The sequence below is a fragment of the Malus sylvestris genome, chromosome 3 (genome assembly GCF_916048215.2).
Source record: "Malus sylvestris chromosome 3, drMalSylv7.2, whole genome shotgun sequence".
Classification (NCBI taxonomy): Eukaryota; Viridiplantae; Streptophyta; class Magnoliopsida; order Rosales; family Rosaceae; genus Malus; species Malus sylvestris.
This window is the reverse complement of record NC_062262.1, coordinates 4,747,546-4,814,916: the sequence shown is the minus strand read 5'-3', so window position 1 is coordinate 4,814,916 and position 67,371 is coordinate 4,747,546. Positions and strand designations below refer to the sequence as shown.

At 37.4% G+C, this 67,371-nt stretch overlaps 7 protein-coding genes across 11 annotated transcripts; 4 read left to right on the top strand and 3 right to left on the bottom strand.

Annotated features, from left to right (window-relative positions):
- Positions 1-542: 542 nt before the first annotated feature.
- Positions 543-1,924, bottom strand: LOC126614607 (transcription factor SCREAM2-like). Of its 2 annotated transcripts, none has more exons than XM_050282254.1 (4): positions 1,755-1,924; positions 1,342-1,470; positions 1,056-1,232; positions 543-819 (listed from the first exon to the last, which is right to left on the bottom strand). In XM_050282254.1, exons 1-4 carry the CDS (start codon positions 1,833-1,835, stop codon positions 721-723), a joined length of 486 nt encoding a protein of 161 aa, XP_050138211.1. In that variant the 5' UTR covers positions 1,836-1,924; the 3' UTR covers positions 543-720. The 2 variants fall into 2 exon arrangements, with proteins under 2 accessions (XP_050138211.1, XP_050138212.1); XM_050282255.1 differs by having other exon boundaries at positions 1,342-1,465; positions 1,755-1,903.
- Positions 1,925-21,553: 19,629 nt separating this feature from the next.
- LOC126616683 (protein NUCLEAR FUSION DEFECTIVE 4-like) lies at positions 21,554-23,765 on the bottom strand. The gene is made up of 2 exons (XM_050284768.1): positions 22,459-23,765; positions 21,554-22,193 (listed from the first exon to the last, which is right to left on the bottom strand). Exons 1-2 carry the CDS (start codon positions 23,625-23,627, stop codon positions 21,767-21,769), a joined length of 1,596 nt encoding a protein of 531 aa, XP_050140725.1. The 5' UTR covers positions 23,628-23,765; the 3' UTR covers positions 21,554-21,766.
- Positions 23,766-31,125: 7,360 nt separating this feature from the next.
- Positions 31,126-34,956, top strand: LOC126617389 (RNA-directed DNA methylation 4-like). 4 transcript variants are annotated; one of them, XM_050285438.1, is made up of 11 exons: positions 31,126-31,335; positions 31,488-31,601; positions 32,045-32,136; positions 32,429-32,503; positions 32,615-32,659; positions 33,568-33,704; positions 33,798-33,916; positions 34,157-34,244; positions 34,323-34,393; positions 34,477-34,746; positions 34,811-34,956. In XM_050285438.1, exons 1-10 carry the CDS (start codon positions 31,227-31,229, stop codon positions 34,725-34,727), a joined length of 1,101 nt encoding a protein of 366 aa, XP_050141395.1. In that variant the 5' UTR covers positions 31,126-31,226; the 3' UTR covers positions 34,728-34,746; positions 34,811-34,956. The 4 variants fall into 4 exon arrangements, with proteins under 4 accessions (XP_050141395.1, XP_050141397.1, XP_050141396.1 ...); XM_050285440.1 differs by having other exon boundaries at positions 32,048-32,136; positions 34,477-34,956; XM_050285439.1 differs by having other exon boundaries at positions 31,127-31,335; positions 32,618-32,659; positions 34,477-34,956.
- Positions 34,957-35,765: 809 nt separating this feature from the next.
- Positions 35,766-38,111, top strand: LOC126616786 (uncharacterized). The gene is made up of 6 exons (XM_050284904.1): positions 35,766-35,880; positions 35,984-36,106; positions 36,200-36,439; positions 36,559-36,862; positions 37,149-37,249; positions 37,963-38,111. Exons 2-6 carry the CDS (start codon positions 36,003-36,005, stop codon positions 37,991-37,993), a joined length of 780 nt encoding a protein of 259 aa, XP_050140861.1. The 5' UTR covers positions 35,766-35,880; positions 35,984-36,002; the 3' UTR covers positions 37,994-38,111.
- A 1,493-nt stretch (positions 38,112-39,604) lies between these two features.
- LOC126617295 (protein LURP-one-related 7-like) lies at positions 39,605-41,826 on the top strand. Its single transcript, XM_050285319.1, has 3 exons — positions 39,605-40,002; positions 40,114-40,326; positions 41,287-41,826. The coding sequence occupies exons 1-3, from the start codon at positions 39,769-39,771 to the stop codon at positions 41,407-41,409; spliced, it is 570 nt and encodes a 189-aa protein (XP_050141276.1). The 5' UTR covers positions 39,605-39,768; the 3' UTR covers positions 41,410-41,826.
- A 6,084-nt stretch (positions 41,827-47,910) lies between these two features.
- LOC126615042 (E3 ubiquitin-protein ligase listerin) lies at positions 47,911-58,014 on the top strand. Its single transcript, XM_050282747.1, has 16 exons — positions 47,911-48,142; positions 48,251-48,365; positions 48,680-48,742; positions 48,840-48,917; positions 49,039-49,130; positions 49,678-49,780; positions 50,467-50,619; positions 50,747-51,405; positions 51,544-52,033; positions 52,555-53,063; positions 53,320-54,067; positions 54,183-54,876; positions 55,152-56,185; positions 56,317-56,775; positions 57,037-57,267; positions 57,586-58,014. The coding sequence occupies exons 1-16, from the start codon at positions 48,087-48,089 to the stop codon at positions 57,811-57,813; spliced, it is 5,712 nt and encodes a 1,903-aa protein (XP_050138704.1). The 5' UTR covers positions 47,911-48,086; the 3' UTR covers positions 57,814-58,014.
- A 480-nt stretch (positions 58,015-58,494) lies between these two features.
- LOC126615043 (uncharacterized) lies at positions 58,495-61,863 on the bottom strand. Its single transcript, XM_050282748.1, has 7 exons — positions 61,460-61,863; positions 61,193-61,359; positions 60,325-60,536; positions 59,884-60,141; positions 59,694-59,780; positions 59,243-59,415; positions 58,495-58,921 (listed from the first exon to the last, which is right to left on the bottom strand). Exons 1-7 carry the CDS (start codon positions 61,798-61,800, stop codon positions 58,801-58,803), a joined length of 1,359 nt encoding a protein of 452 aa, XP_050138705.1. The 5' UTR covers positions 61,801-61,863; the 3' UTR covers positions 58,495-58,800.
- Positions 61,864-67,371: the final 5,508 nt, after the last annotated feature.

Below are 67,371 nucleotides of genomic sequence, written 5' to 3'. Positions count from 1 at the left end.
CAATGGCTCCTGAAAATTTTCAGTTTGTGCAATTACCCCTTGAACCAAATGTTTCTACAATCTACCTCCTGAAGTGCAACTACAATCTACCTCCTGAAATGAAGAGAATGGCATTGAAAAAAGGGTACGTGTTCTTGTGAAGTGCCATTTTTTGACAAAAGGTGAATGGAAGTGGACATAGGTATCAAACTATAACACACTTCGAAGTTTGTTTGGCTTTTTGTAAATTTGTTTTTAGTAATTAGGTGGTAATTGCACAAGATTGAAAAGCTTAAGGTGTCATTTGAGCAAATTTCTCGTTGAGAAACCCCTAAAACTAAGCTGCTCTCCAAAGAATCACCTTAAGAGTAAATCTTCAATAAGACTACCTGACTAGGATAACTCTCATATGAAGTAAGACTATGCAGAGTTCGATATGACCAAATATAAGTGTCTCATGCTTTTATGAGGCATGCCCTAAAGATGGCATGATTTGGAAACCCTACCCAAATTTCTCCTTCCAATTCATTAAAAAAAAAGGAAAAAATGATACGAATGGATAATGATCTTTAAGGCATGAAAGGCTTTGCATATTCGTTCATCCTTCAACCACATTATCATGCAAATTCTCATTATAGTCTATTGGCCTGCAATGAGCAAATCTATAATCTAGATATATGCTTGCCATAATACTTGCATTATTCTTGTAATTTGATTGAGATGAAAAGGTTAACTCTTGCATTATTCTTGTTGTTGGGAAACTTCACTCCAGTTTTGAATGGCCTGCAACATCGCTTCTTTCACTACCTCAACATCTTTCTGTTCAGCACTTTGATTATCCTACAACATCAAATTCAAGAGAATAAATCACCAAAGATGTTCAAATTATATATGCGCTCGAGAGCAACAGAAAATCATATGCTTCAAAGAGAGAATTTTTCGAACGTATTCAAGGAGGTCAAGGAGGAGAATTTTTCCATCATTTGCTCGAATATGTACGAGCCTTAATCATATGATGCATCAGAATATGAATGCGAAAAAAACGAGAGAAGTTTATCACTTTTTATCGTTCTTACATTGATTGTTCCAACAGCTTCTAGAAGAAAATTGTTGGAACAAGAAACCCTAGCTTGATGCACATCAAGGCCTAGCTCTTCAAAAGCTTCCAATACGAAAACAAGTAACCCGCTGCAGCTTTTTTCACTGAACATCTTAATCAGAAAGCCTTCCTCACGAGCTTCGACTTTCAGTTGCTGAAACGTATTAAAAATCGAATGAAAGAAAGAAATTAAACCCCAATTAGTTAATTATTAAATACAGACCAATGAAATCCCTCCGTAATAAATTAAATAAGGATTATACCACAGAAAAGGGGTTATGGGAAGTTGAGGTTTGCGCTGAAGCAATCGTCTGTAGATTCATTTCCTCCACTTTTCGCTTTAAGTTTTGTATATATTTTGATGCATCGAATACAATTGCGGTTTTACTGTGCTGCACACGTACACACACAAACACATGGATAGTCATGAATCTTGGGTACTATATATATACATGGATAGTCATAAACCCTATACATTTCTCTGTGTGCGTGATGTGATTATTATTCTAAAGAGGACGGAACTGTAGAAATTTCCAAAGAACCTTTAGTTTGAAATCAGAGAAAAGACTCGGGATTCAAATTGGAAGAAGATCATTAAGATGATAATTCGATAAAGGGTATAATGTAAGTAGAGAAAATGAGTACATATGTGTGTGTGTGTGTGTGTAATTAATACCGCATGAGACTTAGAGATGGAACGAAGGGTTAGCAGTTTCTTGGATACTGGCGCTCTCTTCATCTGCACCTTGGAGACCATGGCCTCTCTAGATCTCTCTCTCTCTCTCTCTCTCTCTCTCTCTCTCTCTCTCTCTCTTGCTGATGAGTATCTGTACTTATAAAGTGAATTGTGGGGGTAAAAAGAGATCGAGAAGCAATCACTAATGATGCAACCTCACTTACTTTTTACTAAATATAATAAAATCTTCATAATATTTAATAGTATCACATAAAAGAAAGATAATTGCTCCAAAATTATAATAATCTTAGCAAATTGTTAATGACATTTGAAAAAAGTCATTATGCGCTTTTCCTGGGCGAAAAGATATATAAAGGAGTTCATAATGGTTGTTTCAAGCTTCTCATATGTAACATCTCACGTCGATCAACGGAGAGGATGTGATGTGTTTTATATGTACATGCCCACCTCTTATAGCACGATGCCTTTTGGGAACTCACTGACTTCGGATTCCATCGGAACTCCGAAGTTAAGCAAATTCGGACGAGAGCATTCCCAGGATGGGTGACCCATTGGGAAGTTCTCGCGTGAGTTTCCAGAAATAAAACCGTGAGGGTGTGGCTGGGGCCCAAAGCTGACAATATCTTGCTACGGCAGAGTCGAGACTGGGATGTGACATCAAAGACATGATTTGAAAAAACCTCACTTTTAGTTATTATCTTTAATTTGATTTCATATATTAACATATAGTTGATTATTCTAAGTCTAGAATCATCACTTGGAGATTATTCCACTTTCTAGTATGTGACATCAAAGACATGATTTGAAAAAACCTCACTTTACGTTATTATCTTTAATTTGATTTCATATATTAACATATAGTTGATCATTCTAAGTCTAGAATCATCACTTGGAGATTATTCCACTTTCCAGTATTGGATTACTTAATCGCTCAGATGACTTAAGCACATTTTGGACCACATAATTTGATACTTCAAACCTAAAATCGTAGCTCTACAAGACCATTCTATACCTTAAATAAAACCCTGCCAATTGGAAGACAATTTAATAGAAGTGAATTTTTCTCAACGCCTTTTGTATGTTACAAACCGAGTGTATTATTATTGTTTAAGTATTCATGTTATAAATGACACAAATACTACGGTTAAGTGATATTTTTCTTTACTTGTAAGTGAAAAACTTTAGATTCCACTCTTATAAATAGTTATTTGAATCAAACACTTAGGTTGGATAACATCTGACGGCATATCTAACCTAAATAATATATCTCATTTCGCCTAGGTTGTTATATAACATATACTAACTTATTTAGATAACATATGTTTCTCTCCTTTCCACATCAGGTAAACATGCATCATGAATATGGAAAACTTGAAATACGGTTGCATGGAATGAGAGGTAATAATTGGTTATAGAGGAGAAGCATTGAGAATGAGAAAACCAGCTGATGGAGGGCGTGGGGACATTTTTGGAAATAGATTATGGAATTTATGAAGCAGACATTTTGCATGGGAGCAAACCTGTCTAGTAGTGACTCAATGAGCAGGCAAGGGTGGTGGAAGATAGATTTATAGGGCACATACGGTGACATCTTTTACTAATAAAATAAAAATATGTATAAATTTTTGTATGCATGTCTTTATTTTATTTATACGAAACGCTATGTAGGGGTGTACCAACGTCATATAACTTGTTATTGGCTGGTGGTAGGTGGGGTTAAAAGAAGAAGGAATCTACTCGTGATTGGGACACCATCGAAACTAGCATAGGAAGCGTCAAAGAGTGTTCAGATTTTGTGTTCAATGCTTCCAAACCTTCCTCACGGGAAGGAATTATACTCTCTCTCTCCACACAACGGCACAACCCCATTTGGCCTTCGTTTCTTTATTTGATTCCTTTTAAAAATTGCCATTTGATTGCAGTGCATGCCCATCGTACCACAAACAGCAAACACTTTTTCAAATGTGTCCTATATATTGGTTTAATTTTCTTCCACAACGTGAGAATGGAGAATCATACTCATGCTCTGCTCAAACCATAATTCACTTCAAGAAATAAACCTATATAATTCCAATGAAAAATTAAATATATACGGAAAATTTAAGTAATTTAACAATATTTTTATGTTGAGATCCAGATCCTTTTGGTGAGGATCTTGGGGATCCGTAAATCGTATTCGTTCATCGTAAATCGTGTTGTCAGTTTTTATCAGATACTATTTGTGTTTAATTTTAAATAAAAATATTTAAAATAATCTCTGACCGTACAATATACGATGAACGAACACGAATCACGGATCTTCAGAATTCTCACAAAGATAATCCGACGAGGATCCGGATTCTTTTTAGTATGATAAGGATTATCATTACTTTTCTATTTTTTATTATAGTTTAAGGTATTTTTGAAATTTTATGTAGTCTTTTTTTTTTATTGTTTCTCCTGTTTTTTTTCGCTACGATTTTGATTTGTTTTCCGTAGAATTTTTTATAAAAATTCATATTTGTTATTAGGGGTTAAGATTGCTCTCCTGTTTATTGAAGATCCTTTTTATAATTACATCTCTTGTAAAGCTTTCTTTGGAGTGCCATGAAGTAAGATTTGGCAAGAGATATGCATAGGATCTTTTCATGAAGTTGGGAGTATTATTTGGTTACTGTTACGTATTCTTGGTTTCTTGGTCTTCATCGTTACCCTACTGCGATGGAGTTCTTAAGCAATACTCAAGCATATGATGCATACAACACCCGCTCAAATGTTGTCATCAAATCTGATAGAATTACCAACTAGCTACTATCTTTGAAATATTGTAAATACACATGCAATATTTACTTAAACATGAACAAACTCTTTTATTCTTCCCGCTGGTGGGTCTGGTTAGACAGGGAATTTAGTGGGTAGCTCATGTGTTAGCTGGAGTACTACTTGCTCTGAAGGTTGTCTGCATTCACATTCATAATCAAGCAACATCTATACTCACATGAGTTCCCCAACTTAATCATTACAACCAAACATTATACCCCATATGCTTCCAAAAAAAAAAAAAAAAACATATACCCCATCCACGGTTGCCCCTTCCTCTTGTCCTTTTGAATGCGTCCTTAATATGCTGCTTTAATTTCAGTGCTTGTCATCGTTCATATTTGTAAATAGGGTTTCTGTCAACCGTCAATCTATGTATATCAGTGCCCCAACTTAATCATTTCAACCAAACATTATACCTAAGCTGTTATACTTATTTCATTCACGTACATTATACTTTACAGTTCGTTTTCATATCTTTTCTTTATTAATATGCTTCTGTCTTTTGTTCATGTGTCTCATGGTGGTGTTGGTGCGGTTTATCATGATCCAACCAATAGCTTCGTTGGTGATTTTGAGTGCAAATTTCCTATTGTAGCGGTCACTATTTGTTTCTTTTGCAATTCCTCTTCGGACTTGGCGCGGCTTGTATGCAAAGAGTGTTCCCTTATACTGGTTTTGTTGGCGATTTTGTGCGTAGAGTCTACCATGAGGTGGATTATGAAGCAAATTTCCAGTTGCCAGGATTGAAGTTATTTTGGCTTTGTTTTTTGTTTTGAAGTCCTTTTTATTTGAAAATCCTCTTTGGATTCAATTCAGGTTTCTATTTGAAATTTTTAATTTTTTTAAAATGCTCATAAAACCGTTTTTTTTTATGTCAAACGATAGATTTGTTAGATTATGAAGCCGATGGAGTTCGTTTATCATTTTGTCTAAAAAAATATTGCTTGAATAACATGTAAGTTTCCATTAATTATTTAATACTGCACGTGTCTCCATTAATTTGTTTAGTAACATATACGAATATTCTTATACAGGGGCACGTAGTAATTTCCTTGTGCATTCCAAGCACCAAATATTTCACTCCCAGTCATTTTTCACATTATATCACATATATCAAGTTATCAACATCTTAAGATTCTATAACATCGACATTTATTTTAATACAATAGCTATAATGATGCTAATATTTTGTATCATGTGTATATATTTGCAAGTTTTCACTTAAGTATTCATAATATTTTTTATGATTATTAATAAAGAGAAAATTATAGTGTTCTGTTAAAAAAAATAAAGGGTATCCATGGTGGGAAATTCCACAATGCTTTTTAAAAAAAAAGGCACATTACCTTATATAAGGAGTAGAACTTGGGTATATAGAAGTATATGTCCATGCGAGTACAAAACTCATCGCATGATTACATGGATATACCAAGTGACATGGAAGAAGAACTTCTATGCCAAGTACTTCACAACGTTATGTGATGTCACATACCAATAAACAGTATATTTATTTTATTCACATAACATTGTATTGACTTACAACGGCACAATAATGGTATAACTATACCATATAAGTTATTTTCCTATATGAGGCCTTGCCGTTAACTCTAGTAGCTAGTGCAATTGCATGCACTCCTAATGAGCTGTACGTGTCTCATATATGTAAATCATAAGACATAATAAGGCCACGTCAAATGGCTAATTAGGCTGCTCGCCTTTAGATATTTTGTTCTGGAATTTGATTAATTGTGTGAAGATAGTATTTATGTGTGTGTGTATATATATAAGTATATGTGTGTGTGTGTGTGTATATATATATATATATATGTATGTATATTTGTGTGTGTGGAATTCCAGTTCCAGATATTCTATCTTCCTCGTGACATCTATATAATAGAGTTTATGATATTCCATTTGGACAAGGTGCTGTTCAGATATATAGGTACATTCTCAATTGTATTCTTTGTGAGTACTGTACATATAGTAGTACTATTTCCAAACACACTTGCAAAACAATTTAATCAATTATTGGATCCCTTTCTCTCCTTTACATACAAGATTTGCGAGTGATATTTTTGGCTAGATTTGGAATTTACAAGCATATATAGTTCTGTTCACGTTCGTCATATATATATATATATATATATATATAGAGAGAGAGAGAGAGAGAGAGAGAGAGAGAGAGAGAGAGAGAGAGAGAGAGAGAGGAAGTACATTCACATGCAAATTATATTATCAATGACAACAAACATAAAGTTGAAATGAACATGCCACATAGACAAATCTGTTAGTCACCCAAAGGATTAATCCTAGGCATAAGATAAACATCAAAGAGAAAAAGTTTGTTTGACAAGTTGACAACATACATACAAAGATATATATAACTTAGATATGAAATACTGTATACATCTTCGAGTAACAATTTGATTAATTGAAATTAATATGATCATTATAATTTGATTTAACAAAGCTACATAGGCACACAGAAAAACAGAGTAAAAAAAAAGTTTCTCTCAAGTACAAAGACTCGGCATGATGATTACAACTCTACGGGATGTTAACGTAGAGTCTAGTGATATTCCTAATTCACGCTGTAAATACAAAATTTTCTGCAATAAATAAAATAAGAATACGTATATAAAATAATATTGTATTCATTAATCTTTAGGGTACAATAACTGTGGTTATTTTTTTACAAGAATATTTGTTAACTACATTGGAAGAGGCATGAAACTATCGAAATTACAGAGAAGAAGAAGATGAAGGTTTAGAAGGAAATCAAAGCTTGTATTTGATAGTTGAACAAAATTACAGAAAATGAGAGAGAATTTACAATTTATACTAGCCTACAAAGTAACTAACTCTAATCTTCTAACAAACTCTTCCTAGAACAATCTCCACCATTCAATCATAAACCAATCTGCACCATACATCTATTAATACTCCCCCTCAATCTCAACTGGGGTATCCCAGGTTGAGATTGCAGCAAAGTGAGTATGAGATAAACTGTTGAATACTGCAATTTGAGACATCTGCGTCTTATTGATCTTTGCAATCTCCAAAGTGGTATGCCCTGCACTCGGTCCAGACTCCAGTATATGACTCTTCTGCTATACCTGCCAATAGTGTATCGAAGTGTTGGCACTAATGTTGATGCGCATTATCATTTTCTTCTAAGCAGACAACCATAGTGGGGTAGCAGCAATAGAAATGAGAATTTCCATAAAGCACAAAACCTAAAACCTCCATCACTTGTGAATATTCCAACTTGTTAAACAATACACCACAATCTGAAACAGAAAGCACAGATAGAGCTAAACATGCTATCAATGTCAGTAGACTCATTTTCTGCGTCATCAACCATATCATCTTCTATATCATCAACCATAAATCATATAGTTTCCTCTTTGTGGACAGATCAGTCTGCAAACACTTGTTATTATACAAACTGAAAACTTTAGCAAGCGAACCAATGAATTGAAGACATGACATTATTCCTTTGCCTTTAACAGAAGCTTCACAAAGAACATCATCTTAAAAAGTTGTAACACACCCTTATGCCGGTTATCACAATTTGATTTTCCCACTGCAACAACCAATTATTATACCCAATTGTTCCCCAACACCTAATTGTTCGCAACAACGGATACGAAAACAACGTCCTGATCATAACATAACACACACAAGTGTACCCCAGGACCTCTTTGTAGCTGTTGACCAAAAAACCATTTGTCTGTCAGACCAAATTTCTTCCACTGCCTTACAAATAAAGACACCCTGTATTCCTCTGCCTCTATCAGGAGTTTTACACAAGAACAACCTTCTATAAAGTAGTTGTAGCACACCCTCATGCCGGTATAACAACTTCTTATGGGATTACCCTTCATGGGATTCACCGTCAACAATCTCATTCAACTTGGCTTCGGCCTTTAATATTTACAAAAACAAAAAATTAACAAACTATAGTGTGGCATCGGCCTTCACAATGTCAACAACTGAAAATCAACGTCTATGTAGGATTACCCTTCGTGGGATTTACCTACTCAAAACACGGGATTACCCTTCGTGGGATTTACCGTTAACAACTTCTTTTACCTTTCGTGGGATTTACCTATTCACATCACAGAATTACCCTTCGTGGGATTTACCGTTTACAACTTCTTCAAACTTCATCGTATAACCGGACTTACTGTAGATTCATGCTAACAACTAAGTTGGTTAGACTCTGAAATTATAGGCTAAGATAAGGGAAACATACTGCACACACTCCTCAATAAGCACATTCACATGAAAATTTTGAGCTGGGCAGTTCGACAGACACATGAATTGCGCATAGGTCTAATCTTTCTTTCATAGCAGAGAACAGAGTACAATCAAAGAATTCAATCACACAGTTCTTCAAGCAATTAAAATCCAACTTTCAATTCTGACAGACTTATCAGACATCTTGATTAACAATTTCAACTTCACGAGTAACAATATTCAACACTGGAATCTTCAGAACATCAATCCATTGGCATCGGCCTTATCATTCAATTAACAAGAACTCATATTTCAACATCTTTCAACATATGACATCGGCCTTCACACTTAATCATGCATAAAATCCCACAATATATGTCCAAGACATTTTCACAAACACCATATACACAGAAAATGATTAAAGATACAGAAAACAACCTGAACCCCGAAATCGACGATCTTAGACCCATCAGAGTCAACCAAGATGTTTCCGGGCTTGATGTCGCCGTGGAAGCGTCTGTGGCCATGGAGATACGACATGGCATTTAGCGTCTCTCTCAGGACGACTGCAATGCTGGTACCCAAATCAAATCGCCAAGCGATTCTGCTTCCCGAGAGATCAAACTTGAAGTCTTAACAAATCTGAAGTATACGGCTATCGGCCTTGACACTTCCGAAATTACCAAGAAAATTCTCACTGAGACATTATCACAAACAGTTGATATGCTGGAAAGAAAATCAGTAATTGAAAACAAAACCTGAGAACTTGAATCTTGAAAACCCAAAAAACGCATTCGAACATCCAAGCTTGTACGAAAACGAGCTTCTTCAAACCAGGAAGCTCTGGGAAACCCAACTGTGGCTGTGCCGTTGGCGGAGGGCGGTGGGGATGAAGACCCACAAAACGGATCTGGAATGAGAATCCGAGACGGTGTCAAAGAACTCGTCGTCGATTCAAAAAATGATGAGGAACCCATTGTCGAGTGATCTCATTGAGGCACTCGTTTAGGACCTTCTGTGTTGATTACAGTCGTATTGCTCATCTGCTGGAGAGCGGAAGCACCAAAGGGCTTGAAGGAAAATTCAAGAAAATCTGAAGAAACAAATAAGAAAAGAAGTAAAACTAGAAATAGATGAAACTAATGAGAAGTGGAACCACCAGAATCCATGGCGTGAGCCTTGTGGCTCTGATACCATGTTAACTACATTGGAAGAGGCATGAAACTATCGAAATTACAGAGAAAAATAAGATGAAGGTTTAGAAGGAAATCAAAGCTTGTATTTGATAGTTGAACAAAATTACAGAAAATGAGAGAGAATTTACAATTTATACTAGCCTACAAAGTAACTAACTCTAATCTTCTAACAAACTCTTCCTAGACCAATCTCCACCATTCAATCATAAATCAATCTGCACCATACATCTATTAATAATATTTTCTAATTCGATTTCCAATCTTGAGATTTGATCCAAGGGTGGCGAGCACTTGATCTTGAATCGGGATGCGATTTCTTCCAAGGCCTCGTGACTTGATCTTGAATGAAACAGACCACGAGCGGTTTCATGTGGTTGGTGGTCTTTTGCTTTACTGTGGATGAACCAGCACGTGTTTGTTTTGCTTGTTAATTCTCGACAAGCTTGATGAAGTATACGAATGTTACTATTTTGCCTTGGCCAGCGAGCTTTATGAATTTCTCCAAGGCTTTAGCTTGCTTCGTTTTCTCTGAAGTCCATCTGAATCCCATGATTTGTGGGATAGATTTTTTTATTTAATTTAATTTGAGCTAATTATTTACTTTAGTTTTAAAGTTTCTTTAATTTAGGAAATTAAACTCTAATTGATATAATTTAATCAAATTAGGGTTAATTTGTCCCCTTTGTGTTTGTTTTGATTCATTTGATGGATGTTTCAGATGTTAACACATGTCACTAATTATAACTCCATCTAGTTTTCATGAGTCACATCACATATGTGCAATTTGTGGGACCCCTAGTGTACGCTACGTTAGCCCTTGGCATGTCAAAATTTAACTTGTTAGTGAACATTTATTTCACCAAAATTTACAAGTCTAGTGTTGTTTGGGCTAGATCTATCCTTTGCATAACTCCCTTTGTCCTACCTTGTTGGGCAAGGTTTGTTGCTTAGTCTTCTGCAATATACATTTATTGTTAGTTTGAATGGTGCCTTTGTGGGGCCTTTATTAAGGCTCACAATCAAAACTAATATGGATCTGAGCGTGCCACTGTTCTTTTTGTTTAACTGATTGTTGACTTGATTGTTCAATTAATCAATTTCTTGCACTACAAGTCACTTTAACTTCTTGTATTATCAAGATTGTTCACAGATGGGTTAAACCTGCATTAAGTTCTTTTCTTGCCTTATGATCAAGGACTTTCATTTATAACATCATATGTTCGTTCACAAAGGAGTTCAAGGTCATTTACATTAATTCCTTAATTATAAGCTTAGGCGGATGGCAAGGAAACAAGAGTAATTAGTTTAACAGGATTGATCATAAATAAAACTTGAACGAAATTAGTTAAAAATGACATAAGGTTTAATTAAAGATACAGAAATAACATATCTATTCTACATAAATAAAGGAGATTCGAGTAAGATTACAACCTTGTCGGGCAAGGTTTGTCCTCTTGCAGATACCTCTCCTTGTATTTGAAAGTGATTGGAATCTTGGAAAAGTAAATATAAATGAGGTTTACAAAAGGGATTCGATACTACAACAAAGAGAATGATAGCAAAGCTTCTAAAACTAGACAAAAGAGAACTTTCTACAATGGACCTGTGATTTGAAAGGGACAAAGGATGAACGAACTAGAGCTTTTTCTATTTTTATTGTTGAGTAAACTGAGAGTTGCTTGATTGATTGGTTGAGAGAGAGTTTTTGCTCGTGCCCTTCATGGCTTTTATAGACTTTTCTTGCCTGATTGTTCAAACATTCCCTTTTGGTGATGGCTTCCAAAGCACGATGAGTCATCATCAACTTTTGTTAATTACCTACTCATGCCACGGAAAAGTGCTTTTTGCTGGGGGTGAGCTGCCATCTGTTACTTGTCACTTCTCACATAGGCTTGCTGCCTATTCATTGTCAAAAATGATTTTAAATTCCTCCTAGGCGGAACTATCCGAGCCCAACCCCTTTCTGTTTTTCGCATTCCTGGGCTTCCAATTATACTAAGCCCAACATTAATTATCCACCCAAACAGGTGTACGTGTCAAAATACCAATTGTAAATTAATATTCAAATTGACAAACACAATGGATAAATATCTATGACATCAAATTGTTTAGTTTAATCAATTGGACAAATAAATTTGTACCCATGAGTCATAGACGCTTTGCATTAAGAATTTTGAGTCCAATGAGCTCCGGGCCTCTTTCTTGATGAAAAGATTTTAGCCCTTTGAGCTAGAAAAGGATACAAACTTCACACAAGTCTATGAGCTTTGTATTTTCTTTTGGTGAAGAAACGAACTCTTTTACTTGAGAAGAAACAAGCATGATATGAAATAACAATCCTCAAATAAATAAGGGTAATATCGTTGAACCTATAGTGTCATGGTTATGTTTTTTAAACTTGAATTATATAGCGTCATGTTTATGTTTTTATTAGTGCTAGAGATTCAAAGTTGACACCTTTCTCGAACATTGGAAATAGAAGTATATATTGTCACATCCTGGCCCGAACCTCCACCACATCCCGGGCTCGACTCCGTCATAGCATGATATTGTCCGTTTTGAGCCCCGACCACGCCCACACGGTTTTGTTTCTGAGAACTCACACGAGAACTTCCCAGTGGGTCACCCATCATGGGATTGCTCTCGCGCGAACTCGCTTAACTTCGAAATTCCTACAAAATCCGAAACCAGTGAGCTCCCAAAAGGCCTCGTGCTAGGTGGAGATGGGAATATACATATAATGCTGAGAGGATCCACGCATATTGTCCGTTTTGGGCCTCGACCACGCCCTCACGGTTTTGTTTCTGAGAACTCACACGAGAACTTCCCAGTAAGGATGGGCAATGGTTATGCGGGCGGGTAACCGCAGTTAATTTATCCATAACCGTTTATGCTCATACCCGTATAACCGTTTACCCGTTGGGTAATTGCCTAAACGGTTATACCCATACCCATAACCGTTTATAAATGGTTAACCATACCCATAACCGCATACCCATTTAACCGTAACCGTTTAATACCCATTTATCATTTTTAACTCGTTTATCTTCTTTTTTTTTACCATTACCCTTTTTCACCCGTCTACATGTTTTTTAACAACTTGAAAATTAAAAAAAAAATTGTCATAATTTTTTTTTTTGACAATTAAGCACTGTTATAGGTACATTCATCATACATTTTCATATTTTAATTTTTTAACTCCTTGTACCATTCCAATAATTGAAATAATAGTTTACGGACGATATTTTTAACTGTTACCAATGAAGGTAAATATAATATTTGCTAAGTATTATTGGGTTACAAAAATTGTTTAGAAGACATTTCTGTCAAAATATTTTTGTCAATTTCACGGTTACCCACAAGGAATTTAAATTAATTTGGCCAATTTCTTGATGATGAGAATCATCATTCCTGTAGTAGTGTTATTCAGAGAATGATCGATGAATTCCTTGCTAATTTATTGGGTGCTAAGTATTATTGGATCGAGAATATGGTTTGTGTTAATTTTTCATATATAAAATAAATGGGTAAACGGTTACCCGTTTATAACCGTGGTTAATACCCATAACCGCCCATTTAAATTTCACGGGTAAACGGTTATACCCATAACCGTTTATTTATCTAAACGGTTACCCATAACCGTAACCGTTTAATTTAAATGGGCGGGTAATTGCGGTTACCCATAACCAATGGGTATTTGCCCATCCCTACTTCCCAGTGGGTTACCCATTATGAGATTGCTCTTGCGTGAACTTGCTTAACTTCGGAGTTCCTACGGAACCCGAAGCCAGTGAGCTCCCAAAAGGCCTCGTGCTAGGTAGAGATGGGAATATACATATAAGGCTTAGATGATCCACTCCCCCGGACGATGTGGGATGTTACATATATAACGTCATTGTTTATTTTTTTGATGATGAATAAGTACCAATAGACCAATGGGCACTTTGGTTTTAAAATTGTGTTGGGGCAGAAAATACTAGCAACTTAGGATATATTTCTCCTATATATATGTATACAATGCATTCAATTATTTAGGTCTGCTTCTGCTGGAGGCTATTTAAGAACCAACAACTATACTCTAAACCATACACCAGAAAATTATTTGTGTTGACAAACCTTACCTGCTAGTACGGTGATATTTATGAAACTTTGAAACTTTGGGTTTGAAGAGAAATTAAAAAATAAAGCTTGAAGTGGCATTCAAAATTTTATGCATTTAGCTAACTTTGTTTGCATATTATTTTGGAAAGGAATCTAAAAAAAAAAAGGTTAACAAAATATAGTGACCGTGCATTTGATTTGTTAAGATAAGAGAAGAAAAGAGGAAGAAGCACTGATTTCATTGATGTGTTTTCTTGAATAAAGAGAATGTAGAAGGCGGGGTATATAGTAACATGGATAGTGCTGGGGAGATAATGTTAGGAAGATTATCAGTTTAAATTATATTTTATAAATTATATGACGTGATTGTTGATAATTAGATTATTATCTAAGTGTTGATTAACATACTTATTTTCAATTGATGATAGGCCGCATGGTTTACAAATTGGTTTAAAAAGTTAGTATACCTAGCATTACCCTAGTACCATATAGTAAACCTCTTTAATCTAACAACTCGGAAGTTTAATAATAAAAAATAAAATAAAAATAAAAAAACCCAGCTAGGAATATTATTATTTGAACCAATGGCGGAGCCAACATGAAATCATTGGTTGTTCATGACCTCAATAACTTCAAAAAATATCATGTATATTGTATTTGACCCTATAAACAGTTAGAACAAACTAAATTACAACATCATCCTCATACTTCTTCTATTTTTATCTATAATCCATGTCTTTATTTTTTTCTCTTCTTGTGAGCGATTCTATAGTGTGCACCAAATGCTTGATGAAATGCCTTAGTTGACAAGCCTTGTCAATCTTCAACATTACTTTACAGTTTCCTGTAGTCACCCTTGACAAGCCATTACATATCGTAATAGTTCTTGACATATATTGTCACAAGCCTTTGGCAAATGGTGGCAAGAGTAAACATGTTCCTATCAGGTGCTCGACGAATGGTCCAATGAAGTATTCTTTGTCAAAGTCATGACTCCATTATTTGAAAATTCTGGCTCCGCCACTGATTTGAATGATGTAAGACACAAAAAACAATCTCTCATATATATCATGTCGCGGTGAGTCCAAACATATAACTCGAAACTCAATTCACATGCATATGTCGATATAAATGAGTAGTTAACTTGTCACTACATTTCTACCTTGCATGTTTTGTTTCAATGGTCTTAAGAAACCAAAGGAAAGATTGAAAGGCAAATTGACTAGGGTTTGAGTAATAGACAATTGGGTGAATGATTTTCTTCAAATTGCCTAACTGTTCCTTATACAAAGATTATATACAACACTTTACAATTAATACATATCTACAATTTATGGCATGCAAGCCATGATCCCCAATTCGTAGGATTGATCTAGGCTAGGAAAGGCATGTAACTTTTTCCTGATATGTGGGATTTCACCTAGGCTAGAAAAGGCATAATACAATTATAATAATATTTCCTTAATACTCCCCCTCAAGTTAGAGAGTGAATATCGTGAACTCCCAACTTGTCGCGCAGTGTCACAAACTGATCTTTTCCTAAAGCCTTTGTAAATATATTTGTTAGCTGAAACAGAGTAGGAACATGTGAAGGACTAATCATTCCAGCTTGCAGCTTTTCTCAAACTATATGGCAGTCAATTTCAATGTGCTTTATACGTTCGTGGAAAACAGGATTTGCTGCAATGTACAAAGCCGCTTGATTATCACAGTACAATGGTGTGGGAGCTATCTGTGGGACTCTTAGATCTTGTAAAATATATTGTAACCAAGTTAACTCTAAGCATGTGTTGGCCATAGCTCGATATTCTGCTTCTGCTGATGATCTAGAGACATTGGTTTGTTTCTTGGATTTCCATGAGATGAGAGAGTTTTCAAGGAAAATGCAGTATCCTGTAACTGATCTCTTTGTGGCACGACAACCTCCCCAATCTGAATCATAGAAGGTTTTCAAGGCAAGATTGTTAGAGGAAGGAAACAATAAACCTTAACCAGGTGTGCCTTTAATGTATCTGAGGATCCGTAAGGCAGCATCCCAATGTGTTTTTAGAGGCTGATGCTTGAATTGACTAAGTGTTCGAACATAATAGACTATATATGGCCTTGTGATAGTGAGATAAATTAACTTGCCAACCAATCTTCTGTACTTGGTTAGGTCATTAAGCAGTGCTCCATCTGTCGGGGTGAGCTTGAGATTCTGTTCCATTGGAAATTTGTCTGGTCGTGCATCTGTAAGTCCCGAGTCTTGCAAAATATCCAGTGCGTATTTTCTTTGAGATATGAAAATACCTTTCTTGGAACGTGAAAACTCAATGCCTAAGAAATACTTCGAATCCCTAAGGTCTTTGATGCGGAAGCATTTGAGAAGAAAAGCTTTAAGGTGATCCATTTCTTGAAGATCATTGCCTGTGAGAAGTATGTCATCAACATATATAAGGATTGCGGTAAAGGAAGTACCTTGTGCTTTGGTAAAGAGAGAATAATCAGCCTTCGATTGACAGTAACCAGCTTTCCGAATGGCATCTGAAAAAGTAGAGAACTAGTTTCTGGAAGCCTATTTAAGTCCACACAGAGATTTGTTGAGCCGACATACAATGTTCTCCCCTTATCGGTGAAGACCAGGAGAGGGCTCCATGTAAACCACTTCATGCAAGTTACCATGAAAGAAGGCATTTTGGACATCTAACTGGTGGATATACTAATGACGAGCTGATGTAACAGTAAGAAAACACCGGATGGTGGTGAGTTTGGCGATAGGAGAAAATGTTTCCTGATAGTCAACACCCTCAACCTGAGTGTAACCCTTTGCAACTAGATGAGCTTTGTATCGCTCAATGGTGCCATTAGACTTGTATTTGATTTTGTATACCCATTTACAACTGATGGGTTTATGACCAAGAGGTAGGGGAACCATACTCCAAGTGTGATTTTGTTGCAAAGCTAATAATTCGGCATGCATGGCCTGTTGCTAATTTGGATCTTGGATAGCTTGAGCATAGGAAGTGGGCTCGGTAGGACCTGTAATGTTAGCGAGAAAAGCGAATTGGGTAGGAGAGAAACAAGAATATGAGAGAAAATCAAAGAGAGGATAACGAGTACCTGAAGGACGAGGCACCAGGTTAGATAGACTGACGTGGTTAGACATGTGGTAGTCTTTATGCCATGTCGGAGGGTGTGTAAGACGGGTGGAATGTCGTGAATGTGCCATGGTGGATTGAGAAGGGAGGGATGTTGGCGGGCCAATATGAGTAGTGGGTGTGGTTGTAAGAGGAGTAGGTGGGCTTGTATGATCAGAGAATGTTGGGGGACTAGCAGAAGACGGTGTGTCATCAGAATGTGGGTTGGCAGTAGATGGTAGGCCAATGGAAATGGGTAATTGAGCGGTGTGGGAAGGCACAAGAGGTAGATGGGTGATAGGTGGTTGGCGTGTGACAGACATTTGGCATGTATTGGGTGGATGACACGAGGACTAAGGTAGGGCCACGACTGGCAGATTAAGGCAGGGTGGGGTGTCAGGAGTGGGGTGAAGGTTGATGAGGCTTAGTGGGGCGTCAGGTGGGGTAAAAGGCAGTGGGCCCGTGGCAAGTAGTGAGAATGGTAGGGGCATGTGTTGCCGTGTGTCAAGCACAAGTCGTGTGGGTGTGTGTGACACGGTTGACATAGGGTGGCGAGAGGGTGATGTGGGCGCAGGGATCTGCAGTGGTGAATCAGTGAAGGTGGCAGTGGAGATGGGTAATGTAGACCCTTAGTCATGAGGTTGTAAGGGAGTGGCAGATGATGTTGAGAAGGGAAATATATTTTCGTGAAATCTTACGTCTCGACTGACAAGGAATGTGTGAGAGTCCAAATCGTAGAGTGTATAACCTTTTTTACCAAGAGGGTAGCCAATAAATATGCAACGTTTGGCACGGGTGTCAAACTTGTAAGTTGGCTGTACAACAGTGGCATAACAAAGACAACCAAAAACTCGTAAGTAAGTAAGAGATGGTGGTCGGTTGTATAAAATCTCAAAAGGAGATTTGTTGGATAGTAATGGTGATGGTATGCGATTAATGAGATATACAACTGTTAAGACACAATCATCCCAGAATGAGAGGGGTAAGTTGAATTGGAATCAAAGGGCACGGGCAACAGTGAGAATATGCCGATGTTTACGTTCGACAACCCCATTTTGTTGTGGAGTATATACGCATGTGCGTTGATACTCAATGCCATTATTTTGAAAAAAAAAGCTTTCATGGATAAGAATTCAAACCCATTGTCAACCCTGATTGCTTTAACATTGACATTAAACTGTGTGTGAACAAAGGAAATGAAAGTTTTCAAAAGGTGTTGGGTCTGAGATTTAAATTGCATAAGAAATATCCATGTGCATCTAGTAAAATCATCCACAATGGTAAGGAAAAATCTAGCCCCTGAATGTGTGGGAATTTTATGTGGGCCCCAAATATCACAATGTAACAAATCAAATGCTCTATGAGTTAAATTTAACTCAAGGGAAAAGGAAGCCTTGTTTGTTTGGCCATGGGACAAATACCACAATTATCAAAAGAATTGTTATGCGAAGATAATAAAGGAGAGATTAATTTAAGGCGAGAAGGAGAAGGGTGACCAAGACACATGTGCCATAAGTTGGAGGGATGTGATACTTGGCAAGAAACTGGTGTCTGTTGTACTGGAGACATGTAATAAAGGCCACCACGTTGTTTACCCGAGCCAATTATCTTCCCTGTAGCCAAGTCCTGCAAGACACAAAAAGTGGGAAACAATATGACACAACAACTTAGAGAATTAGTGACCTTGCTAGCAAACATAAGGTTTAAGCGGAAGGATGGGACACATAAAACATTATCCAAAGTGATGTCAGAATTAAATGGTTTAGTGCCAATGGAAGTGATTGGGGTAATAGAACCGGTGGGTAAATTAACTATGGGTGTAGGTGATGAATTTGTTTTAGTGAAAAGTGTGGAATCAGAAGTGATGTGGTATGTAGCTCCGCTATCCAAAATCCAAGGCTTGGTGAATATAGAATTTACTGAAGGAACAGAAACAGAAAACAGACCTGGAGTATTTGCATAAACATTATGATTACCGGAAGCACAATTGTGATTTATCATAGACAGAATATGAGCAAGTTGTTGTAGGTGGTCACTGGAAAGGCCATGCAATGAGTTAGATGGAATGGATGAGCCCCAATTGGAAATAGGGGGTGTACGTGCAGAGACATTTGTTGCATTGACAACATGTAAGAAGGCACCTTGCGGTCTGTGCTGGCAGCATGAATTGGCTGCATTTGTTGGCAGTATGCGCTGGAAGCATGCTTCGGCTGATGACACATTTGTTGGTGATGATGAACTTGCTCATGGTCTAAAATATCCATAATATTCCGATATTTTCATCGAAATTTCCATATTTTTGGACTACCGATATTTCCAATATCATCGATATTTTAGACCTTGCTAAGTCACTCATGTATCTTACCATGCAATGTATAAAGTGTAAAATATTGTACTAATTCATTATATATAAATGATTATGGTGTGTTTAAACTTTTTCATTAATTACTACATATTTTCTACACTCACAAATGTTTGCCAGCTCGTTATATAATCAACTTAAATCAGTTATATCTATCATGCAATGCATTTTCTTCCAATTTTTTGTGATAAACTAATAGATAATTGATTAAATAAACATCTTGCAAAGTTTCAATAAAAATTTCCAAGTTTTTCTTATAATTTTTGTGGTTTTTATTCAATTTTTATCGATATCAATAATATCCCGATATTTCCATCGAAAATTTCGTGTTTTTGAACTACCGATATTTCCGATATCATCGATATTTTATACCTTGCTGATCATGCATGTGATGCTTAGTCAAATATGCATGTGATGTTGTGGAAAATTTTTGAGAATTGGGTTTTGTATTTTTTGGAAGTGTTTGATTTGGCATGGTGTTCAAAGATTGAATTTTGTGTTTTCTGACAAGAGAAAAGTTGATTTGATTTGACATGATGTTTTTTTTTTTTGAGAAGTAAGAAATCAGGCACCAGGATGGTGCTCTAATACCAACTTAAGAAACCAAATGAAAGATTGAAAGGCAAATTGAATAGGGTTTGAGTAATAGACAGTTGGGTGAATGATTTTCTTCAATTGCCTAACTGTTCCTCATACAGAGATTATATACAACAATTTACAATTGATACATATCCACAATTTATGGCATGCAAGCCGTGATCCCCAATTCGTGGGATTGACCTAGGCTAGGAAAGGCATGTAACTTTTCCCTGTGGGATTTCACCTAGGCTAGAAAAGGCATAATACAATTATAATAATATTTCCTTAATAATGTTACCAGTGTGAATTGTACAAGAACTGTTTAGTGTCGATAGAAGAACAGTTAATTTTGGTTGTCTAAAGAAACCTTGGCCGTGTGTTGCTCCCCGTGTGGCAGATCATTGAGATCTGTCAATATTGTCTGAAAATGACAAAGATATTACTCTAGGTCGTATGGCAGGATTGAGTACGTCATCATAGGTCAGCCAAACGTAAGCATCAGTCAAAAGACAGTAAGAAATGGAAATGTTGGAAAATTGGCAAACCTCAAAAATTCCTGGACACTAAAATTACAAGTTATCGACTGATATTTTTGGTCGAAAATTAGCGACTGATGATGGCATGATGCATTCAATATGTAAGAGAGTAAGGAACAGTATTCATTATACTATTGCACAACTCAGACCATACGCACCCCTCCATCTAATAATCCTGTGGACCCCTAGCTTTATCATATACTATTATGTGCATGCATGCTTAGTTTTAGAGTTGAATTGCTTTGAGGGTATGCAGTGCGCAGGAAAAGAGGTCCCATACTTCCCATAGTAGTATCACTATTATGGTGGTTGTTTTATGTCAATAAAATAAAGATATATGTAAATTTTTATTCACGTGTTCTTATTTTATTAACAGGAAATATCATATAACATTGTCATGTAAGTTATATAAAATTGTAGTAGAATATTAAGGTTTGAATTGTAGTAGATTAGGGTTGGAATTGTTGTGTATTCTTCTCTTTTCCGACGTGAGATCATACTATCAATAACTATGAGCTTGTTTGGATGTGCTTTTAAAATAATTGAAAGCGCTTTTGGTGAAAATGTTTTTTGAACCAATCTTTAGTAAAAATGCAAGTGAATCATGGAAAAACATTTAAAGTGCTTCCTGGAAGAAGCACATAACTGGTGCTTCTTGCAAAAAGCACTTCAAGTGCTTTTGGAATCTAAAACAATTTTCTCTAAAAGCACTTTCAGTCATTTTAAAAACACATCCAAACGAGCCATATGTTACTTTAGTTTTGCTATGTAGTATGGATTATATACGTATTCATTTGAGTATATATTGTATATGGTTCAACAATTCAATTGTACTCCTTAGGAGTTCATCATCAACAACAAATTATATGCAGAAAATAATAATATTTGTGTAACAATACAGGTTTGTCATTAACCTACTTTCTACAAAGTTAGATCAACATCTAACCAGTTTCTATGCTGTATTAATAGCTGTACTTTTCTTTTCTTTTCTTTCTACCTTTAAGCTTTTTTAAGAAAAAGTAAAATACTAAAACATTAAAACCCTAAAAATCACAATCTACGATCTTTGGGAGTAGAACTTTCGTGTTCGTGCGTAGAGCATTAAAGCTAGGCCACTGCCCAGAAAACAAAGGCAGCCCCATATAATAAAAGTGCTTCTGTAGCAAGCCATTCCCATGCACTTCCCATCCCCATCATGATTTCCATCCTTGTGATAAAAAATAGCAGACATGTACCCAAACACAAAAGACCCGATTGATATGTTGGCCACCACCACATTGTGGTTCACTGAGAAATTCTTGGTCCCAAACAGCTCTGTGGTTATGGACACTGCGATTGAAGTAATTGCTCCAGCACACACTCCTATAATTGCTGTGCTGATGAAAAGGGAGAGGTTGGCTGGGTTGAGAAGCAAGAAGAAAGCTCCTGCTATTGGTGCCATTAATGCAACTATTAATGCTGGTCTTGAAATCATGTACTTACTCCTGAAAAAATAAATCACCCACATATGTCAAACGTCGTTTCCAATTTATCAAAACTATTCACTTGTCATACAGTGTAACATATTATATATTTAGTGGTTAGTCAGTTTGAAATTATTTTTTATGTGTCAATTTGACAATATAACATGTCATATATGAAGTAATGAACATGCATAACACCTCACACATAGAGCATATAATTGACGTCCTTCAGAAAATATATTTATATTAGTAAAAAATTATAAGAAATGAGAGAGGGAGGGGTTACCTTGAGAAGAAATAGTCCAAAAGAGAAGGCATGAGACGGCCAAAAAACCCAAATGAAGAGGATAAAGAGACTAGAGAAGAAGTCCTAGATGAGCCCCTGGACTCTGCAATCTGTCCCAAGTTGTTCAAGAACACCAACCCAAGTGTTGCACTGAAAAAATACACAAATAAATATAACCAAAAATCAATCCTTGTCACCATCAACTTCACTCCAATCTCCTCCCTAACACGAACTTCATGAACTTGGCTAGCCTCTATTTCTTCTCCCTCCTTCACTGCCCCATTCTCCAAGCTCCCCATTTCGTTGTTCGTCTCTTCTATGGTAAAATTATATACTCTTCTCTCTCTGTTTACGTTCCATTTTCTTGACATTATTTCCCTCATTTTCTCAACAATTGGAATCACCAACGGGATTAACAGGAATACTCCGGTGCCTATTACATTGTGTAGGGGAGATAACCCGCCAGACGTGGACCCTAAACTGCTGATCACCGCGTAGATTCCCGTGGCAATTGTTATCACAAACATGAAGATAAACCCAGCTTCCATGTTCCTTTGCCTTCCCATCAAATCAATGTCTCGAACCAATGGCATGACGATAACACAAACAACAAGTGGCAAAAGAGAGTTGAGAAATAAGTAGGCCTTGGCTCTTCTATGAGGTGAAGACGAAAATACAGCGCCAACAATATCTGTATAAATCTTGGCACTCAATCCTTGGTAACTCGTTGTTATCCCCACGGCAATTTGTTGATGACATGGGAAGTTTCTAATGCAAACAACATAGCACACAGTGTTGATCCAGCAAATGCTATTCCCAGCCATAACAGTTAGCAAGAAAATCTGCCAATAGGAAGGAGATGAGATTTGGTTTGTGATGAAGAGGAACTGGACACCGTACCCGATTAGACCGAGAAGCGAACCGATCATGAGGACTAGCCAGAGCGGTAAGTAGATGGCAGCAATGCCTGAAAACCAACCAAGGAATTTTCCAGCGTCTGAGGCGAACGCGAGGTTGTTGAGCTCTAGTTGGGACATGGAGAGGACGTTTTTGAGCTGGGAGGAGTAAGCTGGGAAGTTGGTGTTGGTTCCATTGATGGACTGAAGCCATATGATTCCCACTAGGCTTAACCATTGGAGGGCAGAAGAAGAAGAAGAAGAAGACGGCATATAGGCAATATGAGGTGGGTTTTGATGAAATTAGGGTTTCTGTTATGTTTGTTGGTGATTTGCAGGTGCAGAATACTGATTTATATAGCGTGGTGTACCTATATGTTAGGCTTTGGAGAGAAGGTAGGAGAAGGAGAGGGGTGTTGTGTGAAAAGAGTGTAAGCAAGAGTCATAAATGCTGGCAAATGAGAAGGACCACAGGAGTCTCTATGTCCATTGAATTATATGAGTTACAAAATTGACATTTAACCAGAGGGGGAGTGTGAAACCATTTTTATAGGGTTTCTTCTACAATTTGTTTTTGTTAGACCATCTACAAACCTGGGTTAAAAGCCAAATTACCCCCCCCAAACACTCTCCAACCCATGTTAAAATTTTAGGCTAAATGCCAACTGTTATTTCTGGGCCAAATACCCCCAGCTTTCCCCCGGGCTAAATGCCAAATGTTTATCGGAATTTAAAATGTTCATAAAATTAATTTACAATAATCTACATATTTAATTTTTTTTAAATTGATTTAAGAAAAAAATTAGCCTAAGTTCATTCTTTAATAATTCCGGGCTAAAATTTTAGGGCAGGTTGGAGTAGAAAAGATGTTTCTGGGCTAAAAGCCAAATTTTCCGGGCTAAAAAATTTGGCTTTTAGCCCAAGGGTTGAAGATAGTCTTAGGAAGAGGATTTGAATATTTATTTTATTTTAGTTTTCATTATTTCATCAACCCAATGGAAAAACAAAAACACAAAAAGATCATAGGTTTCGAAATTTTACTTTATAAATGTCTCTTTCCTCTCTTCTTGGTCTAGTCTTTCCCTCAATTTTTTTTTTCTTTCGAAGTCATGTAGAAATCACGTAGTCTATTTACTAACTTGACTCGCTTAAAATGCTCCTTATTCAATCAAAGTTTCAAATGAAGGCAACAAATTCAGGTGATCCCTAACCTAAGTGCACTATTTTCAAGCCGAACATACATTTCTAACCAAAGTGTCCCTTAATCGAGTCATCTTATAATTTAACTAATGCTTAAGTTGGAGTCTCTTCCAATCCTTGATTAGAAAATGTGGTATAATTTGATATAGTATGGCCCTATAACTTCATAAAAATAAATAAAAATAAAGGGTATAAATCTCTTTTAAACAAAATTGACGGCATGTTTACTTGTAAAGAACAAGTATCATTTTCATTAATTTTATAACCTTTGCTTACTATCATAAAACAAATGAATAGATAAGTAGGTTCTACATGGATTTTGGTATAGAATACCTGAAAAGTAAAGGTGTCCCATTAGCATGAGGGAGATGCTTATCACATAATCAGTCCCATCCTTAATTTATCTGTTTCTCATTCGTTGTCATACTCATACTATGCAACTAATAAGTAACCTTTTCTACGAGGGGTATAATTGATTGATTCTCTCACCTTAACTGAAGTTAGGCATAGACTTTTGAATCCTACGTTGTTCGGAATAGAGAAGGGTTTAAGGATAACTTTTTTTTTTTTTTCAAATTAACAATAGAAATAGTAGAAATAGTTGGGTAAAGTGACAAGTATATTGCATTTGAAGAAAGTTAAAGTTCCACCATAAAATTAATTGGCAATATGGGGAAGTAGTCCAATTTTTATAGGGAGTCTTAACAAAACACTTCCGGTACGGCTCACTTTTAATGAAAATAACATTTTTACTCTAAAAAGTCACTCCTGGTAGTATTCACTTACAACACATTTTTGTCTTTTTTATTAAAACTCAAAGTTTTGAAGCTCTTGTCATTAGTTTTTCTTTATCTATAAGTACATGCAAGGTCACACCTTTCCCCGATATGTGATTCACTCTCAACACACCTCCACACGTGTGACGGCTTTTCAAGCTCACGTATACAAATCAGGTGACATGGAGCTATTGGACTTCACACATGAGACAACCTACTCTGATACTATGAAGAAAGTTGAGGTTCCACCATAAAACCAGTTAGCAATATGGTTGGAGTAGCCTAATTACTTATAAGCACATACAAGATTCCTCATTTCCCAACGTGGGATTCACTCCCAACAGTTTTGATAGCTCTTTTCTGTAACCCATAAAAATTTGACATTTATTTTGGCCATTTGCAACCGATGCAAAGGGAAAGAGGAAAAAAAAAGATTGATTTCCTTTTCAAGTTTTCGTCATGCAGTAGCTAGCTAGTGGTTGTGCTCATACAATGTGGTTAACTAATGACCACCACATTCACAATCGTTGGTTTTTATTTGAGTATGATAGCTAGAAACAGATGGTCAATAAAATCATGGTGTTAATATTGAGAAATTTTTAATTGTGACCAGAACACGAATGGTACATCATGTGTTTTTATGTAAGTGGTGGGAAATTTTATTTTTTAAGTTATTAACTTTTTAACACACATATCTCACCATTTATATAACGACACGTGTTATACCATCTCGTGTGACAGTCACACTAAAAAAATCTCTCATTAATATTAAGCAAATCACCAATCATGACGCAGAGAGAGAGAGAGAGAGAGAGAGTCTTGTAATTGGTTAATTTTCGCTTAGTCGTTCATTGAAGTTGATTTACCGGGGTTAATTAAGATTTTAAGACGGTATAACATAAGTTATTCGAAGATTAGAGTCTCGAGGATTAAGATCTTGAGGAGATAACAGCACCATGTAACTATGTTACAATCACACCGAGAGAATTCTTGTATTTATTGAACTTTGGCGTGGTATAGCTTTGGAATGAGTCGTCTGCAGATTGGTGGGCTACTACAAGGACCCGGCTTCTCTGCCCTCCCAGTTTTCATACATTCTCATCCCTTCTTATTTTGTGCAGTCACAGTTAAGTCACGTCAATATTTTATATTGATTTTTTTTATAAAGATAATAAAACAAAAAGCAATAATGATATAAAATATTAACGTGACTTAATCGTAACTGTTCAAATAGGAGGGGATAGGAGTGTATGGGAACTAGGAGGGCAGAGAAGCCAGGTCCCTACTACAAACCCATGAGGTGACGTACATAGGCAAGTATGGTAAGAACGTGAACATGCCATCAAATTCTATATCCTAGATTTCGTGCTTCTCATACCGTCGGAGGGACAAGGGCCATGCATCTTCTTAAAGACGAGATAGGGAAAGCCCCATGTTAGTGTGTGTTACAGATTTAATCGTATGACATCATCCATGAGAACATGTAGGCCAGCCAGCTCAAAGATTTCAACCCATATCTAAACAATGGCAATTGCCCATGTTTACGTCATAATCTAGTTAATTTACAGTGTGTAGATCAATAGATGGAGAATGTGCACATTGTGAAAAGAATGGCATGTAGTAGTGACGGCTTATATATGTAGAAACCCTTCAGATATACTTTCAGTTAGAAATCTTTTTAAGTATTCTATTTGTAGAGTTTGTGACTTGGAAGTAATAAAGTATCATACCTGCCTTAGGTATTTGGCCTTGTATTTACAATAATTAGAAATTTGGGCTGAGGGGTTCTATATATGCATTTTTTCTGAAAATTATCCTTTCACGTGTTACTCATCATACGATGAAGTGATTGTAAGAGGGAGCAGATCGTTGGTACTACTCTTACATACATATATGTTCTTGTTAGATTAAGGATTTGAGTTTTACCTCTCATTAAGAGTTCGGTTAAGTTGATGTTGATACTAACATGGTCTATGCATTTCCCTATAGCCACCAAGACATTGTGCTCTAGCTTTCAAATGTGACACCTACCTTATGGCTAGTAGTAAAACACATTGCTTCAGTTAATTTTTAGGGTTTCCACAAATAAATTCATATTTTACCATAGTTGGAAACACTTAAAATACTGTTTCGAAGAAAAATATCAATGGATGTAATTTTATAACATGCATTCACAGTTGATATGTGATAATAAATGTTTTCATTGATTTTAATGGTTGTCTAGAGAATGCTCCGACTAAGTATAATTTCTAATCAAAATTGCAAACAGCAAGGCTACCTTAATTTTAGTACAACCATGATGACCACCTATAAAGCTGACTATTTCACAAATCCCTTACTTTTAGTTTCCTTCCAACAGATGTAGAGACGCAAACTTCTTTTGTTTTGGCAAGAACAGTAATAATCTCTCTTCTTATTCTTTTGCTTTTTGCATATAGTGGACGAATTCAAGCAAAACTTAAATTCTCCAACTGGTTGTTTAGCTTGAGATTAGGGACTCTGCCACCACCAAGTTATGTTGCTGCTTAATTAATTAGGTCCACATTAAGCCAACCCCAAGAAAGAAAGTGGGTGTCCCTCTTCAATGCAGCAGATGGTGTTTTCCCATTTAGGATCAGCAAAAGATCATGATAACTTAGCTAATCAAATCAAATCTCTTTCACTAAGCCAAACTTGCCGCAAAGGCAAAAGAATATCAATATGGGAAATCTCCATCATTGCCAAACCCCATGCGCGCGCCCCAGAAAACTTAATTATTTTGACTTTGCTAATGTCCGTATATACAGAGGTCGCACTTGGTGCGATGGCAAGTGCCTTCGCCCATAAGCGGTAGATCTCGGGTTCGAGACTTGGGAGCAGCCTCTCCATAAATGGGGGTAAGGTTAGCCGACATTCACCTCTCCCAGACCCTGCGTAAAGCGGGAGCCTTGTGCACTGGGTACGACCTTTTTTTTAATGTCCGTATATACGAAAAAATCTATCTTATTACTAGTTTTACAAATGTGTTTATTTTTTTTATTAGAAAGATAAACATTTGATTGTATATACCAACTCTTTTCTCAATTCTTATGTCAACTTTCTCATAGTGCACGAATTCAGTATATTATAAACTTGTGTAAAATCCATGTATTGCCTTATTTTATATAAGAGAATTGAGACAAGAATTCGGAGTAGAGTTGGTGTAGTTTTACCATGTATATATAATTAAGAACATTATGCACTCTCATTAATTGCTTTGTTTTTCCTTATTATTTAGGTGTAGGACGATGAACCTCATTTGCATCTTGGCCATAATGGTAGTTCCACCAACTACCTACTTCTACTAGCTAGTGATCAATTCATCGATCACTGTAGTTCATACAAATTGTACACATTACACATTCATAAATATAAGACTAAGAACCCTCATTTCAAAGTGCTTTGAAAATGATTGAAAGTGTTTTAGAGAAAATGTTTTTGGGTTCCAAAAACACTTTGAAATGCTTCATGGTTCTTCTATGAAGCACTTCAAGTGTTTTTCTATGATTCACTTGCGTTTTTACTAATGATTGATTCCAAAAATATTTTTACTAAAAGTGGTTTCGATCATTTTAAAAGGTCTTCCAAACGAGGCGATAAGTACACTATAGCAGTTTATTAGAGTGAGCCAAAGAAGCTGAAGGACTACTAATTACCATCGTTTGTGCAGAAGAAGAAGCTCAAGGACTACCCAAGTTCGAAATTTTAATAAGGAAGAGAGAGCCCTCCTGGTTTGAAGAAATTTTGAAAAATTCAACCTGTTTGCATGGTGGACCTGTTGAAAGGTTTCTGGGAGAATTTGAAAGCAACAATATGCATCTTAACCACCACAACACAATCTCCTGAAAACAATCCCCAGGTCCCATCCATCAATGGACCCCTAAAACAACCTACAATTGAATTTGAGGCTCTCACCAATGCCAACAAGAGTACTATAGCACTCCCTAGCTAGGAAAAGTCCTAAAAAAACAAAAAAGAGAGCAAGGATCAATGTATTATAATAAGTTTGGACTAAATTGACTTAGCCTCGAGTGTGACATTAACTTGCATGTGAGACACCAGTTTATATGTGAAACAATTGTTTAATGACACATGTTTATACGTGAGACGTCTGTCATACGTCTGTTTAACGACACTTGATTATATATCAGATATTTGTTTAATGACACTTGTTTGATAAAACAAAATATGGTTTCTCTAGTATATTTCTAGGGGGCGAGAGGGGGGGGGGAAGAATAATCGCCTCGAGTGTGACATTAACTTGTATGTGAGACACCAGTTTATATGTGAAACAATTGTTTAATGACACATGTTTATACGTGAGACGTCTGTCATACGTCTGTTTAACGACACTTGATTATATATCAGATATTTGTTTAATGACACTTGTTTGATAAAACAAAATATGGTTTCTCTAGTATATTTCTAGGGGGCGAGAGGGGGGGGGGGAAGAATAATCGCCTCGAGTGTGACATTAACTTGTATGTGAGACACCAGTTTATATGTGAAACAATTGTTTAATGACACATGTTTATACGTGAGACGTCTGTCATACGTCTGTTTAACGACACTTGATTATATATCAGATATTTGTTTAATGACACTTGTTTGATAAAACAAAATATGGTTTCTCTAGTATATTTCTAGGGGGAGAGAGGGTGAGGGGGGGGGGGAGAGAGGGTGAGGGGGGGGGGGGAGAATAATCGAACAACAATATATCATGATATTCTTTGTCCCTTGAAATTTGAAGGTTCATTTAATATTGGGCCATCGGGCAACTACATAGGCTGCATTACAGATGGGGGGACTAGAAATATTAATTGAAGAAATATATTCTATTATTTATTTTTTGCCTATAATTTATAATCTTGTAGCTTTAGTTTTCTATAAAGACCTTGCAATAGGAATAAAAATTGAAGAACAACGTTAATGAAGATGATATTCGTTTAATCTTACGGTACATTTTTGTGAGGTTAATAAGTGAAAATGATTGATAGATGTAAGTGTTTCGATGTAGTTGAAATTAACATATCTCTTGTTTTGGCATGTTGAAACCAAGAACCGACACTGTAAACTAAGCGGCATACCTTAGGATAGAATAACTTTATGGTTGATACTTAATAGTACTGACATGTTATAATATTTATCTATATCAAGTCAACTTTTATTTTGATTGAAGTCCTTGCATAGAGAAAAATGCGTAAATCCTGTTTTTCTAAAGTCTGAATATTAACTTGATAAATTTGACTAATGATTCATTAAAACACACAAAAAGTCAATTTCCTTTTCCGAATCAAGTCTTAAGTTCAAATTTTATAGATGAATAATTAAATAATAAATAAATACTTGCTCACCATATTATTGCTAGTCTTGTGCTTATGATATCTTAGATAGGATCAAGATCCTCTCCTGAGCAAAGGGTGAGGATCATCCTGATCAAGTTTTCCAGATCGTTGAAATTTTATCCAACGATTACAAACAGGTGGTCTCTCTAAAAGTTATAATAATTGTAGTCATTGGATAAAATTTTAACGATATGATGAGCTTGGTCAGGAGGATCCTCATCCTTTGCTTAGGAGAGGATCCTGATCCTATTAGATAACATCGTTTGTTAAAAAAAAAATCTAAATAAACTTGAACTAGCCCGACCCACTTTGTTTGATTAGCCCAAGACCAAAAGGCCATACTACTGGGCCTACGCACACAACAACCCGATACATTGAAGATCCGAACCGAACCGGCCCGACCGTTTCCATTCGTTTCCATTTCTTAATTGCAGAAACACGACAAAATTCCCAGTCCGCGCTCGTCTCTCTACTCCTTCATCGTCTCCAACTCCACCTGAACCCTAATTCGAAATTTCTAATCGCAGCTCAAGATGGCGGTGGTCGCCGAGAGCTCTTCTGCTTCGCCCAACCCGTCGGAGGACAAGCCGGTGATCGTTAGGGTTAAACGCAAGGCATTGCAGTCCCCACTCGACGCTTTCTGTGAGTAGCACTTAATTTGTGTCCAGTTTTCTCTTTTTATCTTGTTTGGTTGCCGAGAAACTGTAGGAAAATGGAAAATGAACTTGCTTGAACTTGTGAAGTGTGAAAAAATTGGAAATTTGTGACGAATTTTGGAACTTTGTGCAATGTAGGGCTGGAAATCAATGAGAGGCCGGCGAAGCGTCCGTTGTTGGATTTTGAGAAGCTGTCAATGTCGGATTCAGCTGGAAAGGGTAATGAGCCGTTGGTGGATTCAGCTGGAATGGGTAACGTGCTCGTATTTGTCAAGCATTGTTGTTTTGTTTATATATGTGTGTGCTGAAGTTACTAGAGTTGCTGATATTTGGACAAACAAAAAGTTATCCAACTGTTTTGTTCACTTCGACGTAAGTGTTTTGTTCAAACATTGTACACTAAATAGTTGCAATCTTCGGTGTACCCATCAAAGCAAGTCATTTATGAGGTGTTGGATATGTTGTTAATGGAATTGTAGATTGATTACTTACTAAGTATGCTGTATATGATCGAAGTTATCTTTTTTAATGTTCCGTTTATTAGCGATTGACAATGTTCCCTTTTTTTCTTTCAATTTTTGGTTGTCTCCAATGGATTAGAGTAGGGGTTTGTGATTTTGCAGATTTCATTAGAAGATGGAAAGTTTTAGAACTCTTACAAAATAAGGTGCTAATTTCTTATATTTTTAATGCAGCAGAAGAACTGAAAACCAAGAAGGTTTTGGTACAGCATGTAGAGACAGTAAGCAGCTTCGGCACCAGTGTTGACGTTGTGAAATCATTTCTGGTGAGTAGGGCTGTCCATCTCTTAATGTTGTTCAATAACTATTCTTGTTTTGTAAACTGTTTCACATAAGCATGTGTTGGGGAATGCCACGTAACTCATCTTACTGTTTAAGGCTTTGTGACCCCTCCACCCCTCCACCCCTCCACCCCTTCCCCCCCTCCCTTCTCCACAAACTCCTTTTCTTTCTCTATCTCAATCAACAAGTTCGTTTTTCCCATTGCAAGATGCTGTCTCTGATTCCCATGTCACCTACTACTAAGAGGTTGGTGAAAATGTCTCACTGTTTCTTTAGGACCCTAATTCTGGTGATGTGCATGATCGTAAAACAAAGATTGGAGAACGCAAATACGCTCTGAGAAAGGAGAATGTAAGCTATCTATCTCCTCCTCCTGGTCTAACACACTTTATTACATCTTTGATTTCTAATGTACTGTCCCTAAGATGACTTGAACTTATAATTTCATTCCCATTGTATTAGCAGAAACAAGATCTGATTTTGTCTAAAGCCAGACAGAGGAAGGAGGTATGTGATATAGACTTATAGCATAAGTTAATTGTATTCATTAGTCCACCAAGTATAGGATTTGTTATCCCTTTGTGTTTCCATTAGTATGATTTGTCTTTCATGTCTTAGAGAGATAATGACACACTAAATTTTCATATGTTGGGCTTATTTATTCAGTTGCCCCATTCTTTCTTTTTATTTTGTTTATTGTCCATTGTTCTCAGTTCAATCGTTTGCTTGTGATAATAACCATTGTAAGGCAATCAGTTCTGATGTGTTTCAAATTATGATCGTGCAACTTTAAACTATGCTAGTTTCTGTGAAAAAAATTAACACATATTTGCCACAAACATGGATTGCTCTTCTTTTCTTCTCAAAAAAACAAACATGGATTGCTCTTCTTTAGATTAAAAATTGTGTTTGTAAACCATTATTTATGATAGATTGACAATAAGACTAATAACCACATGCGGCTTATTGATGCCATTATATCATATGGTCCATTTTTAATTAATAGATAATCACGTAATGCCAGATTGATACACAGGTAATCCCAAAAATAAGTTTCTCAGAGTGGACAAATTTTTTTCATTCATTTTTTGTTTTGTTTGGGTTTTTTGTTGTTTAAAGTAGCTATATGCTTGAGGCGATGATTTAAAAATGATCTCCGTTGCCTAACATTTCAAGAACATTCCTTTAGTGTGATTTTACTTGATTGGTGCCATATGTATTTCTAGGATGCTGTTCTGTCTGTTAGTTTAGGTTTTCTCAATGAGTTTTTGTGTTTCGTCTGATATTTTAGGTGTTTCATGGACTACTTGTCCGTCCATGCTTCTTGTATTCTTTTATGAAAAGTTGCGTACTTGGAAATTTGTTAAGCAATTTTTTTTCTTGGCTGCTGTCTCATTTCAAGTCCTTTCTAATAGGTTGTGGCAAAAAATGCGCGTTTTGAACAAATATGGAGGAGCAGAAGAGGAAACAAAGAAACATCACATGAGAATTTACATGAAATTTGTCATGTCTATGATGTTATACGTGTTGACGTTGCTGAAAAACCCAAGGAGTAAGTTATTTTTAGTTATGGAATTCTCTTGCCCATTTGTACTTGAGTCTACTGGAAAATTACACTCCCTATGTTTGTAAATTTGTAATGCAGTGAAATATCTTTGGAGGACCAGAAGATTTTGAACAGTTACTTGCCTCTGCTGAGAGAGTTCATCCCATCTGCTGCTTCCGAGATCGAATCAGATTTATACACTAACAGTTCCAAACAAGGTTGGTTTTACATTTAAATGATTGAAAAGTGTCAATAGGTGCCGCCCATATAATAGTGACATTAGTTGGACCCAAGGTAGAAGAATAGGATTCTATATAGCATTTTTGCCTTGGTCCGCACTTGTAATTGGTTCTTGTAGAGATGTATATTGATTTCGGCCTTTGTATTAATACTAGTGGTGACCCATAACTCATTATTTTCTCGTTACCGTTTGATGGTTTCTCTTATGTGTTTTGTAGATTCTGAAGATGAGTATGTTTATGACTTGTATGCTGTGAAGGAGGAAAGTGATATGGCTGTTGAATTATCTTCAAACCCATTCCCCTTGTAAGTATCTTGTGTACTATATTTGTCATGCTTCCGCCTTAATTTCTTGTTAAACTGATCATAATAACTTCGGTACAGGGTCCAAGTTGATGACGAGGATTTCTATGATGGGCCTGATGAATCCGAATATGAATCTGATGATTCAAATGGTAATTTTAAACAATCTTTTCACGTATCCTCTTTTTAGGAGATCTCTTTATTCTTGCTCTTAACTGGTTTGGGGGGTTTTCAGCTGAAAACAACCCGCTTAATGATTATCCGGATGAGATCTCTGAAGAGGAAAAAGAGGAATCAGAGAACGAAGACTCCGATGATGAATCAGAAGAGAAGGAGAGTTCCAGCGACAAATCATCAGAACCCGAGGATTTAGAAGAAAATGACTTTTTTGAAGATGATATATATGATGAAAACAATGACGGCCATGACTTTGATTACGATGTTGATCCAAGTGATGATGGTGAAGACCGGAATATGGTCTTATAGGTGAAACTTTTTCATGTAGCTACCATCTTCGTGCGAGGAATTGTAACCTGGATCCTTTTAGGTTGCAGTAATATCTCATGAACAATTAAATCAGTGTCGGATGTTAATGGTGGATTAGTGGTTACATGTGTGAATATGAATTTCTTTTGTACAGCCTTATGCCGATGGAACTATTAGTATGGCCATGGAAATCTTTCTTCTGTTATATTATTGCTAGTCCATTTTTCCATTGTTTTGTCCACATTGTGTTACCATCTATTTGTCGCTCACCTATATTATAACATGCAGTAGTGGTAATTAGTATAGGAAATGTTTTGAGATGGAGACTAACAAAAACGAAGATCTGCAAATGCGCCGGTTAGAAAACAGAGACTCAAGAGAAAAGGGGTAAAGGAAGACTTAGCGATACTTGAACAAATGCCTTAAGAAAAGACATAAAGTATTTGGAGTTAACTGAAAACTTGGCGCAAAACCAAGTGCAATGTTGTTCTAAGATTTATATAGCCGATTCACTTAATAGAATAAGCCTTTGTTGTTGATGAAGTCCACCCCATTAATAGTTTACGCCTTGTTGGACAAAACCTTTTTTAATTAACAAAGAAATCATAATTTTGTTTTAATTATTTGTAAACACTCGCTTGCCTTGTCTGATAAGAGAGTAAAACTAGGAATTCCTTGTTTGCCAAGCATAGGTCAAGTCGTGGTTTTGTGTTTTTAAGTTAAGACTTCCATTTTTATGCATTATTACTCAATCTTAACAACTGTTTTCGATTATCTCTAATAAGATCTCTTTCTTCTCACCACCTACTGCTCTTCATAAGAAACATCCATCCTATTGTTATGATCCTATATTTCAATCACAATTAGTGATGTAATAGCAGACTAAATATGAGTATTAGGGAGTGATTAGTTATTGCCAGCTGGCAATTTGTTTTAGTGGAAACTTATATATAAGCTCATGTTTTGGATGTAAAAGTTAGATCAAAATTTACAAACAAAAATACAAAATCAAAAAACAATTCAAGAGCTCTACTCTCTCTTTCTCTCTTTCTTCCCTCTCCCTCTCTATCATTTGTGACTTGCAGGTTGATTAAGGGGTTAGAGAATTGGGTCGTATCACTTAATTAACAAGGCATTTCTAGCCGATTCAAAGGTACGGGTTTTCTCTCTCGATGTTCTAAACTATTTTAATCTACAAGAACGGCAAAATTCTAACTCAAGTGATTGTGCTTTGGATTATTCTATGATAATATCAGGTTTCGACAGAGAAAAAATATGGCAACATACCACTATTTTCCTTGTAACTTAGGTGTGATGTTGGCGAAGACAGATCCGTGGCACAGGAATCGTGTTGTTCATCTGTATCAAAAAATAATTCGGTAATATTTTTAGTCACAGAATATTGTGATACTAAATTTTTAACTGTGGTAAATTTTTTTGATGTTGTTAATCAGATTCTTTTAATTTTGAAGGTCTGTTATTAAGTTCGTTGTTCGAATGGAGTTGAAAGGTGTAAACCGTGGCTACCTGAGAGTTGAGGATATACAAATCGATGAAAACTATGAAGCGATCATCCCAATTATTGTCGATGCTAATGCTACAAGTTATAGACACGGATTTCTGTGGTTAATGAAAGAAATGCTCGGCAAAAATCGCGGAAGAACAAAAGAGTTGTCCAACTTTATAAACATGCTTCGTTGTGAAAGGGAGTGGTAAGATTGTTAAATTTTGTCAACATTTCTGATAGCTATGCACAAGCATCAAGCTGTAATTTACAGGAATTCGTTTTTTAAGTACATTGCTTGAATTTATTTCCTTCTTTTATGTTAAGGTACCGATTCGAGCAATTACTTTATCATCCCCTCCTTCGATCGTCCGTCGAGAGGTATCACTATTATATTGATGGTTTGATCCATCTCCAACATCTTCAACGTGGTGAACATAAAAACATTAAAGAGTTGTTCATCATGCGGTGGGATGAGAGTCTTGATGTCAAAGGAGCTGTGGGTGAATTGGAAGGTTTTCATGGTGTGTTGAGTAAAAAAGAATATGAGAATAATGTGTGGGGAGCACTTGAATTCTCAAGCAATGCTTGTCTCGAGGTTAATGATCATTTGGACCATGAAGAACATCTGGTATATTTATAAATAATTATTAATTTTCGGTAATTTTTTTCTTCTAATTTTAATGTGTTATTAGAAGTTTAATTATTTTAGAGGTCGCACTTGGTGCGATGGCAAGTGCCTTCGTCCATGAGCGGTAGGTCTCGGGTTCGAGACTTGGGAGCAGCCTCTCCATAAAATGGGGGTAAGGCTAGCCGATATTCACCTCTCCCAGACCCTACGTAAAACGGGAGTCTTGTGCACTGGGTACGATCTTTTATTAGAAGTTTAATTATTTTCTATTTAAAAATTGCTGCAGACAGAAGAACAAGTGGAAGAAAAGCTTAGTTCGTTCTTCCCAAGTCTGTTGTTACAATTGTATGCTTTTCTAATTGAAATGTATTCTCATGTGGACTTGAGGTAATATATTTTCTTTTGTATTCGCGTACATTCAGCGTTAATCTTATTTATTGACATGGTTGCTTATGTTTAAGGTATATCTAAAATGACTTAGGGCTGGTTTGGTATTGTTATGTTTTGAAAAAAAAACTGCTGTGAGAGGAAATAAATCAGCAGAGTGTTTGGTAAACCTTTTTGTAAAAGTGCTTTTGGAAAAAAAAAAAAGAGCAGTCTGATAGTGGGTATTTTCATTAAAGGAGCACTGTAGCTCTGTGTGCTTTGAAAAAAAGCCAATTTTCCAAAGCTGCAAATAGCTGCTTCAGCTTTTTCCTTTGATTTTAGCTTATTCTCACAGCAGCTTCCAAAATAAGCCCCTTTTTTTTTTCAGTTTACCAAACACCTAAAACTCACAGCTTTTTTTCATGGATGCTTTTTTTTTAAGCACCTCACTCCCAAACCACCCCTTAAAAGTAGAAGCGATAACCAATTTCAGATTATAATCTATAATTTTAAACTCGTGGTTGTTTTACACCCTAAAACAATCAAACATGTCAACAAAGCAAAACTAAAGTCGAAGAAAATTGAATAGAGATGACGTTTTCCACAACACGTATGCTCTTTACATCATGTTCAAAGATTAATAATTAATTGTAAGGAATCATTCGCTTTTGTCATTTTGATATAGTTTATTTCTTTATATATACATTGTTCTTAGTTGAGTTCTACTTTGACAGGGAGTATATCAAAGAAGAAGAAGAGATATAGGAATTTCAACAGGGAGTATATCAGAAAAGAACTAAGAAGACATGGAACAGATCGAAACAAATACATTGTTTCAACGATGTTGTATGAATGAATGAATGCTATCTACTGATTATTTGGTCGAGTGCCACTCGATTTTGTTGAAAAATATTTGAGTTAAGATCACAAGTATATTGTTATGTTTCTTTTACCAATATTATGAGTTATTATAATTTATGGGCGTAGAGATTTAGCGTTTTGGATGATCAAGATGAGGGCATTGTCATAATCAATAGACACAATTCTCGAATACATATATCATCATGTTAAGAGCCTCAAAGTGAATATTTTCCCCTACAATTTCAAATGAAGCCTATGAAGGTTGCCAAGACACGGTTCTAATTTACTACACTCAATTCCCAAAATAACCTTTGGTAAAATGATCCGTACAACTTTATCGAATGCCAAAGCAATCACTAATCTTATACACCAAGGGCAAAATCGTCAAGCGATAGCATTGTTTCAACCAGTCTGTAAACATGGCTTCAAAACAACAGTTTCTTCTCTCAGCAATTGTTCGAGCTCGCGCAAGAATTTCTGCAATCAAAGAAGGCAATCAATTTCACAGCGACGTGATAATCTAATGACGTCGTTTCTCGACATGTACTCTAAATGCAACTGTATCAAAGTAGCCCGGCTGTTGTTCGATGCCTGAGAGAGATGTGATTGCAACCAACAGCATGCATGATTTCTGGGCTGTGTTGATCTAGCGTAACGCCGGAAGCGATTGACTTGTTTGAGCACATGTCGAAACGAGACGTTGGAAATGCGATTATCGACATGTATGCTAAATGTGGCTGCATGGAAGATGCCTGCTTATGTTTCAAGAACATGCCTGTGAAGAATGTAGTTTCATGGACAGCTTTGGTTGCGGGGTACGGAAAACAAGGCCGGGAATAGAAGCAGCTTTGAAGGCATTTGGCACTATGGAAATGGAAGGTCTTGTACCAAACAAGATCACATTCTTGGGGGCCTTGTATGCATGCAGTCATGCAGGATTAGTACAAGAAGGATGGAGGGTTTTCGATACCATGGTGTGCATAAGTACTCAATCACATCCATGATGGAGCATTACACATGCATGGTGGATCTCCTAGCACGGTAGAAGCATTTCAGTGAGGCCTATAATTTCATAGCTAGAGAGGATGCCTGTAAAGCCGGTCGCAAGACTTCTCAACGGCATTTTTAAGCTCATGTTGCTCCCACAAGAACTCAGAGCTAGCAAAGGGGTGTTGGGGAGGAATTACTTGAGCCAGAACCTGAAGAAGCAGGGGCAAATATGTTGCTGTCTAACTTTTATTGAGCCAGAACCGTTGCTTAAATTGGGCAAAAATTCAGTAACTATAATTGAGTTAATGTTGAGGGACAATTTGTACCATTTTTCATTTAGTTTCCCATAATTTCTCCTTGATTTTGATCTCACGTGACACTTGACTCATTTTGATGGAAGTTTTAACAGAGTTGATGAAAACGACCATAACTACACGTTTTGATGAGTTAAGAAATTAATTGTCATGAATTTTTAGTTAACTATTATTACAATTTTCTCTTTATTTGCAGGTCACCAGCCTTTCTCTTTTGGTCAAAAAGTTCAACAAGCCATCTGAAGGACCAATCTTTTCTTATTTCTTCAGCCTCCCATGCCAAAAACCCAAATCTTTCCACACCAAATAAATCAACCCAGTTTCCAAAATTCCCAAAACTCAGTTGAATTCAAATGAATCCCTTGCTTCTGTAACATGGTTGACATCATTCCAGCTTCAGTCCCTGTTGATCCCACGAGTTCACAAATCCCGGTCGATCTCTTTGTCTCCAAGAAACATCCCGGCCTTCCACTTGGCGAATTGGGTTTCCTCGATTCCTCCGGCAGCACCGTTTACAAAGTCACCCATCAATCTCTGAAGACGACTTCTCACAAGCGCGTGTTGCTTGACGCCGCCGGAAATCCTCTGTTTTCTTTGCGCCGTAAAGATGTAAGTCACCTCTATGGCCCCTGTTTGTTTCCCTAGAAAATATTTTCCCTGCAAAACTTCTCTTTGTTTTTCTCCTTTGGGTTCTGATTTTTTTTCTTCTGGGATTTGTAGCATGGATGCTGGGAAGGATACAAAGGGGGTGACAGTGAGGAGAAAGACTTGAAATTTAGAGTGAATAGAACGAAAAATAAGCTTATCAGAACCGAGTTGGAAGTGTTTCTTGCTGGTGAGGACTCGGCAGATTCAGCCTGTGATTTCAAAGTGAAAGGCTTTCCTTTCCAGAGATCTTGCACCATCTACAGAGGCAATGAGATAGTTGCTGAGGTATGATTTGCTTTTATGTTGTGTAGAATTTGAATCCATTGCTAGAGTTGAAATTTGTGTTTTTAGAATGGCCAAAAGTACTTATGGATAACCAAAAATGCTTCCCGTAAAAGCGCTTACGAGCGAAATGGTTTATTATGAAGCATTTTGAAACGGGCCATAGCAAACCAGGGATTGTTTTATTTGACAAACTTCAGTGAAGTTAAGCAGTTGTCTGAGTTGCTTGCATATGATTATTGGCTGGAGGGAATTTGACTGCAAAACTTGGTACACCTTCTATGTTCTAAGTTCTAAACAAAAATAGGTTTCCGAAGACTGTTGCCTTAAAGTTTACTGAGAAATATACACAAATGGATCTAGTTACAAACTTTTAATCGAAAATGGAACCCGGGAGAGGGCACTCAACTGCGGTTTCACATGTACTTTACCTCCGTTCTATCTTTTGTTGGAATTTTAACCGGTCCTATTTGTGTGTTTCTAAATTTTATTAGCACAACCATTAGCTTTATAGAAAGAGTGTTGTTGTAGATATATGTGTGGCGGTGTCGTCAAATAGAAATGGGGAAGTTGAGTTATGGGATCATTGCTATAATTTAAAACTTGGGAAGTTGATTTATCAATGTAATGTCCTTGGATCTGCACCTTTCTTTGGAATTTAACTGCTTTTGCAAAGCATGGTGATATGAAACAAGTTCCGAGATCTCAGCAACAAATGTGTGGTTCTTTGTATAAAGATTTGAGCGACGTCTTTTTAACTTGATCATCATACAAGATCGTTTTGGTAACTTGTTCATGAAAGGTCACATGTAATTATCTGATTAGCAAATAAGCATTTACGTCGAAAGTTCTAAGATTTTATGGTTTTTGAACTTTGCAATGCTACTCTCTAGAAGTTTGTGTAAGTTGCTGTTTCTTGGTTATGAGATATTGTCTGAATGCTTTTGTTATGTCTTGCTGCAGACGAGTCTTATGTACAAATTGCACCAGCTTATGCCAAAGAGGGGAAAATTTCGATTGACCATATTTCCTGGACCTGTGGATCATGCTTTGGTAGCAGCCTTGATTGTAATATTTCTCGATTGATCCCGGATTAAAGAAGACCTGGCATTGAACGCTTTCAAAATTCTCAATGCTACAATACAACCTAACAGGGGCAGAATCAACGAGACGCGAAGACATGAAGTAGTTAAAGCCCTCGATACTTATAAACAGACTGCTTGGTCAGTAGGTCATGATCTCTGGAACCATTTTTTCCGTTCACGAGTTAGATTACATTTCGTTTTCAGCTATTAGGCGCAATACTATGATGAAGTAGCATAGGTTTTTGCTGTTCTTTTAAAGAAATTGTGGTCTTCACTGCTAGTTCTATGATTTTTTGAAGTTTGCAAAGGGTTGAAACTGGCTAGGATTTTCCAGTTACTTGTCTTAGGTATGAACTTATATGTTTCAAGTCGAGTAGTGCAGCAGTGGCAGTAGCTGCAACCTCTCAACCTTCTCTTACGATTTCTTTTTATTCCTACTCAAAATCTTTCTTTCACAGAATTTCGTGCTTATAACCGACACTTCTACGACCAAACATGCAACAACCTCTCAATCTTCTCCTATGATTTCTTTTTGCATAATACTTGGTGTATGCTTTTCGCAGACGATATAGTGTTGATAGATGAAACTCAGGAAGGAGTAAATGCAAAGCTTAACCTTTGGAGAGAAGTGTTGGAATCTAAAGGTCTTCGCTTAAGCCGATCAAAGACAGAATATATGGAGTGCAAGTTCAGTGCAAATGGAGGCCAAAACGAGTTAGGGGTGAGGATCGGAGATCAAGAAATACCAAAGAGCGACCGTTTTCGTTACCTAGGATCTATCTTGCAAAAGAACGGAGAATTAGATGGAGATCTCAACCATAGAATACAAGCTGGATGGATGAAGTGGAAGAGTGCATCCAGCGTGTTGTGTGACCGCCGTATGCCACTGAAGCTCAAGGGAAAATTTTATAGGACGGCAATAAGGCCGGCGATGCTGTATGGCACATAATGTTGGGCGGTGAAGCATCAACACGTACACAAAATGGGTGTAGCGGAGATGAGGATGCTTCGTTGGATGTGTGGGCACACGAGAAAGGATAAGATTAGGAATGAGGATATCCGGGGTAAAGTAGGAGTAGCCGAAATTGAAGGAAAGATGAGAGAAAATCGGTTACGGTGGTTTGGACATGTGCAACGAAGGCCTACTGACGCTCCGATTAGAAGATGCGACTATAGGACAAAGGTTCAGGGCCGAAGGGGTAGAGGAAGACCTAGGAAAACTTTGGAAGAGACCCTAAGAAAAGACTTAGAGTACTTGGATCTAACGGAGGACATGACACAGGACAGAACACAATGGCGTTCTAAGATTCATATAGCCGATCCCACTCAGTGACTTGGATTTTCCAAGTCTCCAACCGAAAAGTTTTCCTCACTCGGGAAATTAAGGGAACACTACCTCAACCTACATGCTCCACTCACAAAGCTTCAACATACAAGCTTCAACAAAAGAAAATTCAAAGAACTTAGCGAAGAAGGCTTTGGTGTATTTAACACAATACGTTGAAATGAAGGAAAGCTTATTTATTGATATCCCCGATAAGTTACAAATATGTACATATACTTGAGTCAAAATAAACAAACAAGAGGGAGCCTTCACAAAGGTTGCTTAGGAGAAGTCTCAGCAGTCGGTAGAGCCCCAGAAAGAGAAGGCACCGGAGGGGGATCATTCGGAGCCTCAGTACTGGACAAAACCCTAGAAGGAGGAGGCATCAGAGGTTGATCATTTGGAGCTTCATTACGCGGTACAGCCCCAGAAGACGAAGGCAATAAATGCCTTTGGAACAAACCCACAAATCTCCGATGATCAAGTAAAACCTGACCGTCAGATTCCTTCATCTGGTCAAGCTTCCTCTTCATGTTTGTAGCATAGTCATGTGCGAGCCGGTGCAACTGTTTATTCTCATGCTTGAGCCCTCTAATCTCCTGTTTGAGACTCATCACTTCAGCCGTCAATGATTCAACTTGGCGGGTTCGAGCAAATAGGCGTTGGGCCATATTAGACACAGAACCTGCACACTGAACACTGAGAGCCAGAGAATCCTTAATAGCCAACTCATCAGACCGTTTAGAAAGTAGTCTGTTATCTTTGGGAGTGAGAAGGTTCCTGGCCACTACCGCAGCGGTCATATCATTCTTTATCACGGAATCCCCAACGGTAAGAGGACCAGTAGGGGAGACGAAGGATGGGCGCCATATGTTGTCTGGAGAAGGCGGGGCTGCCTCTTCAACAAGGTTCAAGTCAAAACGACGGTCGGAGGGGCCAGACATTTTCAAAGGTGTTGAAGAGAGAAGAGGTCGGACAAATCAAGATCTTAGAAGTGCAAGAATGGAGCTTCTACTGGTGGATATTCAAGTGTGCTTTGGAACTTAATGTCAGCCCATATAAAAATCTGCACTCGACGAAGCTTCAGAAATCGAAGAGGCGCCTGCTCAGAAATCGAAGAGGCGTTTGCTTTCTCAAAAGCTGGGCTGCTCAGAGACCACGAGGGAAAATCTCAGAAATCGAAGAGGCGTTTGCTTTCTCAAAAGCTGGGCTGCTCAAAGACCACGAAGGCCGATATCAGAAATCGAAGAGGCTTGCTTTCTCAAAAGCTGGGCTGCTAAGAGACCACGAAGGCCGATCTCAGAAATCGAAGAGGCACCTACTTTTCCAGCCTTGTCAGCACCTGTCACACGCACACTCAGCTTTGCGGAAATTATGGGCATTCTGTCGAAGATTTCTGGCGAAGTAGAAAGCACATGAATCGTACTGTTCAATCACCCACTTCCCATACGCAACAGTAACTCATGGGTACCACAGATAATTTTGCCAAAGTTCTCTGACAAAGTTGAGACACGTGAAGCTTGCAGCTCCCGCTACATCGCTCTGACCAAGAAGGGTAAAAGAATTGCAAAGAAACAACACTAACAAAGTTTAGACACATAAATTTTGAAGGTCTGGCTACCATATTATTACCCACAAGGGTAAAGGAACAGTACCACTGCTGGATAATTGGAAAGTCCCGGTGTGTGAATCTCTGTGCTTCGTGGCAAGGTAGACTAGCAAACATGCCAACCTTTACTCACATTCAAGAAAACACTCCCAACAGGATTGCTTGCTCCAAAATCGAAGAGGCACCGCCCTCCGAATCTCGAGAGCTAGACTCCCAACATGATTACTTTCTCAAAAATCGAAGAGATGGTAAAGGAACAGTACCACTGCTGGATAATTAGAAAGTCCCTGTGTGTCAACCTTTGTGGTTCGTGGCAAGGTAGACTAGCAAACATGCCCAACCTTTACACACATTCGAGAAAACACTCCCAACAAGATTGCTTGCTCCAAAATCGAAGAGGCACCGCCCTCCGAATCTCGAGAGCCAGACTCCCAACATGATTACTTTCTCAAAAATCGAAGAGAGGGTAAAGGAACAGTACCACTGCTGGATAATTGGAAAGTCCTTGTGTGTCAACCTCTGTGCTTCATGGCAAGGTAGACTAGCAAACATGCCCAACCTTTACTCACATTCGAGAAAACACTCCCAACAAGATTGCTTGCTCCAAAATCGAAGAGGCACCGCCCTCCGAATCTCGAGAGCCAGAATCCCAACATGATTACTTTCTCAAAAATCGAAGAGACACCGCTCTCCGAATCTCGAGAGCCAGACCCCCAGCAGGATTGCTTTCTCAAAAATCGAAGAGGCATCGTTCTCCGAATCTCGAGAGCCAGATCCCCGACAGGATTGCTTGTTCGAAAACCGAAGAGGCACCACTTTCCCAACTTCAAGAGCTGGATCTCCTTGGATAAAGCTTGTCTGTAATCTTCACACGCAACATCAGCTTTCCAGATACCACAGACCACTTTTTTAAAGTGCTCTGACAGAGTTAAAACATGTGAAGCTGGCAGCTCCCACTACCGTGTTATGACCAAGCAGGGTAAAGGAATATCATTATTACTTGATGTTAGGGAGACTCCTATATATGTCGACCTCCATCCCTAACGGACAGGCAGACCTGCAAAAATGCTCAACCCTTTCTCTTATCTGAGAGGGCACTCCCAACGAAGCCTTTCGAAATATTCAGCTTTCTTTCCCCCCGATAATACCTCTGTAAACAAGCTATACTAGAGCAAGAATATCTCATATCATCAGGGTTAAAAGCAAGAGTATCCCATATCATGCTTTTTCCCTGTCTTTTCCTTTGGTCTTGTTCTTACCTGCAAGACAAGGAGAACGAGAGCAATCAGTCAGCACTTGGAATCAAGCTTCCAGCCAGGAACTGACTGCCTGGAACCCCTTACCTGATTACTTACCTGGCATTGCTCTCGAGTACTCATCTTCAACATCTTATGCTTCCAGGGAAGATACCGCATTTGCCTGAGGAACAGATAGGGCAAGTGAAAAGGATACAAGGAAGCATGTGGAGACAAGCGTAACAGCACACGTGCCGATACATCCACTACTCTGTCAAAAGCAAAAGTATCACATATCAGCAGGGTCGAACGTACTCTAGATTTGATGGACTTGTTTTGACCCTCAAATTTTTCAGTCGGCCTTATACTCTGGAGGAAACCAGAAAACCCTGCAGCCCGGTTCAAGAATAAGCCTGTGGAAAGTTACTTCTTCAAAAGCAAAAGTATCCCATATCATCTCTTCTCATTTTTCTTCTCTTTATCCTTCATGCTGCCTGCAAAATAGGGAGAATGTGAACAATCAACTGGAGCTCTGATTGCTTACCTTGTCTGTCACCTCTTTCAACAGATCCCCTAGCCCGGCGACTTGGGGGACTCCTACTACATGGTTTGTATCGCGCTTGACCAAGCCTGAAACTACAAGTAAGCTTCAAGTGAAATTGATACATTACCTTGTGCATCTCCACCAGTTACAAATACCACCCCTGGATGGAGGAAGAGTACTTCCAGAGAAGATGCCACATCTACCTATGAGACAGATAAGGCAAGTCAAGACGATACCACACTCCGGTACTTAGAAGTTTCGTGGTTACGAGATCATTCTCCCACAATATTTCCTAATGTCATTTGTACTAAATCATTCACTTGTACTCACTAAAGGAGAGCTTGAACCTATGTACTTGTGTAAACCCTTCACAATTAATGAGAACTCCTCTATTCCGTGGACGTAGCCAATCTGGGTGAACTACGTACATCTTGTATTTGCTTTCCTAATTATATCTATTTATATACTTATCCACACTAATGACCGGAGCAATCTAGCAAAGATCACAAAAAGTGACCGTTTTCGCTACCTAGGATCTATCTTGCAAGAGAACGGAGAATTAGATGGAGATCTCAACCATAGAATACAAGCTGGATGGATGAAGTGTAAGAGTGCATCCGGCGTGTTGTGTGACCGTCGTAGGCCACTGAAGCTCAAGGGAAAATTTTATAGGACGACAATAAGGCCAGCGATGTTGTATGGCACAGAATGTTGGGCGGTGAAGCGTCAACACGTACACAAAATGGGTGTAGCGGAGATGAGGATGCTTCGTGGGATGTATGGGCACACGATAAAGGATAAGATTGGGAATGAGGATATCCGAGGTAAAATAGGAGTAGCCAAAATTGAAGGAAATATGAGAGAAAATCGGTTCCGGTGGTTTGGACATGTGCAAAGAAGGCCTACTGACGCTCCGGTTCGAAAATGTGACTATGGGACAGAGGTTCAGGGCCGAAGGGGTAGAGGAAGACCTAGGAAAACTTTGGAAGAGACCCTAAGAAAAGACTTGAGTACTTGGATCTAACGGAGGACATGACACAAAACCGAGCGCAATGGCGTTCTAGGATTCATATAGCCGACCCCACTTAGTGGGAAAAGGCTTTGTTGTTGTTGTTGTTGTTGCAGAATTTCGTGCTTATGATCCTGATCTATCATATCCTACATTACTTTGTAAATATAATTTCTGTAAAAAAAAAAAATCAATTAAAACTAAGTTCACAATCAAAATGTACTAAATACATAGACAGTTTATTTAGTCAATCATTTGTAGTATTTAAATCGTCAATCTATTGACAATAATTAATTTACTAAACAACATTAATTTTAATTGATTTTTTCGAAAATAATGTTTACAAAATGATTTGCAATATAATCGGTAGCACACAATTTTATGAATTGGCTGCGAAGAATTTTGAGTAGGAAGAGATAGGAAATAGATTATTTCCGGATCCCTTCCTCCTAATCCATAAAATCAGGGGATCCGTACCGTTAAAATTTGATCAAATAACTACAAAAAGGGGCCCATTTTAAAAGTTATAATAACTTTAACCGTTGGATCAAATTTTAATCTCACGGATCTCCTGATTTGATGGATTAAGAGGAAGCGATGTCTCTTATTTGGTGGATTAAAAAGGAAGGAATCATCCATTTCTGAAGAGATAGACCGGTCAAGCGACTAGGTGGATCTTAACTGACAAAAATACCCCTTTTCTTTCTTGGACCATACATCTTATTGGCTGGCATTCTCAACATATCATATACCTTCCCGCACTTGATATCGAGAACCTTCCCACGTTCTGACCACCACACCTGACGGCGTCGTTTCGAATTGTAAACAATCACCAGCTCTGCAAATTGCAATCGCAACTCTCCTTCTTCTTCCTCCTCTTGCTCTGCAAGTCGCTCCATCTCCATCTCCATCTCCAAACGGTGTCGTATCGACTCGATTCTGAAGAAGTAAACAGTAATGGGGAAACAGAAAGGAGATGCAGCTAGGAGCAAGGCACGCCCTTCCAGCAGCAGGTAAACAAAAATGAGAATTTTCGCTTTTAAATTCTCAAAATTTCCAAGAATTTTCAATTTTCCATCGATATTTATGTGTTTAATATTTTATTATATGGATATTGATAGTCTGGCGGCGTCGCTGGTGCCGTCGGGTTCTACTGCCACGGTGGGCTTCGGTGGCTACGTCGGCGGTTCTCGCCTCGAGGCTTCCCTCCCCAGCGAAGATTCTAAGCCCTATGCGGTACGTTTTCCATATTATTTATTAAATTTTGGAAGTATTTAATTAAGTTCTTGTTTTTAAGCTTAATGCAATTAAATCAAATGGTAGAATGTGTGTAGTTTCTGTTATTTTTTTTAACTTAATGCTTTGATAGTTTAATTAATTGGAGTTAATTATTTTTTTTCTTGGCTTTAAAATGCTGATTTAAGTTGGTCAGATGAGACTAAAGTTCCCATTTTGCTTAAAAAAAATTGCTATTAATAAGGGAGTTCATGTGCAACCTCGTTTCGGATGAGCTGAGTATCTGGTTCCATGTTGATTCTTCGTTAATGCAGGATGTAGATAGTGAATTGGCTCTACATTTGAAGAGGCTTGCAAGGAAAGATCCGACCACCAAGGTAAGCTTGTGTAAACACGCATGTTTTTAACCCTTAATACTTTGATATTTGTTTGTGTGTGATGGTAAGATCTGATTTGACTTGTGCTCTTTAATAGCTTAAAGCTTTGGCATCTCTATCCGCACTGCTCAAGGAAAAGTCCCCGATGGACATAACACCAATCATTCCGCAATGGGTATAGTTTCTCGCTGCTTCATAATAACATTAGAGTTAAAGCAAAAGTATGTATCTTGCATTATAGTTTTGGCTAACTTTTTCATGTAATTTAGACTTACGCCACTCTTTTTTTTTTGTAGGCATTTGAATACAAAAAGCTTGTGGTGGACTACAATAGGGATGTTCGGCGAGCAACTCATGACACGATGAACAATCTTGTCACTGCTGTTGGGTTTGTATACTTTCACTTTTTACTTTTCTGCCTGTTGTTTACGGATAAAACATATTGTTTTGAAATCTGTGAATTTAAAGGAGAATTCTATCCTGAGCTTTAAATCTTGTCGGGTATACCCTGGAAAATTCATTGCTTTGGTTTGTTAGTTGTATACATTTTTAGCTTGATGGATAAGCTCCTATGTGAGGTGAGGATTCTCTTTGAAAACAGCACAATAATTTTAATAATCCACACACCATGTGATGGTTTTGTAAATGCTATATTTTTTTCTTTTTTCACATAGTTACATTGTGTGTAGAATCTCCCTCCCTCCCTGCCTCGGCATCCCCTGACCTCTTTTTAGCATTTTGTAAACTTTATTCACATAGGACCTCTTTTAAAATGATTAAATCCCTATGCTTTGAAGTGCCTTTATTGTCAATGCATAGTAGTTGCATGTGTAAGATCATCATGTACTGACTATAACCTTTCATTTAGCTGTTTAGAATGTTGATTAGCTTGACTTTTCCTAAATGCACTGAGACAATCATGGTTGCTTGTTTAGGAGAGATTTAGCTCCACATCTAAAGTCTCTGATGGGACCATGGTGGTTTTCTCAATTCGACCGACTTTCTGAAGTTGCTCAAGCTGCAAAGCGCTCATTACAGGTTATTTTGCGAAGTATTGTCATTTTTTGTGTTGCTTAGTATTAGATATTGCCCTCAAAACGCTAGATTTTGCATCAATAGAAGTATTGAAATTCTACTTGAAGAATGAAAATGAGTGTTGTATTTTAGAAATTTGTGAATTTTATCCCTTTTTCAAAGGAAACACAAAAATTTAAGGGCTGAGCCTAATGTAGAAAATTCAGAATCTATCAAGTATATTCTCATCGAAAAGGAATGTATTGAGTATAATAATCTATCAAGTATATTGCATGGAATAGGTGCAACCCTATTAGGCTGAATACAGTGGAGTATGCCCCCTCAATGGTACTTTATTGGTTGGAGATATGCTATTCCAGAGTGCAATTTTTTGTCCGGGCTTTAGCTTTGATCTCTTGGCCTGGGCTACCTACCACACATTTGTGGTGTACTTGGGCCTCAAACTGGTCCAGCCTTCTCTTAACCGTTGGTACTGTTGCCTTAAGTTCATAATACTTATTCTCACCATATCCACACTTGTTGTAATATTTTCTTCTCAATTATTTCTTTCTTTTTTTGCGGGGGGCTATGAAGATTGTTTTGTTGTTCAAACCTGGTGCTGATTGTCCTATTATTTGAAACTCCTTTTTCTGTTTCATATACGACTTTGGGTTAACTCTTGACGTGACTGTAATTGTTGCTCACAACAGGCAGCTTTTCCAGCTCAGGAAAAGAGACTCGATGCTTTAATTTTATGCACAGCAGAGGTTTTTACCTATTTGGAAGAAAATCTGAGGCTTACACCGCAAAGTATGTCTGAAAAAGCAACTGCTATTGATGAATTAGAAGAGATGCATCAGCAGGTATGCTTTAGAATATGTTATCTCATCCCAGTGTAATATGCTTTAAACCATGAGCATATGTCTCATTAGAAGAACTTAATGAAAAAATAGTCTCAGATTTAATGTTTCTTATCCTGTTGTATTGCAGGTGATATCTTCTTCAATTCTGGCATTGGCTACACTTCTTGATGTCTTGGTTTGCAAACAAGAAGGAAGAACAGACTCTGAGAGGATAAATGCTCCACCAAAACATGCTTTGAAAGCTAGGGAAACAGCTATTTCTTTTGCTGAAAAGTTATTCACTGCTCATAAATATTTTATAGACTTCTTGAAATCTCCGATTTCTGCTATCCGTTCAGCCACATATTCTGTATTAAGTAGTTTCATTAGAAACATTCCTCATGCCTTTAGTGAAGGAAACATGAAAACTCTTGCTGCTGCAGTATTTGGTGCATTTCAGGAGACGGATCCTGCTTGTCATTCATCAATGTGGGATGCAGTTTTGCTATTTTCTAAAAGGTTTCCTGACAGTTGGACTTCTATTAATGTACAGAAAGTAGTACTAAATCGATTTTGGAATTTTCTTAGAAATGGGTGCTTTGGATCTCAGCAGATTTCTTATCCAGCTTTACTACCTTTTTTAGACACTGTGCCGTCTAAAGCAGTAGTGGGAGAAACTTTTTTGCTTGAATTTTTCCAGAATCTATGGGCAGGAAGGAATCCATCTCATTCCTTGAATGCAGATAGATTAGCATTTCTTGGGGCTTTTAAAGACTGCTTTCTTTGGGGATTGCGTAATGCATCAAGGTGAGATTTTTTTCTGATGGTGTTCAATAATTTTGTGAATCCATCTGGTTTTGTGCCCAGTGGGATTTTCAGTTTATGTATTTTTCTTCCTCTTTTTTGTACTTTCATATTTTAATTGTTTTTTTTTTCTGATACCAGATATTGTGACAAAGTGGATTCCATCTCTCATTTTCAAGTAAATCTTGTTAAAAATGTTCTGGTAAAGCTATTGTGGCGAGAGTACCATTTTGCTAGTAGCTCAAAACATAAGGAGAAAACCTTATCCAGATTATCAGCAGATTCATGTGAAAGTGGTTTGATTTCCAACGAGAAGACCGTGGTAACATTGAATATTATGTACCCAATGAGCTACTTGAGAGAGTTGGGGAACTGCATTGTTGGGATTCTTTCAGGCATTTATTCGCTTGAGCATGATTTGCTCTCAGCTTTCTCTGCAGGATTTGAGGAGAATTGTCTGGGTTTGTTTAATGATGATGGCAAATTGGGAACAGACAGTGAGCATGCAGAACGAATTATTCAATTTATATCATTACTTGGAGAACATGCAATGCAGAAAGGTCAAAGTTGGCCTTTGGGTTGTTTAGTTGGACCAATGTTATCTAAGTCATTCCCATTGATGAGATCACATGTAAGTAGCTATTGCACAACCCCTCAATAATTGAGACAAATTTATGTTAGGAATTATATATATTCTTCTTCTGTGGATTGTAATATCCGGATAGCTTACAACTGATGAGATAGTTGTCTATGTTCTGGGGTAGTTGTAAATATATGTTGTCTCTTGCTAGCATCTTTATTGGCTGCATCGGAATAGTACCTATGGTTACATGCTGGCTTGTTTTTCCGTACATTGCAGCTTGTGGAGTTTAAAAGTTCACTTTCTTTTGTTTTAGAAAACTCAACCTTTGTTGTCTTTCCATTAATTCTTTCCCTTGCCTTCCAATTGTTGCAGTCTTCTGAAAATGTTTCAATTCAGTAGTTTTTTAAAGTTAATAAAGAAAGAGATTGTTATGGTAATGGACGTAAAGATGGGTAGTGAATTCACTGAATTGAATTATGTCATCTTGAGAATTGATGTATTGCATAATTTACATATTATGCTTTGTAACTTCTAGTATTCACTCTTCTATCTTGTTTTCTTGACATCAGGATTCACCTAATTGTGTGAAGATTCTATCAGTTGCTGTTTCTGTATTTGGACCACGCAAGATAGTCCAAGAGCTTCTTATCCAAAAGAATCTTTCTTGGGATCATTCTATTGATATGGGGGATAAAGAAACGGAGGCAGATCTATTCATGCAAATATTCAAGGAGAAATTTGTGCCGTGGTGTTTGCATGGGAATAGCTGCTCCTTAAGTGCTCGCCTTGATTTGTTATTTTCGTTGCTTGATGATGAATATTTCTCTGAGCAATGGGATATTGTTATCAGATATGTGACTGCTCTGGAACATTCTGGATGTGCAACTTCTTTAGACTCTGACCACATAACCATATTGTCAATGCTCTTAGAGAAAGCAAGAGATCGAATTGCAAGCATGAAAGAAGGAGAAGTATCCATGGGCAACCCAGAAAACTGGCACCATGAGCTTCTAGAGTCAGCTGCTGTTTCTGTTGCTCATTCCCCACCTTCCGGAACTTGTAATTCTCAGTTTTTGTGGTATGTGTATAGTATTTGTTCTGACTGATTTTGTTAAGATGGAATGGCTCTAGATTATTCGTTCCTTCTTTCCCGGGATTGACTACTTCTATATTTAAAAAAGAAAGCTATTGATCATCTGAAAGTATCTTGGCTAAACTTGATTTATATGTATCTGGCTGATATTGTAACCTGAATATGATTATATAGGATTAAGGTCCTCATTTAATGTTGTGTTTCACTTTCATGGACTAAAACTTTATTGCCTTATCTGCAGCACTGTTGTCGGTGGTTCAACAAAAAGCAATCAAACATCTTTTGTGTCAAGAAATACATTGATCCTGATATTTGAGGAGGTATTCAAGAAGTTGCTTTCTTTTATTCTGGCGTCCTCCTTTACTTGGGTTAGGAATGCAGGTCCTCTATTGAGTCCCAATCTATTGACCGCTGTGGAAAACTATAGTGGGCTAGAATATGAAAGTTCCGTCACCATGTTTGAGATGGCTCAGTTTGCTCTTGGAGTACTTGATGGCGCCTTGTTTTCCTTGAAGAAACTTGGTGAAGAAAGTGGGCTGGTTCCAGGTATCTTATCCGCAGTTTTTATAATTGATTGGGAGTTTCTGGTATTATTAACAACAATAGATGATGCCCCTCATGATGAATCAAGGGAAAAATTGAAGGCCAGGCTGGGATTTGGTGAATCTTTTCATGCTTTTCGATGTAAGATAAGTAATCAGTTCTGGAAAAGCCTTGGCTTACACAATCGGCAGGCATTGGGGAATATTTTGATTCAGAGTATGAGATCTGCCATATTTATTGAAGATAAACTAGACACAGAAAAATTCACATCTTTGTGTTGCTTGTGGATGCTTGAAGTTCTTGATTGTGTCTCTCAGGATCAGTATGAGGAACAAAATCTGTTAGACCAACTTCTTTGCAAGGGTGATAGCTGGCCTTTGTGGATTGTTCCCGATTTTAGTAGCCCAGAGGGATTAGTGCTAAAAAATTCATCTGCTGATATCCAGGTACGTGGGGATTATTCAAATTATACATGTGTTATACATTCTTGTTTACGCAATCTTCTGTTACATGGAATGTGTAGACTTGTAGACTTATAGTTTACATATATGACAAATTCAGGACTTTGGCCATCGCAAGTTTGTTTCATTTATTTACAAGATCATCTCAGAAGTTGGGATTGATAGAGTTGTTGCTGGTCATGTAAAACATAGTCTCCCTCCCTGCCAGGGAACAACAAATGAAGGGCTTACTCGATCTTGGCTTGCTTGTGAAATATTATGCACATGGAGGTGGCCAGGAGGAAGTGCTGTTTCTTCGTTCTTACCTTCCTTGAGTGCGTATGCGAAGAGTAGAAATTACTCTTCCCAGGAGAGCTTGTTAGATTTTATTTTCAACATTTTACTTGATGGAGCACTTATTCATGGAGGATGTGATGCACAGAGTTTTGTCTATCTATGGCCTGCTTCAAATGATGAAGTGGAGGATATTGAAGAACCCTTATTGAGAGCTCTTGTAGCTGTACTTTTCACTCTGTTTAATGATAATATATGGGAAAGAGAGAAAGCTGTGATGCTGTTTGAACTGCTTGTGAATAAGCTTTGTGTTGGTGAAGCAATAAATGCAAACTGTTTGAGGATTCTTCCTCTGATTGTTAATGTTCTTATTCGGCCATTAAGTCAAAGAAGCATCAAACCTAATGATGAAGAGACAAAGCCTGATTCTTCTGGGGAAAATCGTGTACAGGATATTATTGAAGGCTGGCTTCAGAAAGCTATATCATTTCCACCTTTGATCACATGGCAAACAGGACAAGGTAAATTCATGTAATTGCTGTAAGTCAATAAATCTATTTTTGTCATCTCACTAAGGTTAAGTATATAATCACATGGTTTAGAGTAAGAATAGAAACTGTTTTTATTTCATACATAGAATTCCCACCTTGACACCTCAGAGGGTAGGGCTGGCCTCCCTCATCTTTCACTTGTATTAAAGGGCCATGAATGATACTGCTTGAGGTTTATGTGATTGATTTACGGTATTGTCTTCTCGGAAATTTTATTAATGTGTCATTTTTATTTCTTCCTGTAGATATGGAAGATTGGCTTCAGTTGGTTATAGCTTGTTATCCCTTTAGTACACTGGGGGACATACAAACACCAAAGCTGGAGAGAAATGTCAGCTCTGCAGAGAGAACACTCCTACTTGAATTATTTCGGAAGCAGAGAGGTCCTGGCACATCAACTGTAATTAATCAGCTTCCAGTTGTGCAGACTTTACTATCTCGGCTAATGGTTATTTCAGTTGGTTATTGTTGGAAGGAGTTTAATGAAGAAGACTGGGAGTTTGTGTTATCTCAGTTAAGACGCTGGATTCAGTCAGCTGTTGTAATGATGGAGGAAATTGCTGAAAATATTAATGACATTATCACAAGCCGCCTTCCTTCTGATAATCTCGATTCTGTCCTTAATAAGCTTGGGAAAATTGTCTATATTTCAGATTCCTTTACTATAGACATTGCGAAGAATGCCCTTTTATCATTTTCTCTCTGTTGTGGACCTTTTGGTCTCCAGCAAGCAGAAGATGCAGATACCATAAACCCCTTGAGAACAGAAAGATGGGACCCCATCAAAGATCGAATTTTAGAAGGTATACTTAGATTGTTCTTTTGCACCGGCATTGCAGAGGCCATCGCACGCTCCTGTTGTGATGAGGCTGCATCTCTCATTTCATCATCCCGATCTGAACATTCGCATTTTTGGGAGTTGGTGGCCTCAAGTGTTGTCAACTCATCGACAAACGCTAGAGACAGAGCAGTGAAGTCAATAGAATTTTGGGGGCTCAGCAAAGGAGCCATTAGCGCTTTGTATGCAATCCTTTTTTCTTCGAAACCCGTTCCTTTGTTGCAGTTTGCCGCTTATTCTATTATTTCATCAGAACCTGTATTACAGTTCGCTATTGTTGAAGACAAAACTTCTTTAGACAGTGTCACTAATGGCGAAGAGGATTCATCCCCTCTTGATATATCAACAGAAACAAGCATCCATTTGAAAGAGGAAATATCTTGCATGATTGAAAAGCTACCGTATAAGGTTCTTGAAATGGATCTGGTGGCAGAGCAGAGGGTAAATGTGCTTTCACATAGTAGCTAAATGAATCATATATGGCCTGCGTTCCATCATTATATCTTCAGTTACTTGGTACTTTCTAGCTCTCTGCGATGGTTTTTTTATTTCTTTTGTTCACAAATTTGCAGGTACATGTCTTCCTAGCGTGGTCTTTGTTGCTATCGCATTTATGGTCATTACCATCCTCATCACCTGCAAGGGAGAGGCTCGTCCAGTATATACAAGATTCTGCTAGTTCAGTGATTCTAGATTGCCTTTTCCAGCATATTCCTCTAGAACTGTGCATGGCACCTATTCTTAAAAAGAAAGATGCAGCGATTCCTGCAGGTATAGCAGAAGCTGCAACTGCAGCAACACACGCCATCAAAACTGGTTCAGTATTGTTTTCTGTACAATCTCTGTGGCCTGTTGAACCTGTGAAAATAGCTTCGGTTTCTGGAGCAATGTTTGGTTTGATGCTCCGCATCCTTCCTGCTTATGTAAGACAGTGGTTCAGTGATTTACGTGATCGTTCTACATCCTCTGCAATTGAATCCTTCACAAGATCATGGTGCAGCCCACCTCTCATCACAAACGAATTAAGCCTGGTATGTATAGCTTGAAAGATATTGTTAATTTTGTGTTGCTTCTGAGGTGGCCACAGCTTGACAACCATGATTTTACTCCGCTGCTTCACTAGTGTGAACTTGTTCATACACGCAGGAATCTATAAAATGCCGTTATAATTGATAACTTAACCATGTTTGCAGTGTGATTATTGAATAGTTGTAGAATAGTATCCTCAATTACTTTAGCAATCAAGAATAGTATCCTCAATGATAATAAGTTGTGTTCTAATTCTCATGCAGATTAAAAAGGATGAAATAGCTGATGAGAATTTTTCGATTATCGTAAGCAAGTCAGCAAATGAGGTTGTTGCTACCTACACAAAGGATGAGACTGGACTGGACCTTGTTATCCGTCTTCCTTCATCTTACCCGTTACGACCAGTCGATGTTGATTGTCGGAGGAGCCTAGGTATTAGCGAAGTGAAGCAGAGAAAATGGTTGATGTCTATGGCGTCTTTCGTTCGTAATCAGGTAAACTGAACTAATTAACCTTGCATTTAATAGGAGAATTACACTTATCACCTAGTGGCAATAGTGAAGACTAACAAATCTTTTTAATACTACCATAAAATTTGATTTGATCATGAACGTATATGCGGGAAGCAGCAGCACACACTGAAACTGGGTTTTTGATTTTTTGGTAAATGAAGCGGGGTAATTTGATCTTACACAAGTCGGTGTTTAAAGATTAGCGAGGGAGACGAAAGGAAAGTTCAGAATAACATGAATAGGTCGTAATAACAAAGCGGATGGACCAATTCAATAGTGTTTTTAACTTGTGTGATGCAGAATGGAGCTTTAGCAGAAGCTATCAAGATATGGAAGCGCAACTTTGACAAAGAATTCGAAGGCGTGGAGGAGTGCCCTATTTGTTACAGCGTCATCCATACCGCAAACCACAGCCTTCCTCGCCTTGCCTGCAAGACCTGCAAGCACAAATTCCATTCCGCTTGCCTCTTCAAGTGGTTCTCAACTTCTCACAAATCAACTTGCCCGTTGTGCCAGTCTCCCTTCTGATATCGCACAAAAACTAGACGTTCATCTGGTCGGTATATGCTTAGAGCTTTTAGGTTATAATTATTTCTCAGTAGTTTCTAATGACGAATGTGACCCGAATCTTGCTTCATCCTTGGATGTTAGAGCGATCTATGAAGGCTTGTATACTCAAAGTAGTTAAGTGCACACCTAATTAAGTAATTAAGTTATAATTGTCCTTTATTTTTAAGTTTTCCATCATATGTTTTCTTTCGACCTGCTCTCCAGTTTGCTTGTTAGTAAAAGAGTAATCCAACGGCGGCAAACATATCTGCACGGCTGAACACAGCTTACAGTCGGTCAAAACCAATCAGCAACATGGAGAATAGCCCAACTTATCTATAAGTTCTTGCAAGATTTCTACTTTAACTGATGTGAGACCTTTTGTACCTATACATCTTCATATGCTCCCTTCATGTGGCGAATTTTTAAACCACAAACGTGAATAAAACAAATGGAGTGACATGGAGCGTATCTAGCTGGTTGGCTTCATACGTGGGACAAATTGCTCTGATATCATAAAGAAAACTGAGGTTTCACCATAAAACCATAAAGGGAGTAGCCCAATCTACTTGTAAACCCTTGCAAGGTTTCTCCTCATCGGTGACTCTTTAACCTACACATCGTCAGACACTTGTCCGAAAATGCAAATGAAATGAAGAGTTGAGTTCAACATCGAAACTGCAAAATATGAACTGATCTACATATGATACAATGTCTTCAGACACTTATCCGATCGCACTACAAGTTCAATGGTAAAAATAAACGATATTTTTGCTATGATCATGAGTATGTTAATCAAAAGCAGTAACAAATTATGATTGAATAAGATCAAAATCAACGGGGCCGGGGCCGTGAGGCGAAAAAAAGCAGCTCTGCCAGTTTGTCTTCTGTAACTACCGTGATACAAAAATCATATTCGCATTTCACATTATCGAAAGGAACCAACCGTTTCCCCCGTCAAAGGAACTAACTATCAGCCCGCATCAAAGGAACTAGCCATCTCATTTCTGCTCCATTTCCATTCGACAAGTAGTATACTTTCTTCCAGTTGTTCTCTGTGAATGCCTCACGGCGAATAAGCCTCTGTCTGCCATATAATACAGTAGAAAAAGGCTGAGAATGTGAAAAGTTTGCAGGGCAAAAGCATTACGAAAGTTTTAGACATGAAAGCAAGCCCCCGACGAGTTTGATTGTCTATAAAGCACTGACATAAAGAATAATGCATTTTCATTATGTGGTTGTTGGCCTAATGTCAGTCACTTGAATTTGAAGGACACCAAACCACGTCTGACACATTAATAATTATTGTCATAAAACCGAAAATTAAGATACATGTACTATCTATCTTTTACTAATTTTTCGAACGACATTTGCATGTGTCATGGTAAAACAAATTAAATCTACATACCTAAGGTAGTAATGGCAAACAGCTGCTGCTTCATCTAAAGTGTAGCGTGAAAGGTTGACACGAGCATCTACGGGCACATCCGGCAAGTCTTGACGAAGCTTTCCTACTGCCGTTGAATGTGAAAATGCGCCCACCATCATGTCATCATGCCGCATAGATCTAAAAGCCTTCACCTGGAAAAATTGTGTCACATGTGTGTACATCAGTTTTCAATATACAAAATATTGCAGACAAACCATAACTTAATACCAACTTGTACACCCAAACTTGATTGCATAAACAAAATAATCAAATAAGAACCACATCCTAAGGAGAACGAGATTATTTGAAGCTGTAATACAAAACCTAGAAAAACATAGATGAATGGACATTCTGATGGTCCTCACATATAAAGATTTACGAATTACAAGTATACACCAACATTATTCTCAAACAAACAGAGGGGACCTACCGTAGAGAGTTCTTTAGCATGTATTGGTCGAGTAGAACGGACAGTTACTGGCTCTTCATACTCGCTGAATGTAAACCAGTTATTATACTGCAGAAAACGAGCATAAAAATATAGCAAAAGTTCACAACACAGCTCTAGAAACAAAATTCATTAATAAAATAAATATCAATTATCAAGTAATCAGTTGCACCTGATCAATTGCAATAAGCACGGGAATATTTTTCACAAGAGATAATTCCTTCCTCAAACGAACTACCACTCCAACAGCTGCATGAGTGTGCCTGATTCCTGAATTAACTAGGTCATATAGAGTTGAACCTTCAGGCATTGCCATGGAATCAGTTCCATCTCTCATCCACCCGACACCAGCACCTTCTCCCAAAGGAATAGGATCAAGTATTTGGCACGACAATTGTTTTAAATGGGATTCGTTATATTTCAGGAAATCCTGGAATAAAATGACAAAAAGATGAATACAAAGCCATGGAGATGATCAAGAGCACATAATCCAAGATTTATGGACTATTCTTATTTGTCAAAATTTAATCCCTTCAAAGGTACTCGGAGACTGCTGATCGTATTTAAGTGAATAGCATGTTATAATACAGAAAAGAAAGTTCCACAATCTTACCTTCAGAATATTTTCAGCCTGAACAGGTGTGTCCCAAAGACCTGTTTGTGGGTTTTTATAGAAGAATCCTCCATGAGTCCACTCCCTGCCTCTCGGAACATATAAAACCAACCAACCTTCCTCACGAGCCCATTGAACTAACATTGCAAGAGTAATACTCTTTCCGCAGCTAACAGGACCGTCCAAGACAATCTGCTTTTGAGCTCTTGTACCTGAAAAGGAAAACATGGATAAGGGCATCTTACACATGATCCATCATTCAACATGTACGTGAAACTAAAGTATGTATTGCAACGTCGATTATCTATAAAGGGACATTGGAAACAATGAAAAGCATATGAGGCCTTGCCAAACTAAGCAATCCAAGATATTTATTCACTTCCATAGCCTCCTCATTTTCAACCCTAGTGATTAGCAATTTTCATGAATTATGAAGTTATGAACCCTTGGAAATCTATACTAATCAAAATTGGGTCTTTAAAATGGAGTTAGATCATACTGAGCTACAACATAAAAACCATCATTTTCAACTGTACTAAGTATGAATTACAGCATCGATTAACTAAAGTGATATCAGAATCTATACAAAGCATAACGAGGCCTTGTCAGATTAAGAAATCTTAAAAATTTATGCAACTTTCTAGCTTCCTAGTTTCCAACTCCAATGATTAACATTTTTCTAGCATAATGAGCCATTGGACATCTATAGATATCAAAATCGGAACTTTAAAATCGAGATATATCATACTATGCTACAACCAAAAACGATCCTTTTCATCTGTGCCGAATGAAAGCATTAGTCTCAAACTTTACCAGCTCTAAACAAGTAATGCATTATGCATCAATCAATGGAACACAAAGCACGCACCTTTGCTGCTAACCGAGTCCAACGGCGGGTCCACAATCCTTCGAAAATTGTCACGAAGATCGAGAAAGCTCTGGCGGATGATCACCGCACTCTGCATTGCGTCCTCAAACTCCTTCACCATCCCCAATGGCAACCCCTCGGGCAAAACATTGTTCAATTCCTCCATCCTTCAAATCAAAAAGCAATCACATCCCAATAAATACACACACACAGATACAGAGCTACATCGATTTCGTTACAGATTTCGATTAGGGTTTAGGGTTTTACTTGAGCTTGAAGTAGGAGCAGGTGTCCTTGCGGCTGAGCTGAGAGAGTGTCGGAGTGGAAGTGAACAGAGGACGGCCGTTGGGTCCCACATCGAGCGACCGGTCCTTCTCGTCGGCTTGGAGCTGGCGGGCGCGGGAATTTTTGCCGGAGAGAGCCGCGTCGACCTCCGATACGGCGTCGTCGGCGGCTGCTGCGGGATCGTTTTTTGATTTGCCGGTCTTCTTCGCCTTCTTGGCCATGGTGTCCTTGGACGTCGAGTAGCTCATCGTCGCCGTCAGCCTCCATGGGTCGGGTCTTGGGCCGCCCGACCGGGATGCCCGTCGGAGAAGGGTCCGAAACATTTCGCTGTCCTCAAAGGTTTTGCGAGGTTTTTTTGAGAAGGCGAAACTGTGTTGCTACTGAGAAATTGGCCACACCAGTTGGTGGGTAAAATTGTAATTTTCAGAAAAGTGGGCCTAAATCTATTTGGTCTAAAAAATGGGCCCGACCGTCGGACTGGGTAATATTTTGGGTCTGATGGGCTTCGTCTCTTTCGAATCAGTGTGGCTGGGTTTTGGAAGTATAAGCCCACCAAAGCAGAAGTACAAATGCCGTCCATGCCATGGTGTGAAACTTGTACCAATGCACAACCCTAAGGGCATAGACAACAGACGTTTGCTACGTGTTCAAAAAGTAAATTACATGTCTAATATACGCTTTTCACTTGGTAAATTAGTGCAAGAGAGAATCTCTGATTTCACAGAGGTAACTCTACCATCGTATAGTGAATCGACTTGTATCAGAGAATGTGCTAACAAATGCATCAACTCTATGTTTCTAAATAGCATTACCCTCGTGTGTTAGCTTGGTGTGTGTGTGTTAGCTTGGTGTGTGTGTGTGTATATATATATATATATTTTTTTTTTTTAAATAAACGATATTATCTACACTAAGTGGATGGTGGAATGAGCTAAGCCTCACACTGGGTTAGCCATAATATTGTGGTTCAAATTCGTCTTTGACGAAAATCAAACCTAAGACCTCTCACTTATAAGTAAAGAGGAATACCACTAGACCGTAGTACTAAGTGACAGCTTGATATAGTTAGAAAATAGAAAAGAAATAAAGAGATTTTGAGTGATTGACAAATATAGACAGTAGTGGTGTTTGTGGCATGGACAATAAGTAAGCTAATGGGGTCATAGTTAAAGATTGTGTGATCCAACTCAGAAGCATTTGGCGTCAAAAGAAAGTAATAAGTTACAATTAACAAGAACAGAAAGGGTTTATCACAACCAGCTTCTCATGGAGAGATGCTCAGAACACGGGTGGTACGCCACATGTTATTATATAAGTGGTGACAATTTTTTTTTTTCAAGTGTCCCACCACTTGTATTATTGATGTATCATTTAGTGTTTCCAATATACTAAAAAATCTTTGCTTCACAGAAGCCACGACACGTGTCAAAAGAAAAGAACAATGCAGATTATAAACTACAGCAACTACTTAACTATACATAACATATTTTAATCTCCACAATGCTTGGTGTATATTGTAAAGTGGAGACTTGTGGAACACGATCGATCGTTCACATTTCTTTTTCTGGTAAAAATCTTTGACATTTTGGAAACCATACATGCGCATAACTTCCTCACCAATAAATCAATCACTGTATTCTGATAAGTTAGGACTAAAAAATTGCTTTTTGCTTATTATTGAGAGCAAGAATATCACGTATGAGAAATAAAGGATTTTAGATTTACTTATAACTAGTTGGACTATTTCTTATATTTACATATGATTTTATGGTGGAATCTCACTTTTTTTCTTCATGGTATCAGAACGAGTTGGTCTTTGTGTAAGCCCAAATGCCACACATGTTCCACATCACCCGTACTGTATTGTTCACGTGTTAGGATTAAAATTTCTTTACACTTGAGGAGACGTGTTTAGAGAATGAATCCCAAATTAAGAAAATAAGGGATCTTGTATATATTTATAAGTAGTTAGGCCATCTCTAATCGAGGGCTGACCAGAATGCTCGTTTTAGCCCTCTGGCCCTCCAAGATTCCCCAAGATATTAATATTTTAATGAACAGTACATGGCCATATTTGCCTCCGTCTCCAACCGAGGGCCTGAGGGCCAGAGGGCTCGTTTTAGCCCTGTCACAAAAAATCATCTCCAACCGAGGGCCAAACATAATTTATTATGAAAAAGTACAAATTTTGTGAAATAGAAGTTATAGGAAAAAAATTGAATTTAAAAAAAATATGAAACAAATTTTGTGAAATAGAAGTTATAGGAAAAAATGGAATTTAAAAAAAATATGAAATAAATTTTGTGAAATAGAAGTTATAGAAAAAATAGAAGTTATATGAAAAATTTTGTAAATAAAAAATAATAATAATAATAATGTAAAAAAAAAATCAAATCAAATGCAACGGCTAGTAGCCGTTTCATTTGATTTTTTTTTAAAAATCATGTCGGTTATAACCGACATGAATAACAAAACTATATAAAAAAAAAATAGCCAGCCCAGGGCTGGCTGGCTGGCCGTAAGCAGCCAGCCCTTTGGCCCTTTGAAATTATGTGGGGCCCTCCTAGATTCCCAAGTCATATGGCCTAGCTCTCGGTTGGAGACGATTTTAGGACTACTTTCGGCCCTCTGGACTCTTCGGTTGAAGATAACCTTACAATACCTCGTATTGGCAATTAATTGCGTGATGAAAGCTCAGTTTTTTTTTTATGGTATTCTTTAAGCCTAATTTTTTATTTTATAATTATGATCAAAATGGTGGATTCATATTGTACCGTCTTTTGGGTGTTTGAACTTTGAAGAGTCACATTCATGGATCATAATATTTGAATTTTTAAATAATGTGACGTAGGATTAGCACAGCAATTCAAATCGGTGAATTTCGATGTGAATAGTGTTCTCTGCGATGAATAATACGTTTGGAGTTTCCAAAGTCAGTTAATGGTGCAAGATACATTTTCGAAATAAGAACATTGAGACAAATCAAATACATTGCTTTGGCACGACCTAAGATGAATTTCGGGAGTTTGAGATCGTTTGGTGGATCAAAACCAAAATTTAGTTATATATTTTGGACATCTTCCCGTTTTCTTTGTTTTTGTGTTAGGGTCTCATGAAACTATTATTTCAACATCTTTTATGGTTGTATTTTGTTTATCATTTTCATAAAGTTATTAATAAAGTTGAGATTTTTTCAATTATTATATGAGAATCCAAAATTATTCATACAAGGGAAGCATGCAATTCATTGAGGTTGATGTTGTTTACATACTCTTTGTTAATTTATGTCATTTGTTCTTTTCAATTCATTCGATTCGACGGTAGAAAAATTGAGAGGAATGTGTAGGATGTAAAAAAGGGGTGTGTGAACACCCTTCATTTAGTTTAGAAAATTTTCGAAGTGTTTGTTTCATTTCACATGGTATCCTATAGTTAAACCCTAAACTTTAAATTCACCAATATTATAACACACACACACACACCATTTAGTACTACGGTCTAATGAAATTCCTCTTCACTTATATGTGAGAGGTCCTAGGTTCGACTCTCGTTAAAGGAGAATTTGAACCATATTATTATGGCTAACCTAGTGTGAGGCTCAGCCCACTCCTCCATCCTTAGTGTAAATAATATTGTTTGTTAAAAAAAAAAAAATCACACTCACACGTACCTGGTTTTTTCAATATTGTAGATCATGAATTATTGGTAGTCCATTGTGAGACTAAGCATATCCCCTATCTTTTAGTTTAGGTAATATCGTTTGTTAAAAAAAAAAAAAAAAGTCGGCCATTCTTCAGATTATAACATAATGCATCATATTAATAAATAAAATAAAAAGAAATTCCAAACGTTCAAGTCTGGGGTGTATTCAATTGGGAATTTGAGATATTTTAATGGATTTATAAATCCATAGATTTTTATGGAGTTTAACTGATTTGTAAAGATTCTATATAAAATTTTAATTCAATTCCCTCGAAATCTCATGAAAATGTGTGAGATTTGTGGATGCTTAAAATACACTACAAAATCTCTCCAATTCCCTCTAATTCCTCAACTCTTCCAAATTCTTTAAATTCTAATTCTAATTGAATACACCTGAAATGTTATAAACTTCTTTAAAATTTTAATTGAATACACCCGGATTTCTAAGGATTTTAATAAACCATCTTAAAATCTTGATTGAATACACATTGAATTTCAGAGAATCACTTAAAATCCTAATTGAATGCCCCTAGATTCATTAAAAGAATTAAAATCTCTTAAAGTCTCAATTGAATACACCCCCCTAAATAACGTAAGTTTCGACACGTGGTTTCCAATGCGCAAGAACGAATGGAAGGTGGCCGAAAAGGAAATATTTCATTTTTTGCTAAAGAAAGAATTTCATTCAAAGTAGAGAACCCCTTGTACAATCGGTTCCAATAAAATCAAACATGAAAACATTGTATGCCTTGTTAGGTATACAATGCGCAAGAACGAATGGAAGGTGGCCGAAAAGGAAATACTTCCAAATATGTACATTTTGTAAATAGAGACCATGGCTAGTTAAAGAATTAGCTACAAATTTTCTTACCAAAAAATGTAAGATAATTTGATAGCATCAAACGAAGAAGCCAGCCACTGGATATCTTCAATGATTGATTTAATTTTTAAGAAACTCCCCTCATACCTTTAACAACATTGATGACTAGTTTTGACTCTACCTCTTCAAGCAGACGAAAATGACATATATAGAGCGCAATTTGCTATTGGTTTGGCGTTTTGGTGTTGCACAAATTGACAAAGATTCAATTAGGTATTCGGTTTGCATGAGATGGGGTAATATTAATTTGATCACCCCAAAAACCCCACTAGTGATAGATAGGCTCAGGTAAATCCACTAATCAAATTTTTATTATTTAATTAGAAACATGCATCTCCATGGAGTCATGGACTGTGATGCAAGGCTAGGGCTCTATATTTGGTGTTGCTAATTAATAGATTATATATTATGTTGGGAATTAAAGCTGGATTCGATAAGAAACTGCCTATGATTTGAGTCAACTCTGAGAATTAAAAAGACTACATATGGTTCGGAAGACAATGAAATTGTTGGTCCATAGAACACTATTGGTTTACCCTTACTGATAAGTACATTTTATGAGGTCCGTTCCCACGGATTAGTAGTGTGAGAATCTTGTATTATCTCAAATCATTTAACTAGTGTGAGAATCTTCTGTTAATGATATTGAGTACTTACAAGTTTTTTTTGGATATTACTATTGAAGCTACATTACTATTTACGCTACATTAAGGGAAGATAAGAGTTTGAATCCAAGATTCAATAAGTTGAAGACAATAAAGGAAAGATTAAGTACCTCAAATCCTCCAATCTTTAAGTGTTAGTATAAATTAGTTTCAACTTTTTTAAATATTCCGAACAAGTACTCAATTTATTAAAAATGTCGCATCTGTTGAATCCCAGTTAAAAATCTGTTAAATTAACACTTTGTCTCCAAAATCAATGGGAAGTCATGAAAGCATAGCTTCCACCAACTAACAGTCACCACCACCACCATCAGGCCATCACCTCTAAACCCATGCAAAACCACCAACTCCACCCTACAACTCAAGCCGCCAACATTGAGGTGAAGGTCATGAAAATTGCTAAAATGGTATGGACTATCATGATGCGGCCACCACCATTTTCATCGCCTGCAAAGAAGAACGAGCCGAGAATTTGCGAATGAGGAAATCACATGAGTGGAAATAAGTTCCTTTAAACCCCATTTGAATTCTTAACCCTCTTCAGAGATTGCTCTCATGATGTAATTTCAATTTGGGTTCCCTTTCAATTCAATTCAATACCCGTTTGATCATTGAGTTCCATATTATATAAACCATATTTAAAATGT

Bases quoted from the DNA above. Each gene is read 5' to 3' on its own strand.
- LOC126616786 (XM_050284904.1), top strand. From the start codon at position 36,003: ATGGCAACATACCACTATTTTCCTTGTAACTTAGGTGTGATGTTGGCG. The intron at 36,107-36,199 runs GTAATATTTTTA...TTAATTTTGAAG, and splicing joins CTGTATCAAAAAATAATTCG to GTCTGTTATTAAGTTCGTTG. The intron at 36,863-37,148 runs GTATATTTATAA...AAATTGCTGCAG, and splicing joins TGGACCATGAAGAACATCTG to ACAGAAGAACAAGTGGAAGA.
- LOC126617389 (XM_050285438.1), top strand. From the start codon at position 31,227: ATGGCGGTGGTCGCCGAGAGCTCTTCTGCTTCGCCCAACCCGTCGGAG. The intron at 31,336-31,487 runs GTGAGTAGCACT...TGTGCAATGTAG, and splicing joins GTCCCCACTCGACGCTTTCT to GGCTGGAAATCAATGAGAGG. The intron at 33,705-33,797 runs GTAAGTTATTTT...TTTGTAATGCAG, and splicing joins GTTGCTGAAAAACCCAAGGA to TGAAATATCTTTGGAGGACC.
- LOC126615042 (XM_050282747.1), top strand. From the start codon at position 48,087: ATGGGGAAACAGAAAGGAGATGCAGCTAGGAGCAAGGCACGCCCTTCC. The intron at 48,143-48,250 runs GTAAACAAAAAT...GGATATTGATAG, and splicing joins GCACGCCCTTCCAGCAGCAG to TCTGGCGGCGTCGCTGGTGC. The intron at 54,877-55,151 runs GTAAATTCATGT...TTCTTCCTGTAG, and splicing joins CACATGGCAAACAGGACAAG to ATATGGAAGATTGGCTTCAG.
- LOC126614607 (XM_050282254.1), bottom strand. From the start codon at position 1,835: ATGGTCTCCAAGGTGCAGATGAAGAGAGCGCCAGTATCCAAGAAACTG. The intron at 1,471-1,754 runs GTATTAATTACA...GTACGTGTGCAG, and splicing joins CCATCTCTAAGTCTCATGCG to CACAGTAAAACCGCAATTGT. The intron at 1,233-1,341 runs GTATAATCCTTA...AATACGTTTCAG, and splicing joins CCCATAACCCCTTTTCTGTG to CAACTGAAAGTCGAAGCTCG.
- LOC126617295 (XM_050285319.1), top strand. From the start codon at position 39,769: ATGGTTGACATCATTCCAGCTTCAGTCCCTGTTGATCCCACGAGTTCA. The intron at 40,003-40,113 runs GTAAGTCACCTC...TGGGATTTGTAG, and splicing joins TTTCTTTGCGCCGTAAAGAT to CATGGATGCTGGGAAGGATA. The intron at 40,327-41,286 runs GTATGATTTGCT...GTCTTGCTGCAG, and splicing joins GCAATGAGATAGTTGCTGAG to ACGAGTCTTATGTACAAATT.
- LOC126616683 (XM_050284768.1), bottom strand. From the start codon at position 23,627: ATGCCGTCTTCTTCTTCTTCTTCTTCTGCCCTCCAATGGTTAAGCCTA. The intron at 22,194-22,458 runs GTAACCCCTCCC...TTATTTTTTCAG, and splicing joins TTGGACTATTTCTTCTCAAG to GAGTAAGTACATGATTTCAA.
- LOC126615043 (XM_050282748.1), bottom strand. From the start codon at position 61,800: ATGTTTCGGACCCTTCTCCGACGGGCATCCCGGTCGGGCGGCCCAAGA. The intron at 60,537-61,192 runs GTGCGTGCTTTG...TTTCCTTTTCAG, and splicing joins GGACTCGGTTAGCAGCAAAG to GTACAAGAGCTCAAAAGCAG. The intron at 58,922-59,242 runs GTATGTAGATTT...ATTATATGGCAG, and splicing joins GTTTGCCATTACTACCTTAG to ACAGAGGCTTATTCGCCGTG.